This window comes from Daucus carota, chromosome 2, assembly GCF_001625215.2.
Source record: "Daucus carota subsp. sativus chromosome 2, DH1 v3.0, whole genome shotgun sequence".
Taxonomy (NCBI): domain Eukaryota; kingdom Viridiplantae; phylum Streptophyta; class Magnoliopsida; order Apiales; family Apiaceae; genus Daucus; species Daucus carota.
The window spans coordinates 20,958,414-21,030,502 of record NC_030382.2 but is presented as its reverse complement, the minus strand read 5'-3'; the positions used below and the strand labels follow the sequence as shown (position 1 = coordinate 21,030,502).

Sequence of the window (72,089 nt, the reverse complement as noted above, 5' to 3'; positions counted from 1 at the left end):
GATAAAGTGCAGGAAGGGGGTGATGACTATAATCCAGAGGATGAAAGTGAGGATACTAGTGTCGAAACTACTGAGGTAATTAAATATATAATGTCCTATTATACATGAGACTAGTACAATAAAATGGAAACTAATGTTATTATGATATACATAAAAGAATTTTTATATGGGGAATTATGCATTTTCCAGAAAAAAGTGAATTAAGAACAGAATTGAATAAGATACATAATTATATAATAAGTTATTATAATTATATGTTGATTGAACGGAAAATGAAGATTATTACTTTAAGATCACTTTATTACATTCCATTTATATGTGATTGTGGCACTACGCCTAGAATTTACTACAACTTGTTTTTCTTATATTACATTGAAAACTATAGAACTGATCATGTGTTTTCTCTTAGGATAAGAGGAGCAAAAAAGCTAAGAAAAATGCCTCTGCACCTGGACCAAGAACACGGTCACGACCAAATGCTACTGTTGTGATAGGGGATGGACTCACTTCTGCTCCAGATGAAAATGACAATGAACCTATTCGCACCACCACAACAGTAGAGAAGGAAGCACCGGAGAAGGATGTGACAAGTTCCTTGCGTGTGAATCGTATAAGACCGACATGCAGTAAAAAGTTAAAACAGTCAACTGAGTTCGAAGCTGCCGGATCACTCTATGCATATTTAGCATTACGAGAGCGACAAAAGCAAGGGCTTCCAGATATAATCGAACATGATGTTCCTGAAGCAAATAAGGAAGATATTGGAGCTGAGACAAGTGGTGCTTGTAAATTATATATAAGCATTTATAGTCGTATACAATTTGTATAATAGTTTATAGTCGTATACATGTTAGCTATGTTTTATTCCTCCTTTATTTTTAAATTAGGTGATATTATTCTAGTTTAAATATTAAAAATCATATAGTATATGTGTGGAATCAATTTCTTGTATAACTGTGTAAAATAGACATTAATGTTTTATTTGTCCATTTTTTGCATGCATGGTACATAAAGAGGCTGCTCCTAGAAAGCCAAGAGGACGGTCAAAGTTGGAAAAAATCCATGGAAGGACTGCTGATAGGAGACCAGTTATTACGTTGAATGAACGTGGTCAACCAGTTTCGAGTGATGGAAAGGTTGTTGCTGAGTTAAGTAGATTTCTTGGAACAGTGGTAAAGGACAATGTCTCGCTTACTCACATAAATTGGCGTGTTGTCCCAGACCAATTGAAGAATAAAATGTGGGAGTATACGAGGGTAAATATGATACCCTTATCTGCTTACATTACATTTCACTCTTGTTTATATATTTTCAGTTATTATGGTTTTATAGTCGATGATTAATTGTGCTTTGACGTGCTATAGAAGTTACTTTATGTTTGTTGTATTTACAGGAAAGGTATATCATCCCGGATGAAGGAAAGAAATGGGTGAATACAACTCTCAATGATTCTTGGAGGGTGTATAAATCTCGTGTGAAGAAGAAGTACTACTCAAGGTTTGAATCCGATAAAAAGAGGTTAGAAAATAAGCCTGAGGATATCCCATTGGAGGATTTCAAACAACTCTTGAACTATTGGGCAGATGAAGAAGTTCAGGTACTTTGATGAATTTTTTAAAATTTTTAAAACATCTGCATCATTGTCAATATTTTTAACCATTATAATTTATTATTTTTATCCTACAGTCAATTGCTGAGGACAATGCAGCGCGTAGGAATTCATTCACAGAAACACACACTTTAGGTCCCCAATCTCTTGCGCAAGTTAGGGACAAGTTGGTATGTATTTTAAATTATTAATTCATGGTAAATGTCTAAAATTAAACAATATTGGCTCCTGAGTAGTGTCTCGTATTTTAACTTTTCCCAGAAAAAGAAAGACCCAAACCAGGGCGAGCCATCAGATGCACAAGTTTACTTGGAAACTCGTGAACGCAAAACAGGCCGAGATTACAAGACGACTAAAATAGTGGATAAAAGAATTGTAAGTATACTTCTTATTCATATTTTTCATTGTACATGTGTATATAAATAATATTTAAAAGCCCAGAAAATATTACTGCTAAATCTTTCTGAAGTGAGAGTGTCTAATTTATGATTATGAAGTTTAGAGATTAAATTGATAATCACTTGATAGAGCAAAGTTAAGCGCTGTCGTGTAAATATGTTACGATACTGATGAAATTTTGACATTGTTATGTCTAATTATTACATTTAACATCAAAATATATCATGTAGCCTGAATCACACCCATTTTCAACTTAATAAATAGTGCTTAGCCTACAAGTTCTCCAATTAATTGACATGACTTAATAATCACATGACTTCAAGTGTATAGATTTGAATTTGTAGAATTGATTGCGAATTGAATTTGTTGATTTTTGCACTCATTGTTTTCCTTATTGCACTAATTTCTTGTATAACTGATTTATAATATTTCACAAAATTAAATTATAAGTTGTATTCTGCCCTTAATATGCATAATTGATTTATAATATTTCACAAAATTAAATTATAAGTTGTATTCTGCCCTTAATATGCATAATTTTTACAACTTGTGACTTGTAGAAGCGGATTAAAAGGATGATGAATCAAGGACGTGATCCAAACCTTGTGGTTCAGAGAGGCAAATCTAAAGGTCGAGGATGGTTGTTGGGAAGGAATGGTTCACGTCTTGGTACTTCGAGCTCAACTGCTGATCCTACAACACAAGACCCTTATGTCCTTGAACTTACAAACCAGATAAGACAAAATCTTGAAACTGAATTGGAAGATAAGGTCAACAGGAAAGTCCAAGAGAACATGGCGATGTTACTCAAAAAGTTGGGAGAAGCTAATCCTGGTATGAATCTCGATGTCGGGAACTTCTGTGCTACTATTTCAAGTGAGGCTGATGGAAATGGCACTCCAATCACGGATGGTGCTACTTCTTAGTCGTCATATGCTTATTTCTGGTAGCAACAATGGAACTGAACTTGGTATTTTGCTGATGTGGTTGTTTAATGATATTCTTATGGTCATGTCTATCTGTACTTCACTTTTTGTTGGTAAATTATGTACTTTTGGCAAAAATGTGTTGTTGGGATACTCTTGGTGATGTGGATGGGTTTATGATGGCATCACAGTAGTAGATTTCTGATTTCTTATGTAAATGGTGGATTGATGTTGATTGGGAACATATTGTATGCTTGGAATTAAATGGGAATGTTGTAATTGCAGACCAGTTATTGCAAAAATATTTTAATTCACTGTTGCATTTGACTTCTTTTATTGTTACATAATGATAGTGTACTGTTTCAATATAATACTTTACTGTTGCATTCAGCGAAAAAACAGTGTTACATTAAAAAAACCTACCGTTGCATTTGACTATGGGCCACTGCGGCCACGTGGCATCCATGGGACCCACGACTGCCACGTGGCAACAAAAGGGGGACCCACAACTGCCACCTGGAAACTGTGGGACCCACATGGACACGTGGCACCGGAGTGGGCCCCACACCTGCCACGTGGCACCAATGGGACCCACGACTGCCACGTGGATATGGTGGGCCCCACCACTGCCACGTTTCACCTCTGGGCCCCGCACGTGGGTCCCGCTCCACTGCCACGTGGCACAACTGTGGGCCCCACCAGTGGGGCCCACAGTGCTGCCACGTGGCAGTGGAGCGGGACCCACGTGGGGGGCCCACTGATCTGTATTTTTATCCTGAAGGATAATGCAACACAGATTGCTGTTGCCTTTGTGTTCATCTACTGTTGCAATATATTCTGAAAGCAACAACCATTTTGCTGTTGCATTTTTCGGAGTAAGCATTGCCTTAAGGGTCTAAGGCCATGCTCGCAGAGGCAACAGTATCGAAGCGTTGCCTTTTTGAAAAAAGGACCTTTAGCAACAGAAAATGACCCTTAATGCAACATTATTGACCATTGCTTTAGACCATCTATGGTGTAGTGGATAAATCATATTAATAGATAATGACCCTTGGTACCTTCCTAACGTAGCCTAGCCTTCAACGGCCTGTGGCTTTCTCTTTTTCCCATCTCTCTCTTTCTCCACTTCTATGATCATCACTTTTTGAACTAATGCAACATGGTTATCTAAATCTAAAATAGCTCGCTTTCCCTTAATCCATGCCTTTAACCCATGTTAAAACCTCTTTGCCTTTTGGTCTTTGAGTACTCACATACGCTGGCACAAGCCTTGCTATTTCTATAAATTTAGCTTCGTATTCTTCCACAATCTCGTTACCTGGCTTGAGCTCCAAAAAATTTATCCCCATTTGATCTTGCATATAATGAGGAAAATTTTTCTCGAGCAATTCCTTATATCTATCCCATGAAACTTCCATCGTACCTACCATTGCATACACCGAATCCCACCAATAATATGCTTCATGTTTTAGAAAATAATCGGCAAATTCTGCCTTTGGCCATATCTTGGCATCTTCCGGATGTGGTGACCCCTTAAAATGAGGAGAATTCACGGCTTGGAATGCCTTAAAAGTTATCATATGTATATATGTCTTATGTCGTTGCTACTTTCCTCGTTCTTACTCTTGCTGGTTCTGTTGCTCTTGAAACTGCTGCTGCTAAGCTAACATAGCAGTTTGTTGAACTAACATTTGTAGCATCTGAGTAATCGTTGGATCAACTGGTCCAGGTGGATTAGATGGAGTCTTATTAGACTCTAAAGTTTGAGCATAGACATGGTGGTCTTTTTGGAAGACATATTCTCATAAGTAACAAACAATTATTTAGACATGGTTGAGAAGAAAACAACTTTATCAATGTTAACATATTAGTTTTACAAAACAAATGAAAACTTTTCATCAGATCAAATTTTTCTGTACAAGATATGACAAAATGAATTGAGTACAACATGTAGAATGTAAGAGTAAAATAGGTGCGAATAATATAACAGTTATGCTAATAAGACAAGTAAATGGAAGTAAAACAATTATAATTGCAAAAGAGAGATGTATATATATATATATGCAAGGTTTAACCCATTAATTCATGGAGCCTTTAACCCATGCTAAAACCACTTTGCCTTTTTTGTCTTCCAGTACTCACTAGCACAAGCCTTACTAGTTCTGTAAATTTAGCTTCGTATTCTTCCAAAGTCCGTTACCTTGCTTAAGCTCCAAAAAATTTATCCCCATTTGATCTTGAATATAATGAGGAAAATATTTCTACAGCAATTCTTTATATCTATCTCATGAAACTTCGATCGTACCTTCCATTACATACACCGACTACCACCAATTATATGCTTCATGTTTTAGAAAATAACTCGCAAATTCTGTTGATTATCCCTCCTTCAGTAGGGCAAAGGACATCTCCATTTCATTTGGCCATATCTTGGGATCTACCGGATCTGTGACCCCTTAAACAGGAGGACTCACGGCTTGGAATGCCTTAAAAGTTACCATATGTATATATGTCTTCTGTCGTTGCTTTACTCGTTCTTGCTCTTGTTGGTTATGTTGCTGTTGAAACTGCTGCGGCTAAGCAAACATAGCAGTTGTTAGCATCTGAGTAATTAATGGTTGGATCAACTGGTCCATGGGGATTAGATGTAGTCTCATTAGACTCTGACATGGTGGTCTCTTTGGAAGACATATTCTCATAAGAAACATACAATTATTTAGACATGGTTGAGAAGAAAACAGTATTATAATAATTAATTCTAAATTATTAATTTATAAAATTGAATAATCTTTTCAAATATAAAATTTATTAAATAATTATATTTTTAAATAATTTAAAAACTGGAAATCCAAAACTAGTAAAACTAGACTCCGAAGTTTCTGCAGGATTTGATGCTAGTTAGTTTAGTAAAACTACACTGAGCAAAATTACACTCTGTGTACAATAAATTATTAATTAATCATTTGTCTTTATATTTGTAATTACAAAATCTGTGTAGTCACTTATTGGAGAGATACTGCCTAAAATGTGACATATTCTATACTTGGTTGTTAATTGGCAATCATTGTATATATTAAAAGCTGGACTTGAGAAGATAATATCAGTTATGTAGTTGGTTATAAACCCTCTTCATTTGCAGATAGAGGAGATCACCTCATAAAACAACAATGGCTTTATGACTTCCATCTAGTTACATCACTTGTTAGGTGTAGATACAGTTTAAAATGCAGGGTTCTTCCATCTAGTTACATCACTTGTTAGGTGTAGATACAGTTTAAAATGCAGGGTTCTCTCCATCTTACTTTCTCTAGTTATTGGCTTCTTTTAAAAAAATAATTATATATTCCACAATTATGTAAAAGTATTCAAACAAGATCTCTGATAAAAGTGCAATTTTGGGATTACCAGTACAAAGGCTGGTAAATTAACTGAGTTGCAGGGCAATCTTGGTGAAAACGTGAAGTTGATGAGCAGAAGAGTCATCGATGATCCTGGCCTACCACATGGCAACCTGCTAAGTGGTTCGAGCTCTTTTTTCCTACCAATTCCACCTAAAATGGTGTTTAATTTCTTCAGCAGTAACAGATCACGAACGGAGGTATGTATATTTGTACTATGATTGTTTCATAGTTTTTTGTTTGTCATTAGTGGTGCACGAGTCTCAAATCTCAATGTCGAAGATTATTTACAAAATTATAAGACATTCAGTCTGAATCCATATATTTGATGATCAACAGTGGGACTTGTTTGCAAAGGGGAATGCATATGATCCGATACACGACACTCATCTTCACCGAGAACCTAGAAGTGGTGTAACCGTATTTAAAATTTTGGTAAGTACAAGTATAGAAGAATCTTTGTTATTTGTTATTATCAAACTATGACTAAATTTTGAAAAATTGCACAATCGGCAGAAGCTACTAGTGCAGGAAAGTTGGAGTGATCCAGTAGCATCACATATCGTGTTTGGCCTTGTCGAAAATGAGGCAATGAATTGGATTATAACCTTGGGAGACCTAGGTTATATACCTGTTATTCGTTGAGGTTTCACGGTATTTCCGTTGGACGTGTATCGGGCTCCAATGAAACTCTTGGCATACTTAATAAAGACAAATGCCAAAAAATGAAGTTGGCATTGGGTGCAGTTGGCACACCAACATCTTATGAGTGCAGTATTAAGAGGGTGTATTCAAGTAGGATTTCATAGATTATTTTTAATCTATGAATTTTAAGAAATTGTATCTGATTTGAGTTTGTATGGTTTTTTGATAAAATATGGCAGATTCTTTAGGATTTAAGTACAACGATTTCAAAAATCTTAAAATATATTGTATAATTTCACCAACATATTTTGATGGATTTAAAATAATCTCAACTAAATATCATAAATTTTTAAGGAAAATTTAACATCCTTAATGAATACGGGTAGATTTTGTGGCATAATATAGAATCCCAATTAAATACGTCCAATATTCTTTTACATTTAGTGGCAAAAAATATAAATTACTCTTGTACATTTAAAATCTTAATTGAATATGCGGTCTAAAATTAATTAAAAAAATTTCTATTTTGGAGAAAAGTTGTCAATATATAAAGTGGTCCATAATAGGACCTCGTCAAAATTTATGATCCGACTCAAATGAAATAAACTGAATATATATTAAGCAAAAAATAACAAATCACTTAATATAAAATTGAAAACTGGTGAAAAAATGTCTCAATATAAAAAACAACTTTCTTTCATCTTATTACACCACCTTAATCTTTTATTCTTTTAGTTATAACATTATAACATAAATATATTTTTTCATTCCTTAATAGTATACATACTTTGTTGTGTACATGGTATGGCATTTGTCTAGATATGGTGATGTGGTTAAAATTTCATACTTTGTTTGGGTCACCTTTGTTAAATGTGACGCCCTCCAAATCCGGGTCAAAGATTTTCTCGTCACCAACCTTATATCACAATAACAATATGATAAATCATATTAATAGATAATGACCCTTGGTACCTTTCTAACGTAGCCTCGCCATCAACGGCCTGTGGCTTTCTCTTTTTCCCATCTCTCTCTTTCTCCACTTCTATGATCATCACTTTTTGAACTAATGCAACATGGTTATCTAACTCTAAAATAGCTCGCTTTCCCTAAATCCATGCCTTTAACCGATGTTAAAACCTCTTTGCCTTTTGGTCTTTGAGTACTCACATACGCTGGCACAAGCCTTGCTATTTCTATAAATTTAGCTTCGTATTCTTCCACAATCTCGTTACCTGGCTTGAGCTCCAAAAAATTTATCCCCATTTGATCTTGCATATAATGAGGAAAATTTTTCTCCAGAAATTCCTTATATCTATCCCATGAAACTTCCGTCGTACCTACCATTGCATACACCGAATCCCACCAATAATATGCTTCATGTTTTAGAAAATAACCGGCAAATTGTGTCTTTGGCCATATTGTTAGGTCCCGATATAGGGGATAATTAAGCTAAAAGGGGGGGTTGAATAGCTTAATCGCCAATTTAAAAATAATAGTATAGTTTTAAAAAGTTTATCCCCTTTTTAAAAGCTTGTATCGAGAGTTTAAGCAGTTATGATGTGCGGAAGTAAATGAAAAGAAAGAAAATACCACACGAGCGATTTTATCCTGGTTCGCGGTGGCTAACTCAACCCGTGGAGTCCACTCACCCCTACTCCAGTCCCCGAGCTCCTCCCCGGACTCGAGATTTTCTCTACTATAAAGAAACTCCTTTACAGTAGGCGGAGAAGCCTTTACAAATATATATCTTGGAGCATAACTTCCCGTTAACTCCTCACTATAAATGTAAATTACAAGACTTGTCTTGGTGCGTAACTCCCCGTCACCTCCTCAAAATCGTTGTATCTCTAAGTGTGTAGTCTTTGTTCTTCTAGCCTTAAGCGGGTCTTGGATCTTAGGTCTTAGGTCTTGGGTCTTTCTTCTTCCTCACGGTGCGAAGACGACTAACTCCCCGTTAGCTCGTCTAGGACTTGGGTCTTAGAACGAAGATCACCTCACTTCACTTCACCTCACTGCAAAATCTAGAAAACAATATCTACGAAAAACAACCTTGTTATTTAAAAAGAGTTTTGGACAAGATTCACTAGTCCGAGTGTGGCAATAATATTCTTGGTCTTAGAATATTAAAGATCAAGTGTTCTTTAAGTCTTTTTAAAGCTTAAGACCTTGAGAGTATTCTTTTTCGATAGATTTGTCTTTATAATCGAAGAATACGTTTATCGTACAAAATCCTCCAAATAAATAAAATTTGAGTGTCTTGGAGTTTGTCGATAAAATAAAGTCCTTTTAAGCTCTTTTGGCTATATGGACTACTATACTTGTCTTTTGACTAAGTATATAAAATACTTCAGGTATGATAACCTTTGAAGTGAATAATACGAAGTGTTTTAATTTACACTTTCTTTGCAAGATAACTCCTCTTTGAATACAAATATCGTTTTGCACGAGAGAGTGAGTTCTTGACAATCTTTAACAATACCACAATGATGTAGAGTTTTGGGCCACTAAGATTTGCGATTATAACACCGCTATAATATATATATAGCTGATTTTAGAAATACCGAGCGAATCTCGCGTGGGACAAGCTACGGGTATTTTGTGGTGTGTGAACAAAGTGTTGGTGATATATATATATATATATATATATATATATATATATATATATATATATATATGTATGTATTAATCAACTCACTAAGGTGAGGACCACCACTAAACTCGTTTAGGCAAATATTCTCACGAAGCACGGCACATATGAGAACCTTCACGTAAACAAGAAAGGGTATAACACACACACACACATGTAAGTATATTATAGATATTACGAGCGGCCAACTCTTGTGCATTGTATTGTTAAAAAAAAAAGAGCTTTGAGATGAAGAGAAATTTGGCTTAAAAGCTCTTTTAAAAATGGTCGGTTAAGACTCGGATAAGACGAAGCTAAAGAAACCACTTACACGATTTTCGCAAAAAGTTCGCCGGAAAAATTCGCCAGAGGTTCGGCAGGAATTTGGCTTATGAACGAACTTCGGACAGCCCTTCGGGAGGTCGGAAAGAGTGGTTTGTGAGCAAGCTAAGTGGTACGGGGCTTGGATGGGTGGAGCAAAGCCTCGGTGTTTAAAACCTCGAGAATATACGAATATAACGAGCGGAACGGAGGTTTTAAAGATGAAGTAGATGAAGAAGTGTTTGTATAAATTTGGAGAGAGCTTCTACTTGCAAAATCTCAGCACTTGCTTGGCTATTAGCTTGTATAAATTTGTATGTGTGCTTCCCCTCAGTGTATGCATGAGTTTTGAAAACTAAATTTTTCTCACACGAAAATCCTAGAAGCACTAGTAATCCTTGATAGTCCCTGCAAAAGTCAAACATTTGTTAGGATAAAATAATATGTATATTATCTATTTTTGGCCTTAGGGAAATATCAAAAGATTTTAAATTTTGATAGCTATATAACTTTTAGATAGATACCCAATTGTTATGATATCGTTTGTGAAATATCAATTGAAGTAGTTATATAGCTTCTCTTCTCCTTTTGTTTGACAAAAGACCAAAAAGAATTTCTTTTTTTTTCGTACTCGTAAAAGAGCTTCTCTTTCCCTTTTGTTAAAATAAGGGGGGTATAATGAGTTCTCTTCCCTTTTTGGAAATAAGGGAAATAATTGCTTCCCTTTAGTAAGAGAATAAATTTCTATAACGAAATATTTCAAGGGATCTTTAAAAATTTTGGAGGTATTATTATACTCTTCCTCCTTTTACTTATCTTTTTCAGGATAATTCTCTTCTCCTTTTTGAGATAATAATTTAAGGAGGTATAACATTTCTCTTCCCTTTAGAGAGATGAATAATTTTTCGGGGTATTGTATACCTCAATATAATCATACTTTGGATTTGATTCGTACCAAAGATTTATAAAGTAGAATGATTCAATCGAATTTCTCAAACTCAATTTTGAGAGCTTAATATTCGAGGGATATTTGATTCAAGACTTAATTTTGAATTAATCGGAATATTGATATACGGACTTGATAATCGATATAGTATATATAAGTGAATCGATATGCGGATAGATCGATTATTGAATTTCGTTGATTATCTTGAAAATAGTATATGTGTATATATATATTCGAAAGCTTTTCATTTTGAATGAATTAAAATAATCAAAATCCTGATAAATCGAAACTGATTGATAATTCATTGCTTAAATGTTTCGAAATTCAGATAGATCGAAACAAATTTGTAAAATTTTAGAGTGTCTTTATAATATTTTAAGACATTTCTCGAATATAATGCGATCGAAGTGCAGATAAATCGATCCAACATTCTGCAGACAATAATATAAATTGTGTGTGTATGTGTTTGCAGAAGTAAAGATTGCAACTGAATAATAATAAAGCTGGATTATATTAATCAAAAGTAATTTCTTGTAAATCAGTTCACTTGGTTGATTAATAGAAATTTTATCCAACATACAGAATGAAACTCATCAAGCCTTCCTGAAGCAAACAAACATAAACAAACTAGCGTAACTCAGGACTCAGCACTGTCCTGCAAAACAAAATATTAGAAACTTGAGTAGTATAGCCAGACTACTCATCCAACATAGCTTCAACAGCAGCCACATAACCAAGGTCTGGTGGAAAATCATTCAACTCAGGCAAATCACCAGGTTTCACAGAAATACCAACTTCTGCAAGCTCATTCTCAGTAATCACTTGATTCAAATCACCACATTTAGCATTCAAATTCTCAGAATCAACAGCCTTAGAAGCCCCAAGTTTAGTCTCAATCTCAGCAAGCCTAGCATTGATTTCTATGTTATCATCCTCAAGTCCCCTAATCTTTGTGTTGTTATCATCAATTTTAACTTGAAAATCTTTGATAACATGTTTAAGAATCTCATTTTCCCTAATATAGTCATGTGTGGCCTCCTCCTTTGTTTTACCTAGGGGGATGAACCTATAGGGCTTAACTTCACACAAGGGAACCTTATGAATAACCAATTTCTCAACATAACAGAATTCAACTTTCTCAGCAAATACTCTAAGCATTGAGATATGATATAACTCAAATATAGCAGTTAGGAGCAATCCATAGGGCATATAGTCAAGTTGGAAAGCTAAGAACATATGTAAAATGATCACATAGGCAATATTGAACTCCACAGTGTTAGTGACCATTTGATACATGACTTTTAGATCAGCAAAATCAAAGTATTGGTCATTTGCAGGCTTGGGTAACACATTAGCTCTTATAATCATAGCAATCTGTTGATAGACAGGCAAAAGGTGTTTAAAGCTAATCCAACAATTTTCAACAGATAGACCAATAGGCAGTTCACAACCACAGAACAACTTAAGAAACTTCTCAAACTCATCTTTTTCAAACTTAAAGGTATCATATATATTGATGCAGGGCTGAGGGAATATATCAAGATCAATTTTCAAAGCTTTGCACACAGTGATCACGTCAACATGAATATGTGTATCTTGAACCATAGTATTAATCTCAAATAGACCATATTGATTCTTAGTGGTAATCATATTCCCATAAATTCTCCCATAATATAAGTATGAAAGTTTTGACCCCTATAGAATATGATGTTATCCCACTTACACCCATTGATAATATTTTGAACTTCACCTTGTTGAGGCAAAGAGACCATCATACCAGGTTGACAAGCTACCATCATCTTAGCTAACTTACCCACATTGGACAGATTCAACAACTTAGGAGACCTAGGACCAGTATCATACTTATTCCTCTTGTTATAGGTAATAGGTGATATCTCTTGAAGGTTTGGTGTTTGGATTGGAGGAGTGTAAGGCTTGGTTATAGATTTAGGGTTAGGGTTAGGGTTTGGTATACCTCTAACATGATCATTTGTTGATATATTTTTGATCAACTTCATGTTAGCATGTCCTAATCTTCGATGCCATAGCCAAGGGTCATCTTGAGTGGAGATTAGACATATATTTTTATGTTTACTCATATCACATGTGTACACATTTTTGCTACGAGGACAAGTAAGTACTAATTTTCCATCCTTATTTAAAATAGAATAATGAGTGGGATAGAAAATTACCTTGTATCCAACTTGCAAGTTACAGAGTCATAGATGTATATCAATATAAAATTCAACTAGCCAATTTTATGAAAAGCATCACAGACAAATACAGATATAGGTTCAGTTCTAGCATGCTCATTGCAAAATTTAGTCAATACTTAACTCATGATATAGAACAAATCTTTGAAATCAAGCAAATCATGTGTTACTTTAAATCATCAAAACAGACTAAGCATACATAAACTGTATTTCAATTTTAAGCATGTCAAGGACTCTGTTTTTCTATAGTAGGAACCAAAAATGATCTTTTACACAAAGAGTTCAATATAACACACACATATCATATAACAAACATCAACTAGAAGAATTAGCCTTAAATCAAATTTATTTAGCAGAATCATTATAATATATATACTCAGATCAGGCAATCATGGCATTTCAAGCATAATCTATACTTAGTAAAAAGATTTTGAGAAATCTTATGATATAGAGTCATTACAGAGTGAAATTTTAAGCCATCCAAGGTGTTTTACCATCTAAATCATATAATAGAACATTCACCTAGAGTTTTAATACTAATTTGACTGTTTTACACATCATATCCGGGCATTTTGCTACAAATCAAAGTAATCACACCAGAGGAGCACAGAGCATCCAAATTTTATTAAACTAATCACAAAATTCAAAAGTCTAGGTGATTTCAAGTACTCTAGATAGCAAAATTATATCATTTTCTAGCAGTTGACCTTATAACTGAGCATTTTATGACACAACACCTTATCTTATCCAACTGCAGCAACTCAGAGCATGCATATTATTTCAAACAAGAGCCAGACTACCCAAGACAGATTATAAGTACACAAATTCAACAAGGAATCAAGTATATAGCATTTTGAATTCAATAGGAGCCAATTTGACAGAATACACTAAGATACACTTCTAAAATTATCCCAATCATCTCAATAAATCATGACTAACTTAATTTACCATAAAATCATCAAATTCAACTTGAGATTATTCATTTAAGCACAGAAAACATAATCTTTGCAGGAAAATTTGCATATATATCAAATAATTTTATAATCAATCATTTAACAACAAGGACTAAGTGAGTAATTTTAGGCTTGGCAAGATGAATTCAACAGTCATCACAGATAACTCACTTATCATATAAAACTCAAGTAAATTCATATAATCACATACAGTCATGATATATATAAGCAATTAGGCATTTTAAAACAGAATATTAACACAAAGATCAATTTTATCATATTTTGACAAAAACAAGTAGAATTCATCAAAACCTCACACACCTTATTATCATATATACTATGTAATTTCCCAGAGACTCAAGTCATGACACCTATTCAGTCCATATACTCAAATTTAATCCAATCGATCACATAAACACAATTCAGCAGGGTTGAACCAAATGAGCCTAAAATCACAAATTTCGAATTAAAAACATCCAGAGAAATGTAGTACCATCATATGCAATCTCAAGAATCATAACAGCTAGTCATATAGCAACAGATTTCCATTCGAACACATCAAAAATCCATTAAAACCCAACAATCAGTTCAAGCTATACTAATTGTGAGTGAGTCATGCAATTTTTGTGTTCTAATCCTACAAGGGCCGAATGCACATCCGTCTAAAACCCCTCACCTTGTCCAAGCGCATAGAAACTTGCTTGGATCCTTACCATACTTGACGAATCGAGTTTAGATGGAGGTGTTGAAGTCTTTGACTGCTCTGAATCGACTTGAATCGTCGAGAATCACCTCCAATTTCCACAGCTACGCATCGCTTATCCCTTAATTTACAAACCCTAATTAGGGTTTCTCCTTTTCCGAGCTGCGATTGCTGATTTCGGCCTCGATTTATCTTTTTCCTGCTTCGATTTCACCATCGTCGTAGAGTACCTGCAAAACTACTCGACATTCAAGTTAGGGTTTCGAAATTTCGATCCAAAAATTAGGGCTTTTGATCGAAATCAAAGAAACACAGATGCAGGAGATCAGAAGAGCTCCAAAATATGGAGAAGCGACTTAGACTCGCCGTCGATTGAGACGCCGGCGAGTTTCTCAGTCAACTCTCGATTGATGTTACCCAACCCATCAAGAATCAAGACGAATCTCATCAAATACGAAAGAAGAGACTCGAAAAGTGTAGTATTTAAGAAGATTTTGAGAAAAATAGGTGAGAAATCGTCTCGACTCGCCGGAGAGATGAAGAGAACTCGAGAGAATTCCGAGAGCTACAGTAGAGAGGCGAGGGAGAGATTGTGACGAGATTCAGCAAAATGACTATATGTATTTTGCAAATGAATGGCTAGGATTCGTCCTAGGGTTTTGTCTACGGTTCAGATCAAAAGATTTGATAAAAACGGGTTGGTCTGACTTGGTGGGTCGGGTTTGACCGAACTTTAAAAACTAAAAACTGTTTTTGAAAATCATTTGGATTTGTTTTTGATTTTGTAAAATCGAAAAGATTTTTGTAAAAGTATATAACAATAGTTTTTCACATAAATAAATTTTATCCAATATTTTGTAAGGAGCAAAAATAATTTTGAGCACATATTGGACAAAAAATTTTATGTGTAATAATAATATAATATAATTCTTCAATGAAATATTTTACCCAATTCATGTAAATAGAATTGATTTTATTTGGTAAAATATCTCTAGATGATATATTGGAGATATAATAATATTATTAATAATTTACCCTTTAATTTAGGTAAATGAATAATCCATATATTTTTGAATGGATTTTTAGCCATTTAACAATTTGTTATGGTTAAATAAGTAATTATTTGGCAAAAGTACTATTATGCTTATTTAGAACAAATGTCATATAATTAGTATCTTAGAAATATTTCCGGATATCCAAAAATATTCGCTCGCCCAAGTAATACTACCAATGATTCCAAAAATTGAATTTTGACTCATGAAAATCCGATCAATAAATTAATTATTGACAAATCTGAATTCTCAGAGTATACTCAAAATTTGATTGACAATATTACTTACACGTAAGATGACTAATATACATGATAAATATTCTAATATTTATGTAAATATGCCAAGGATAATTACTTTGAATATTCTAACATTCCTAAATCCAATCGGAGTTTAGCGAATCGTTCGGAACTCAATGGCTTAGTGAACATGTCAGCGATATTATTCTCAGTTTCTATATGAGCATTTTTATGTCGCCTTTATTGACATGATCACGTAAGAAATGATGACGTATATCTATGTGTTTAGATCTTGAGTGTAACACGGGACTTTTGCTTAAATCAATAGCACTCGTGTTATCACACCAAATAGATATAACATCAAATTTAATATTATAGTCCGCCAATGTTTGTTTCATCCATAATATTTGAGCATAACATTTTGCGGCGGCTATATATTCAGCTTCCGTAGTGGATATAGACACGGAGTTTTGTTTCTTTGAAAACCATGAAACTAAACATCCACCCAGAAACTGACACGTACCACTAGTACTTTTTCTGTCGACTAAATGTCCGACATAATCCGAATCAGAAAAACATACTAGATTAAATGGTACACCTTTTGGATACCAAAGGCCAAGATTTATTGTGCCTTTTAAATATCGTAATATCCGTTTGACAGCGGATAAATGAGATTCCTTTGGTGCCGCTTGAAATCGTGCACATTTACAAACACTATATTGAGTTTCAGGTCTACTAGCGGTAATATATAATAAACTACCTATTATACCACGATATTTCTTAGTGTCGACTGGAATCCCTTTAGGATCTTCCATTAATTTATCGGAAGTAGACATAGGAGTAGATAAGGGTTTTGCATTTTCCATGTCAAATTTCTTTAGCATTTCTTTACAATACTTAGATTGTGATATATGAATGCCTTCATCGGATTGCCTAATTTGCAAACCCAAAAAGAAATTTAACTCACCCATCATACTCATTTCGAATTCCTTACTCATTTTTTCAGAGAATTCTTTGCATAGATCATTATTTGTTGATCCAAAAATAATGTCATCTACGTATATTTGGACAAGTAATATATTATTTTTTTCTTGTCTCGTAAATGATGTTTTATCGGCCGTTCCCATCTTGAAATTATTTTCTAAGAGGAATTTACTTAGCCTTTCATACCAAGCTCTTGGAGCTTGTTTTAACCCGTATAGAGCTTTATATAGATTATATACATGATCGAGGTTAATAGCATCTTCAAAACCGGGAGGTTGTTTAACATAAACTTCTTCTTCTAATATCCCGTTTAAGAAGGCGGATTTAACATCCATTTGATACACTTTGAAATCTTTATGACACGCGAAAGCTAATAGCATACGAATCGATTCAATTCGAGCTACCAGTGCATAAGTTTGATCAAAATCTATTCCTTCCATTTGAGTGTATCCTTGAGAAACTAATCTTGCTTTATTTCGAACTACCGTTCCATTTTCATCAAGTTTATTTCTAAACACCCATTTAGTTCCAATTATGGAAGTATTTTCGGGTTTTGGAACGAGTTCCCAAACTTTGCTGCGAGTGAATTGTGTCAATTCATCTTGCATTGCGGATATCCAATCCTCGTCAAGCAAAGCTTCTTTAGCAGTTTTAGGTTCAATTTGTGAAAGAAAACTCAAGTGATTCACAACATTTTGAACTTGTGGCTGAGTTTGAACTCCTTTAGTCAAGTCTCCTAAGACATTATCCAAAGGATGACTTCGAATAATAGGAACTTCTTTAGGTAGTTCATCTTCGGTTTCTAACAATTCTAATGGATTATTAGGAGGGGAAATACCCATATCCATATTTTCGAATTGTCGAATAACATTTTCAACATTGTCTTGTTGACCATCTTCTTTATCAACAAGATCAATATACTTCGAGGGTGGTTTTGATTCATCAAAAGCGACATTCATAGATTCTTCCACCACAAGAGTTTTAAGATTGAATACTCGGTATGCTTTACTATTGTTTGAATAACCAAGGAAAATTCCTTCACTTGATTTAGGATCAAACTTTGTAAGATAATCTTTAGAGTTTAAGATAAAGCATTTACTACCGAATACTCTAAAATAACTCACCTTAGGAGTTTTACCATAATAAAGCTCGTATGGAGTCTTTTGAGTTATAGGTCTTAATAAGACTCTATTTAGAATATAACAAGCAGTTGACATAGCTTCGGCCCAAAAATATTTTGGTCGCCGATATTCATTAAGCATAGTGCCTGCCATTTCTTGCAAAGTTCTATTTTTCCTTTCTACCACTCCATTTGATTGAGAAGTATATGGGGCAGAAAAGTTGTGAGTAATTCCATTTTCCTCACAAAAAGTAGTAAAGCTAGAATTTTCAAATTCTTTTCCATGATCAGTTCTTATATACACAATGGTATTATTTTGTTGATTTTGAATCTTTTTACATAAGGAAGAAAAAGATTCAAATGCATCACTTTTTGATTTAAGAAATTCTGTCCAAGTGAAGCGTGAATAATCATCAACAACTACCAAAGTATAAGAACACCCTCCGAGACTTTGTACCGGAACCGGACCAACTAAGTCCATATGTAATAGCTCGAGAGGTCTAGAGGTAGATACCACAAATTTAGCTTTGTGAGAGGCACGTATTTGTTTTCCAATCTCACAAGCTTCACAAGTATGATCTTTTTGAAAGTTTATTTTTGGTATACCTCTAACATGATCATTTGTTGATATATTTTTGATCAACTTCATGTTAGCATGTCCTAATCTTCGATGCCATAGCCAAGGGTCATCTTGAGTGGAGATTAAACATATAGTTTTATGTTTACTCATATCACATGTGTACACATTTTTGCTACGAGGACAAGTAAGTACTAATTTTCCATCCTTATTTAAAATAGAACAATGAGTGGGATAGAAAATTACCTTGTATCCATTGTCACATAATTGACTAATGGAGAGAAGATTGTACTTAAGTCCCGTAACTAGTTGTACGTTAGAAATTTTGAAGTGATCATTACCAATATTTCCAATGCCAATGATACTACCCTTGCTGCTATCTCCAAAAGTGACGCTTCATGCGGTAACCTTTTTCATATCGTTCAAAAGTGACTTATTACCGGTCATATGTCTTGAACATCCACTATCAAGGTACCACATTTCTTGTTTAGCAACAAGGCACACCTACAACACAAATCAATTAAATTTGTTGGTACCCTTTTGTCTTGAGGGTCCTTGGGTTAGTGTATTATAAAAAGCATTTGAATTCGCATGATAGAAACTAGGCATGGTATAAGCATAATTTTGCATATAAGAGTTTCTAGATGCATAATTCCTAGCATACACATTGTTATCAACATATCGAGTGTTTTTCGAATAATTATATCTTTGTGAGTTTCCACCTCGATACATGTTATTTCTATCATTTCGATAATACATGGCATTTTGATGATAGAAATGTTGACTAGGAATATAATGACTTCTAGATGATTCACCATTTGAACTAGCATTATACCTTGTGTTTCTATTTTGGTAAGCAATAGGTTTTTGAACATAACTAAACCTTGGTTGCCTTTGAGTAGATGAAACATTTTTGTTTGGTACATGTTCAACCTTCACATATGGTTTAGTTCCTTTTCGAACCCATATGTGCTTCCCTTTAATCTCACCATTCTTAAATTTGCAATATTGAATGGTATGTCCATTCTTGTTGCAATAAGAACATTTATGTATTGGTGTAGCGGGAACAAAAGTAGTTTGTTTATTTTGTACAAACTCTTTTGGTTGAGCATTTTTATCATATCCTAATCCTTCATGATTATAGGATATCTTTGAATGTACCATTCGATCCAACATCTCATTTCCTTTTGTGAACTTTTGAATTGTAATCTCAAGATCTTCTTTTTCTTTGCTCAAGACTTTAATCTTTTCGTTTAAAATCTTTTCTTGATTTAAAACTTGATCTAAGATCTTTGAATGTTCATCTTTAAGCCTTTGAGTTTCAAACTCGAATTTTTCATCTTTTTCTTTCAAGGCTTGAACATTTTCGAGATTTTGTTGGAAAAACAAAGTTGACTCCTCATGAGTTAATGACTCATTTTGAATTTTCAAGTTTAGTAAGTCAACATGAAGCTTTTGAGAATTCTCATTTATTTGTAGCTTCTTGTTTTTCAACTCTTCGTTTTGTAAGACCAAGGATGTGTTTTCGATCTTTAATTTAATAACAACATCCTTGTTCTCATTAATCTCATTTTTCAAGAGATCATTTTGTTCACAAAGAGATGAGTTTTCTTCCTCGTATATGAGGTTTGATTCCTTGATCCGAGACAACTCTTCTGTTTGAGTTTTATATAAATCATCAATCTTTTCTTTCTCGGACCATAAAGTAAGAAATCGTTGATTATTTTGTCTACTCATTTCCATCAATAGATCAATCAAGTCGTTTTTACAAATATCTAATAAATTCAAATCAGATAGATTAAGAAGTTGTTGATTATGTAAAGACATAGAAGAAATACGTACCTCTTGATTTGACGTGGAGACATCCGTTGATGAAGCTTCATCCTCTAGAGCATTTAAGCAAAGATTAACCACTTCTTCATTTGCTTCCGATGACTCTTCGTCTTCACTCAAATCCCATCCATTTTCGGCCACGAGAGTTCGTCCTTTAGAAAGCTTAGGACATTCTCGTTTAAAGTGACCGGGTTGCTTACACTCAAAACACACATCTTGTGTTTCCTCCGAATTTTGTTCCTTTGGCTTTGGAGGAGTGTAAGTATTATTATTGTTGGCATTATTATAGCCATTAGGGTTTTGATTGATCTTGCCCTTATTATAGCCCGTAGACGGATAATTACTCTTATAGTTTGGAGTATAATTTTGAGAGTAATTTGGCCTTCAATTAGAGTTAAAAACTCTTTGTTGATTATTTGATTTAAGGAAGCCTTTTCCGTATCTTTGAGCTTTGCTTTGAAGCACACGACGAAGTTGTCTCGTTAGAAGAGCTATTTCTTCGTTTAAATCTTCGTCGTTTTCATCCTCATCGATTAATATGGACTTTAGTGCCATATTTTTCTTTTTGTCTTCCACTTTAGGAATGACAAGATCCAGAATATTATCTTCTTCGTATGCACGAAGATTTCCGAATAAGTTATCGATGTGGTAATCATTGATATTATGCATCTCTTTGATTGTAGTAACTTTAACTTTCCAACTCGGAGGCAATGATTTAAGAACTCTATTCTCGTTTTGAGTATAGTTCTTTCCGAGTTGAGCTAATTCATCGATTATACGAGTAAATCTCGTTTCCATATCGATGATATTTTCTCCTTCTTGGAGTTTAAAGTTCTCGTATTCTTGGATTAATGTATCCATTCGAGAATCTTTAATATCTGTAGTTCCTTCATAGGTAACTACTAATTTGTTCCACATTTCTTGTGCGGACTTGCAATTGTTTACTCTTTTGTATTCTTTTTCTGCAAGTGCACTTGTGAGAACCGTTTCCTCTTTAGCGGCAATATTCATACGATCTTCTTCATCGTGTGTATATTCACTTACTTTCTTTTCGATAGTGATATCATCGACTATTTTTGTCGGGATATATATACCATCTTCTATGGCCATCCAAACTTTGACTCCTTGAGATCTAGCATATATTCTAAATCTCGTTTTCCAAGTAGCAAAGTTGGTGCCATCAAATAATGGTGCCATCAAATAAAGGAGGTCTAGAATTTGAGAGACCTTCACTACAACCGATGGCATTGATATAAGTCATATCGGATCTACTTTTGGGAGTACTTTTGTATCAAATAGAACGTATAAAAGCAACTGCTCTGATACCAATTGTTAGGTCCCGATATAGGGGATAATTAAGCTAGAAGGGGGGGTTGAATAGCTTAATCGCCAATTTAAAAATAATAGTATAGTTTTAAAAAGTTTATCCCCTTTTTAAAAGCTTGTATCGAGAGTTTAAGCAGTTATGATGTGCGGAAGTAAATGAAAAGAAAGAAAATACCACACGAGCGATTTTATCCTGGTTCGCGGTGGTTAACTCAACCCGTGGAGTCCACTCACCCCTACTCCAGTCCCCGAGCTCCTCCCCGGACTCGAGATTTTCTCTACTATAAAGAAACTCCTTTACAGTAGGCGGAGAAGCCTTTACAAATATATATCTTGGAGCGTAACTTCCCGTTAACGCCTCACTATAAATGTAAATCACAAGACTTGTCTTGGAGCGTAACTCCCCGTCACCTCCTCAAAATTGTTGTATCTCCAAGTGTGTAGTCTTTGTTCTTCTAGCCTTAAGCGGGTCTTGGATCTTAGGTCTTAGGTCTTGGGTCTTTCTTCTTCCTCACGGTGCGAAGACGACTAACTCCCCGTTAGCTCGTCTAGGACTTGGGTCTTAGAACGAAGATCACCTCACTTCACCTCACCTCACTGCAAAATCTAGAAAACAATATCTACGAAAAACAACCTTGTTATTTAAAAAGAGTTTTGGACAAGATTCACTAGTCCGAGTATGGCAATAATATTCTTGGTCTTAGAATATCAAAGATCAAGTGTTCTTTAAGCCTTTTTAAAGCTTAAGACCTTGAGAGTATTCTTTTTCGATAGATTTGTCTTTATAATCGAAGAATACGTTTATCGTACAAAATCCTCTAAATAAATAAGATTTAAGTGTCTTGGAGTTTGTCGATAAAATAAAGTCCTTTTAAGCTCTTTTGGCTATATGGACTAATATACTTGTCTTTTGACTAAGTATATAAAATACTTCGGGTATGATAACCTTTGAAGTGAATAATACGAAGTGTTTTAATTTACACTTTCGTTGCAAGATAACTCCTCTTTGAATATAAATATCGTTTTGCACGAGAGAGTGAGTTCTTGGCAATCTTTAACAATAGCACAATGATGTAGAGTTTTGGGCCACTAAGATTTGCGATTATAACACCGCTATAATATATATATAGCTGATTTTAGAAATACCGAGCGAATCTCGCGTGGGACAAGCTACGGGTATTTTGTGGTGTGTGAACAAAGTGTTGGTGATATATATATATATATATATATATATATATATATATATATATATATATATATATATATGTATGTATGTATTAATCAACTCACTAAGGTGAGGACCACCACTAAACTCGTTTAGGCAAATATTCTCACGAAGCACGGCACATATGAGAACCTTCACGTAAACAAGAAAGGTTATATAACACACACACACGTAAGTATATTATAGATATTACGAGCGGCTAACTCTTGTGCTTTGTATTGTTAAAGAAAAAGAGAGCTTTGAGATGAAGAGAAATTTGGCTTAAAAGCTCTTTTAAAAATGGTCGGTTAAGACTCGGATAAGACGAAGCTAAAGAAACCACTTACACGATTTTCGCAAAAAGTTCGCCGGAAAAATTCGCCAGAGGTTCGGCAGGAATTTGGCTTATGAACGAACTTCGGACAGCCCTTCGGGAGGTCGGAAAGAGTGGTTTGTGAGCAAGCTAAGTGGTACGGGGCTTGGTTGGGTGGAGCAAAGCCTCGGTGTTTAAAACCTCGAGAATATACGAATATAACGAGCGGAACGGAGGTTTTAAAGATGAAGTAGATGAAGAAAGTGTTTGTATAAATTTGGAGAGAGCTTCTACTTGCAAAATCTCAGCACTTGCTTGGCTATTAGCTTGGTGAAAAATGAATGGGGGAGCCTTGTATTTATAGGCAAAATGGGTGGAAGTATTTTGAATTTAAAATGAATAAATTCAAATTAAAGTTACATGGTCCCCACTTGTTCCCATGCTTGTCATACTTGTCCCCCATGTGCACACATGCATTAAATGCACTAGTTGACCTGCATTTATTAGCACACATCTAAATGCTCAAGCTTGTGGATAAGGTGGCACGCATTTCGAGAAAACGGTTAAATTCCGTTACACCGAATATTATGATTTTTAGAACGTGCTCAATAAATTCCGGAAAAAATATGATAAATCTTAGAATATTGGAAAATGGTATCCTGCCAAGTTTGGTAATTTTTGGTCAACTCTAGCTTGGTCAAACGTTCGGTGGAATATTGGGACGACAGATAGAAAAACGCTCTGGAACGAAAGTCCTCAAAAAATTACGAAAATTTAACCACGCACTAACAAAAATATATAACTGGCTAATCTCAAGTTTCAAGTCATTTGGACAAGTGGAAGTATTTTATTTGGAATTAAAACGATTAAAATGGTTTTCGGGTCCAAATAACGAATGAAAATTCTTTTGAGATTTTGAAGAGAGTTTTTGACCAAAGTTAAGACTTTATTAAATACTTAAAATATATTCCCTTAAATATAAAATACTTTTGAGGATGGAGAAATATTTTAGAGTATTTAAATCAATTTTCTTAACGAATAGTGATATTTGAAAAACCGATACAGTTCTTCTTTTAGTTAAATCGCGTAGACTCTTTGACGAAAGTTTTTATCCCAAAATACTTAGAAAAATATTGTTCATTATAAATCATGCTTTTGATAAGTTGAAAGTGCTTTCTAAGTATCGAAGATATTTTTCTTTGAAAAATAATGAATTTGAGAGACCGGGAAAAAATACCTCAAAATGAGATAAAATTTGATATTAATATTTTTGAGACAAATATTAATATGGAGAATATAAATCCTTCTTGAGAAAAATAAAACCTTTGAAAAATGAAGGATCTTTAATTTTTAAAAAATTTAAAATAATTTATTCCGAAAGATAATAAATTGTTTAGATATGGAATAAATTACTTTAAATATATTTTGAAAATAATGTTACATGAGATATTTAAAGAATATCATATGTAGATGATACTTCATCCAAACTCATGTAATTTGATGTTGCAATAGGAAGAAAGAGGCAATCGATAAATACCGAAACTCCTCAGCACGACTATTGCGTAAAATTTCTTTTTGAAAACGGATGTATTTTGAAAGAAAGGTATTTTAAAATACTTGCCAAAAATAAATATCCACCTTTGATTAACAATTAAATCAATGACCTATTGGGAGGATTACTAAGTGAATTTAAATTTAATGTTTGTCACAAATACCAAAACAAATATATAAATAATTGTATATCGAAGATATCCTTTCACATATCTTGGCATCTTCCGGATGTGGTGACCCCTTAAAATCAGGAGAATTCACGGCCTGGAATGCCTTAAAAGTTATCATATGTATATATGTCTTATGTCGTTGCTACTTTCCTCGTTCTTACTCTTGCTGGTTCGTTTGCTCTTGAAACTGCTGCTGCTAAGCTAACATAACAGTTTATTGAACTAACATTTGTAGCATCTAAGTAATCGCTGGATCAACTGGTCCAGGTGGATTAGATGGAGTCACCTTTGTTTAATGTGACCCCCTCCAAATCCGGGTCAAAGATTTGCTCGTCACCAACCTTATATCACAATAACAATATGATAAATCATATTAATAGGTAATGACCCTTGGTACCTTCCTAACGTAGCCTAGCCTTCAATGGCCTGTGGCTTTCTCTTTTTCCCATCTCTCTCTTTCTCCACTTCTATGATCATCACTTTTTGAACTAATGCAACATGGTTATCTAACTCTAAAATAGCTGGCTTTCCCTTAATCCATGCCTTTAACCCATGTTAAAACCACTTTGCCTTTTGTTCTTTGGGTACTCACATACGCTGGCACAAGCCTTGCTATTTCTATAAATTTAGCTTCGTATTCTTCCACAATCCCGTTACCTGGCTTGAGCTCCAAAAAATTTATCCCCATTTGATCTTGCATATAATGAGGAAAATTTTTCTCCAGCAATTCCTTGTATCTATCCCATGAAACTTCCGTCGTACCTACCATTGCATACACTGAATCCCACCAATAATATGCTTCATGTTTTAGAAAATAACCGACAAATTCTGTCTTTGGCCATATCTTGGCATCTTCCGGATGTGGTGACCCCTTAAAATCAGGAGAATTCACGGCTTGGAATGCCTTCAAAGTTATCATATGTATATATGTCTTATGTCGTTGTTACTTTCCTCGTTCTTACTCTTGCTGGTTCTGTTGCTCTTGAAACTGCTGCTGCTAAGCTAACATAGCAGTTTGTTGAACTAACATTTGTAGCATCTAAGTAATCGCTGGATCAACTGGTCCAGGTGGATTAGATGGAGTCTTATTAGATTCTAAAGTTTGAGCATAGACATGGTGGTCTTTTTGGAAGACATATTCTCATAAGTAACAAACAATTATGTTAGGTCCTATAAACTCACTATATAAGTTGATATAGTGAACACAATCAATAACACAGTATGACAATATAAGAGATTGAAAGTAGTAAACTCTTATTCACAAAGCTTAAATGGTTACAAAAACTCTCTCAGTGATTTATATATTATCACTAAGAGCTGCTAGGGTTCTTCTAAGAATGTACTCGATAACTCAACTCCTATAGAGTAACCCTAATCTGTGTTTATATAGACACAGTTACAAAATCAATCTCTGATTTGATATCCTATAAATCAGCTATGTATTCTATCAATCAAAGATTGCTACTGTTTTCTGTTTAGTTTCCATAGTCTGCAAATCACTCCTCCGCTTCTATCCTTCCTTGAAGTATATCCGCTTCTGAGCTCTTTCCACGTGTAAACTCTGATGAGCCTTGACTATGTAAACTCTGATAAGACTTTATCAAACTCTGGTCAGACTTTATTAAACTCTGATCAGCTTCCAGCTTAAACTCTGATCACTCCTGTTCTAAAACAAACTTTAAGAACATTAGTAATCATCAATTATATCTAACAATCTCCCCCAACTTGTGCATAAATATGTTATGTGCAAGTTAACAGATAATTGATGATGTCAAAACAAATAAGTAAAATGCAACAGAGTTTAGCTATATAACAGAAAACTTTTAAAACTTACAGATACTCTACTCCTTAGCTTCATAGACACCATTAGCTGTCTTAAAGTATTCTCTGAGGAGTTCTCTTTCAGCTTCTGCAAGTGCTGTGATCATCTGTCTCTTGATCTCTCTTAGCTCTGGATCTGAAACTCCAGTTTGATAAATTGCAGCTCTGAGATCATAGATCTTGTTTCTTCTCATGTCTTTATCCAGCCTGATGTAATAACCTTTGTCAGACTCTTCATTGAAACTAAGAGTACTGATTCCAGCTATTGTTTCTATTTTTGCTGAATTCTTCTTCATCTCAACTAGCTGTCCTTGATGATTGAAGTACTTAGGAATAAAAGGTCCAGCATTCTTGTTTCCTGTTATACCCATCATTCTCCTGATTTGATCTTTGAGCAGATTTAAGATGTGTTGACATGACTTGTTCTTCACTTGAAATATGTGTGAGACATATCTCAATTCCTCCCAGTGTTTAGCATAGAGATCAGCTTCAATAACCCTAAACACTGTTCCATCAGACATGAAGTAGATAAGAATGTTATCACCTCTGTCATTCTTCACCAGTTGGACTGAATCAAGTTTGTCCATTCTTTCTTTCAATGGTCCAGTCTTGGGTGCACAGAGAGATGAGGGGTCTGTTGACATTGATCCTATACTCTGATCAAATTTTTCATATTTAGATCCTAGTCCTCCTTTATCTCTTCCTGCTTTTCGATGAGAGATTGGTTGAATTGAGCCTTTGTCGAAATTTATCTCAGTCATCAGACTTGGCTTTGCAAATCCTGGCAATGGAGTTGTTATTGGTTTAAACACAGCTTGAGCCTTGTCAGAGGTTGTGTCTTTCTTTGCTTCCTTATTAACTTGAGCTGTGTCAGAGGTTAATTTTTCTTCTTGTGATTCTGCAATATGAGCTTTGTCAGAGATTGCAGCTTCTGATTTCTTTCCCTTTACAACTTGATCTTTGTCAGAGGTTGTAGGCTTCTTCTGAATCAAACCTTTCTCTAGGTGTTCATCTACTTTGCTTTTTCCCTTGGATGTATACTCATCTTCAGAGTATACCTTTTTGATTGGTAAACTCTGATCAGCAATAGCAGTTTCCTTTATCAGTATCCCCTTTTCTTTTGGTTTGGCAGTTGATTTTGCAGGTTTCTGGATTTTGCCTGAGGTTATAGCTTGCTCATATTCTTTCTTTAGCTCTGCCTCCTCTGCAGCAATCAACTCCAAATCCAATTTAGCTTCTGGATTTTCCTGTTCAAATAACAATCTAGCATACTCTTCATCAGTCATTGGTTTATCTGATCCAGCCACTGGTCTTTGCTTTGATCTAGATGTGACATTGTGTGTTGGAGCTGGAGCAGACTTTGAGCTTTGCTTAGACTGTTTTTGACTGTCAGAGTTTGAAACTCTTCCTCCAGTTGCAGCTTGAAATCTTTTGTTCTTTGTAAAGTCATCCACATCATCATCATCATCATTTTTCTTTCTTTTCAGAGTTTGAGAAGTAGACTTGCATTTGACTTGTGCTACTCTCTCCCCCTTTTTGACATCATCCTCATCAGGAATCAGTACTGAGGTTATCAGAGAAAGTGAAGATTGGATGGCTTCAAGCTGTTTGGACATTGTCTCTTGAGTGGACTCAATGTTGGACATCCTCTGTTCCAGAGATTGATTGGCAGACACCAGCTTCTTCATGTCTTCCTTCAGAGGTAGTAAATGCCTTTTCTTGTCCATATTCTGAGTTTCTTTAAAGTTGGCTACCTCTGTTCTAAGACCATCTACTGACTTAGATGTCTGAGCATGAGCAGTATGAAATGTCTTCAGATAGAGAACTGTGGCTTTGAGGCTTGACATGACATCAGAGTTTGTAATTTTATTCTCTGCCATAGATAAGAAATCTTCAGCTTTTGCTGGCTCCAGAGAATGCTGGTGACTCAGCCAGAGTTTATCCCATACTTCATGAGGTGGATCAACTTGAAGATCCCTGGGAAGAGGCTCAGAGTTTGGCTTCAGAGTTTGCAGTCTGGCATTGTATTGACTGGTAGATTCCCATTTCTGTTGTTGAAGAGACAAGGGGACTTCATCCTCATTTTCATCATCTGAACTTTCATCATCCTCATCATCATCAGATGCAGGATCAACAGCATCTTTAACAGGTTCTGGAACAACATTCTCTTTATCTTTAGATTTTGATTTGCTGAGCTCCTCATCAGCTTTGGCAAGAGACTGCAATGCTTCTAATGCTACCTTGTCAGAGTCTGTAATCACAGCATCTGCCTTGTAATTTTCTGGAGCTGTATCATGAATGATGGCACCCTCAGGAAATTTCAATGGTGATTGAGGAATAGGAGTGGAGGGTCTAAGATCAGAGATTGGAATGTGAGAATCAGACACTGTTGTCTCAGCTTCAGCTGTAGCTTGTTCCTTGTAAATTATTTCCTCATCTACTTCAGATGAAGTAGAAGATGCTGTAGCAGTTGAGAGTGGAACAGCTTGAAGAGGATGCACCATCAGAGCTTTAGATAAGTCAGGAAGTGTAGTGGATGGTGCTTGCTCTTCCTCAAGTGTGAAATCAGTTATCTCAGTGATGGGTACCTTTGCCCTCTTAGGCTTGTTTGCCCTTGCTTTAAATCTAACTGTTTTTGACTTAGGGCTAGCCTGAGTAGGTTCAGAGTTTGTTGCAGGAGAGGGTTCTAGATCATCATATTCATAAGCTGCAACAAGTCTCCTTCTTTTCTGCTTTGGTGGAGAAGCAGCTTCAGAGTTTAAAGTCTTAGAGACTGTCTCAGAGTTTATAGTAGGAACTGTATCAGAGTTTGTTGGCCTATCAGACTTTGTCTTCAGAACTTGTGTAGCAACAGAGGTTCTGGTCTTCACAGTGGAAGGGGCTGCATCAGACTTTGTAGCCCTTGATGGTTTTGGTGTAGATGATCTGGGTTGTCTGGTGGCTGTAGGAGAGACTGGATGTTGTGGTTGGTTTTGAGGCTGTTGCTGTGGTGCTGGAGGCAGATTCAGCCTAGCTCTTAATGGAGCTGGAATTTGTAATGGCCTGAGAACTGGTCTCTTCTCATCTTTAGATATGAGATCTTTGAAAACCCTTTTATGAAGTTTAAAAGGTTTGATCTCATCTGCAGCATCAAAAGCCACTTCTCCAACAGTGGCATTAAACAGCAATTGGCAAAAACGTGAAAAATATACAATCTGACGATTTTCATGCATTCTTTCACCAATATTTCTAATAAATAATCTACCAAAATCGAAATTAGTAGAATAGATCAGAGAATACCCAATTTGCAGCATATCCATGGGTATGGCATCCCAGTTTGTGCATTTCTTCTGGAAGGCCCTGGTAATGCAGTCGAAGAAAAAGCTCCAATCCTTCCTGAGTCCTGGACGCTTTAATTGACCCAATTTATCAAGAGATTCGTAGTAGCCCAAATCAGTCATCATGGTTCTGAGGTTGGCATCTCCATTTGTAATGTAAGCAGCATCCTCTGGCAGGTTGAATGCTGCTCGGACGGTGGCTGGAGTGACAGCATATTCCGCTCCGTCATACTCAAATACAATGGATGGTGATCCAGCTGCACCACCATTGTCATAATGCCCTGTTTGCCAAAAGGTTATTATCTGACTCCCAGATAATCTAGCCGGTGCAGTAAGAGCTCGAGCCAAGGCACTTTGTGCCAGAAACTCCTGGATTACATTATAATCCCTTGGAACATCAGTGGTGTCAAGAATGGCTGTGTGGTTGTTTGGTACAAACTCCACACCTGCATAGGTAAATGCTGAAGTGGCCATTAGAGCAGAGTTTGTAAAGGAAGGAAGGTGTTTGAGAAAGTGTGTAGGAGAAGATTTGAATTGCAGAGAGAAAAGCGTAAGAGTTTGTTGAGAGGATGTGTGTAAAGATGAAGTGTATAAGTGAATAATAAGCAATAAAATCTGATGTGATAAACTCTTCAGATTTTGTTTAGCTGTACACGCTTGGGCTTTTGTTCAGCTGGACACCTGTCAGATTTTAACTGGTAGATGAATGTTAGTGGCATGGAGAAAAGAAAATAGTAATCATGAGCGCAGTAAAACTTGTGCAGTTATAAATGCTGATTACACGTTCTCCCATTAAAATGTTTTACATGTAATCCCACTAACAATACAGCCGTTTGGTACACTCTCTTCACATTCTCTGAATTTTTAAACTCCTGAAATGTACAAGATTTTAAAAATCAAGATCAAATCCCTCGAATTTTAAACTCTGAGAATTAAAACAAAGAAAATAAATTTCTAAGTACCTCAGAATAAGACATGATGTTTAGAAAATTCATCAAAAAAAAATCAGATTTTGTCATAAAATCCATAGCTCAATAATGTGCTTGTGAAATAATGTGTGTGATTTAACATATTAAATCAGAGACTAAAGAATTTCACAATTTTGTAATTATAAGGTAGACAAAAATAATTTATTTAAACTCTCAAGACATAGACAACAGACATACTCTGATGAAGAAATATATAAAATAAACTAACCCCCCCCTTTTTTTTTTTTCAGGATGCTTTTCAGTGTAAGTGAATCACGACCTTTAAATATAATATTGCAACAGTATTTCTCCAGTAATCAGAGATTGTGACTGGTCACCATAGATTATAAAATCTTAGCAATTACTTAATACCAACAAATGTTTGGGTCTTCCCAGTAACTGTCATATAGACATCTAAGATCTCAAAGGAGTACCATGCTAATTTTCAGGGGTGTGAATAACATCAGAGTTTATAATCACTGTCTAATTTACTGAGAGAAAATGCAAATTAATAAGTCTCACTTATAATTAAGATATGTGAAGTAATAAAGTCTCAATGATATTAACATGCATATAGTGTAAAAAGTTGCACAAAATTGAGATCAAGATTGAAGAACTTAACTGAGATTCATGATTACTAATCCAGATCATGCTTCATAGTATCTTCACAGGTTATTTGTCTCAGAGAAATAAAATGAGATCATTTAGCAAGATTCAGAGTTTACAAACATCAGAGAATATCGTCAGAGAATGACAATCAGAGTATAACAAACAGAGTATATGATCGGAGAATGTCATCAGAGTTTAACAAATCAGAGTATATCATGGCAAATTTGTGAGCAATACATATGGTAATTTGACAATTTAAACTTGAAAGATCTGACCATTATGTTTACTCAGTTCCTGATATCATTCCTAGCTCATTCACCAGCCTAGTAAAGGTTGCTTCACTTAGTGGTTTGGTGAATATGTCTGCTAGCTGCTGTTCTGTGGGAACAAAGTGAAGTTCAATGGTTCCTTCCAGCACATGCTCCCTTATAAAATGATATCTGATACTGATGTGCTTTGTCAGAGAATGTTGAACTGGGTTTCCTGTCATAGCAATAGCACTTTGGTTATCACAATAAATAGGAATTTTAGAAAAGGATAACCCATAGTCCAACAATTGATTCTTCATCCAAAGAATTTGAGCACAGCAGCTGCCTGCAGCTATATACTCTGACTCTGCTGTTGATGTTGAAATTGACTTTTGCTTCTTGATGTACCAAGAAACAAGTCTTCCACCCAGAAATTGACAACTCCCACTTGTGCTTTTCCTGTCAATTTTGCAACCTGCAAAATCTGCATCAGAGTATCCAATTAGACTAAAATCTGATTCTCTAGGATACCATAATCCCAATGATGTGGTTCCCTTGAGATATCTGAATATCCTCTTTACTGCAATCAGATGAGGCTCTCTTGGATCTGCCTGAAATCTTGCACATAGACATGTGACATACATTATGTCTGGTCTACTTGCAGTCAGATAAAGCAAAGATCCAATCATTCCTCTATAGTTTGTGATATCCACTGATGCACCAGTATCTTTGTCTAGCTTGGTTGCTGTTGCCATAGGAGTAGTTGCAGCTGAACTGTCTTGCATACCAAATTTCTTCAAGAGATTTCTGGTATACTTGGCTTGATTGATAAAGATCCCATCTTCAGTCTGTTTAACTTGTAAACCCAGAAAATAACTGAGTTCCCCCATCATGCTCATTTGGTACCTAGACTGCATGAGCTTGGCAAATCTTTGACAGAGTTTAGCATTAGTGGAACCAAAAATGATATCATCAACATAGATTTGAACTAAAAGCAGATCATTACCATGATTCAAATAAAACAGGGTTTTATCTATGGTACCTCTAGTAAATCCACTTTCAAGAAGAAATTGAGCCAGAGTTTCATACCATGCCCTTGGAGCCTGCTTTAGTCCATAAAGTGCTTTGTCCAATCTATAAACATAGTCTGGATGCTTTGGATCCACAAAGCTTGGAGGTTGTTCAACATATACCTCTTTATCCAGTTTCCAATTAAGAAAAGCACTTTTGACATCCATCTGGAATACTTTGAACTTCTTGTGAGCAGCATAGGCCAGAAAGATTCTAATTGCCTCCAATCTTGCAACTGGAGCAAATGTCTCATCATAATCAATACCTTCCTGTTGTGAATACCCTTTTGCCACAAGTCTTGCTTTATTCCTTGTAATGATACCTTCACTATCAGTTTTGTTTCTGAAAACCCATTTTGTACCAACTATGGATCTATCTTTAGGTCTTGGTACTAGGGTCCAGACTTTATTTCTCTCAAACTCATTTAGCTCTTCTTGCATTGCTTGAATCCAGTCAGCATCCTGAAGAGCTTCCTCCACCTTTTTAGGTTCTGTTTGTGACAGAAAGCAATGATGTAAACACTCATTTGCTGTAGCTGTCCTTGTTTGCACACCTGCTTCTGGATTTCCAATTATTAAATCAGGTGTATGAGATTTTGTCCACTTCCTAGCATGTGGAAGTTGGCTACTTTCATCATTGGATCCTCCCCCTTGATCCATGCTCTCTTCATTCTGTTGATCTTCCTCTGTAGCTCCCCCTAAATTTGTGCTATCAGAGTATCAGAGTTTGAATCAGTATTCTCTGATGAGTCAGCATTCTCTGATGAGTTTGAGTCTTGGGTAGAGTCTGAAACATTCTGATGCTCCCCCTCAACATTTGCTTCATCATCATGAACTTGTAAATTTTCACCAGAGTTTGCTGTATTTTGCTCACAGTCAGAGTTTGACTGTTCATCAGAGTTTGTCGAATCAGAGAATATTTCTTCATTTTCAAAATGCAGTTCTTCATGATCATCTATGTCTGCTAAACCCATAATTCTCTTGTCATCAAATGACACATGTATGGATTCCATGATCACCTTGGTTCTTAGATTATAGAGTCTGAAGGCCTTTGTTGTCAAAGGATAACCTACAAAAATGCCTTCATCAGCTTTTAAATCAAACTTGGTAAGCTGTTCTGGATGAGTCTTTAATACAAAGCATTTGCACCCAAATACATGAAAGTACTTCAGATTTGGCTTCTTTTTCTTCACCATCTCATATGGGGTCTTGCCATGCTTATTAATCAGTGTTGCATTTTGAGTGAAACAAGCTGTTTGAACAGCTTCTGCCCAGAAATAAGTAGGTAATTTAGCTTCATCAAGCATAGTTCTGGCAGCTTCTATTAGAGTCCTGTTTTTCCTTTCAACTACACCATTTTGCTGTGGTGTTCCAGGTGCAGAATATTGTTGCACTACACCTCTTTCTTTGCAGAACTCTTCCATTGTTGAATTTCTGAACTCAGTTCCATTATCACTTCTAATGATCTTTACTTTGTCTTCAGATCCATGGTCTAGTTGCTTCACATGATCCATCAGATGCAAAGCTGTTTCATCTTTAGAGTGAAGAAAATATACCCAAGTGTATCTAGTATACTCATCAACAATGACAAGAGCATATTTCTTCCTTGCAATGGATGGTACATTAACTGGTCCAAATAGATCAACATGTAGAAGATGATATGGCTTCTTTATTGAGAATTCAGTCTTACTTTTGAAGGATGTCTTTCTCTGCTTGGCCTTTTGACATGAATCACATAGACCATCTGAAGTGAGTAGTGATTCAGGGAGTCCTCTCACAAGCTTTTTCTTTATGAGCTCATTTATGGAGTTGAAATTGAGATGTGAGAGCTTCTTATGCCACTTCCAACTTTCTTCTGCAGAGATTCTTGTAGATAAGCAAATTGCTTTTCCTTCAGAGTTTGTAGGCAAGTTGATTTCATAAATGTTTCCATGTCTGTGAGCAATCACTGCCACCTTGCCTGTTGACTTGCTTACTATCTCACTGTGTTCTTCATAGAAATCAACATGATATCCTCTGTCACAGATCTGACTGACAGAGAGTAAATTGTGTTTTAGCCCTTGAATAAGAGCTACATTTGAGATGATGACATTTCCAAGATTGATATTGCCATATCCCAGAGTCCTTCCTATGTTGCCATCTCCATAAGAAACACTTGGGCCAGCTTTCTCCACAAACTCTGACAGCAGGGCCTTATTTCCAGTCATGTGTCCTGAACATCCACTGTCCAAGACTAGGATATTCTTCCTGTTGCCCTGCAATCACAAAGATCACTAATTGTTAGTTTTAAGGACCCAGACTTGCTTGGATCCTTTGGCCTTATTAAGTTTGTTAGCTTTTGCAGCGGAATTATTATTATCAGAGTTTGAGCTAACAGACTTTGGATCAGAGTTTGCACTTGAAACAGATTTTGTACTTGCAGAGTTTTTATTAACCTTTTTCAAAGAAGGTTTCAATTGATAATAATCATAATACAAACTATGATATTCTTTGCAAGTATAAATAGAATGCCATAAACTACCACAATGAAAACATGGATCTTGTGGTTTATATCTAATACTACTTTTTCTAACTCCAGACTTTGTAGGTAAGGAGTTAATGTCCTTGTTCTTCCTGCAAAAATTAGCAAGATGATTAGTATTTCCACAGTTATGGCATATCTTCCTAGGTGCATTTGGAATAGGCATGTAGTTATTACTCTTGTCTATTCCAACCTTGCCATTTCTATTTTTCCTAGGCTCCTTGTCTTTGTTATCAGACTTTACCTCTTTAAGCTTGTGCTTAAGCTGTTTCTGAGTCATCAATCCTATGTTAACCTGTTTGGGCTTTTCAGATTTTAAATTGTTGTTAATCTCTGATTCTGGTCTACTCTGTTTAGACTTAGAGGATTCAGCAACAAATTTAACAGGTTTAACCTTAGGTTTTTCAGTTTTAACAAACTCTGTTTTTGATGACTCAGCTTTTGAGTTATCAGTGTAACCTAGTCCCTTCTTCCAGTTTCCACTACCTAAGATATCCTGAGTAGTTTTGCCTGAATTAGTCCATGTCTTAATAATATCTCTTTCCTTAGCAAGTTCTGATTGAAGAGATGCATACCTCTTTAATAGTTCATCTTTGACAATGACAGCATCATCTCTCTCTTTCTGAACTTCTAACATCTGAACTAATTCTTTTTCTAGATAATCATTCCTTTTCTTTACACTTAGAGTTTCAGATTTTAATCTTTCATTCTCTAAAGTCTGATCTCTAAAGCTGATATGCAAAGTTTTAAGAAACAATCTTAACTCAGTTATATCTTCAGTATCAAAGGCAAGAGTAGAATGAGGTACCTTAGCAGTAGATTCAGAGTTGTTGTCAGTGTTTGCCATCAGAGCATAATTGACTTCTTCCTCTGAATCAGATGTATCTGTCCAGTTTCCTTTCTTGGTGATAAAGGCTTTTTCCTTTTCTTTCTTGGCTTTCTTGCATTCAGATGCAAAGTGACCCTTTTCACCACAGTTGAAACAGGTATACTTGTCAGCTTTTCCAGCTTTTCCTTCCTTGCCCTCATTCTTCCTGAAGTTCTTCTTATCATAAACTCTGTCAGAGTTTCTGTCTTTCCTTGAAAAACTTTTGCCTTTGTTGAACTTTTTGTAAGCCAACTTCTTGAAGCTTTTCACCATCAATGCTGCTAACTGCATCATCTCATCATCACTTTCTTCAGAGTCTGAGGGAACATCAGAGTTTGAGTCATCAGAGTTTGATGACTCAATGTCAGACTTTGTGACATGAGCTTTTCCCTTGCTTTTAACAGCTTCCTCTTGAACTTTTAGAGCAACAGACTTTGATTTGCCTCCATGACGTTTGCTCCTCTGCTCCATCTCAAGTTCATGAGTCTTCAGTCTTCCAAAAACATCATCAAGAGACATTTCTCCAAGATCAAGATTGTCTCTTATTGTAGTGACTTTCAAATCCCATTTTTCAGGAAGAGCCAGAAGGAATTTGAGGTTTGAGTCTTCAAGATCATATTCCTTGTTCACCAGAGATAAGTCATTCAAGAGTTTGACAAATCTGTCATACAGATCTGTCAAGGACCACTACGCCATATATGGCCTATCGCAATGGTTTAAACACGAGTGTTGCAAAATAATGTTGCATTAGAGATGCTAAACAATACCTATCGCAACATTGTCCATCTACGTTCATTATATGTTGCAATAGCCAAATATATGTGCTGCATAGAGTATTAGTATATTAATTGTTTCTGATGAGATTGTAGTGTTTACATTATATTTGACTTTTAATTATTTTTAATTGTTATTTTATAAAATATAATATTCATGTTAAAACACTAAATTTTCAGATATAAGTCATATCATCATTATAAAATTTTAAAATAATTGATCATAACAAAAGTAATATCTTTGAAACTAAATTATGAATAAAATAATGATATTGGAATTAATTAAAATTTCAAATATATAAAATATTGTAAATAACTATTTTTTTAGTATATTAAAGAACTTGGAATTGATATTTATTGAGAATCGTACACGCCAGCAAAATTTATTAAACAATTGAAAAGCGTATCAAAATTGGAGAGCGGCAAAACTCCCGGTCTCAATTCACACACCTCACATTTCAGTCTCCACACACTCAGCTCACTCACCTCTTTTACACTCACCTCTCTTCTCAAACTCCCCTCACTCACCTCTCCGGCACTTTTGACGACAACTGAATCGGGGTCTCTCTCAATGGATTTCACCTTTATTAGGGCTTTTTTGTTTCGGATCTTCAGTTGTGGGCTTCGATTTAAAGCTTCTTAATTCATTCACTGAAATTAGGGCTTGAGATTTATAGTTTCTTACAATTTATTTAAGAGATTCGAATTATGAGTTTCACTTTAACGTTGTTAATTTAGTGTCTCTGTTTGTTTCAAGGCTTCAATCAGATTGGGCTCCAATCCAATCAGGACTTCCATCAAATTAGGGCTTTTCACTTTAATGGGGGCTTCAAATTGCTTGGATTGTGATTTAAGATACACTCCTCTCTCATATATTTGCTTGTAAGTATGTATCTTTGTTCTCTAAAATCTATGTTTGATTTTAAATATATGTGATTCTGTGTATATGAGTTTTGGTTTGTTCTATGTTGTCTTTGTCTATCTCTCTCATTCTCTTCCCCTCCCTCTCCTACTCTGTCTCCCCCTCTCTCTTACACACACATTTAATTTACTATTTTACTTGCTAATATACACACACACACTCTACTACTCTGTTTCTCTTGTACAGATTCTATTATGTGTATTATGTATATTTGTTATTTTTATTATATTGATACTAAAATAATCTCAAGTGCTTGACAAGCTTGATCGATAATATGAGCTCTGCCAGACCTCAGTTTCCTACCAAAGAGTACATGAAAACACAGGTAGATATCCAAACTTTTGCACCTAATTATATATCGTGAGTGATTTACTGACTTTTTGTTTCTATAGATCAAACTATCTGACCCTATACACTAATACACCAGTTATCACTGGAGAAATCGGTGCGCGAAAATCTTCAAACCCGTGCTTCCCTTCACGGGGAGTCATTTAATTTCTCCATTGGTAAAATGCATCCTGCAACTTTTGCTCATCATATTTACTATCTTTCAGGAAAGACTTTATGTTATTCTAAAATAGGGAGAACAGTCAAACAACTGTTATTGGTTGTCCTGGCGAACCAATCTAGACAGGTGAGGTTTCTTGTCATATAGCCTTCATCCACTGTTAACTTGATAAGGTTTTAGTTGTCAAGTTTGAGTTATAATATTACATCTAAGAAAACCTTACTCAAGCAGGACTTTTCTATGCTGATTATAAACCCTGAAAAACAAAAGATGTAATATACAAGCTAATGACTCCCCTGGCTTTGTAGATTTGAGTATAGGAACCTCGTAGGTTAACTTCTATTTTGTACATGTGAAGAAAATGGTTTTTTAAATCAGCGTGATGTGTAGTTTAGTGACCTTAGAATAGTTTAATATATTTAGGTCTCATATATTAATTCAGTTGGCTTGGCATCTGTCAGAAACATTAAGATGGGTTTGGCTAAGAATTTGGTTATTAGAATGAATGAGCATATATTTATATACTAGAACTCCGTATTCTGTCTGAAATCAAAGTGCTTCCAGTTGGCCATATTACTCCCCCTACAATAATAAAACTGTAGCCTGTCAATATTATTGAATCTTTATATATGTGAACTAATGAACTAAAAAATAGAGATTAGTGGTAAAGAATAGAGATTAGTGGTAATGGGATATGCTTTCTTCTGGCACTTAAGCATCATTGTAGAAAATACTTATCATTCATAAAAGGGTCAAAGTGTGATTATATGATATAAACTTTATTCAGTTCTGTGTAGATAGCTTTCTCACAAATTTTGGTGTAGGGGTATATATACTATATTCTATATACTCTGAAGTTTATATGTTTAACTTTATCGAACTGAGCTTAACTTTATATGTTTGTACTAGGCTACAACACCAAATTTGGAACAGAAGCTTGAAAAATTAGCTCCTGCAGATGCTGTTGCTGGTTTGATTGCTCCCTATTTTGTGGAAAGGTTAGAGTCTACTTTTAAATATAATAAAATCATTTACAGGGATATACACAATCTTTAGGAAAGTGTAATAATTTTCCAGTTTGAAGCTTTCGGCCTGCGGTTTGATAGAGAGCTGTTTGCTTTCAAATTACTCCTTTTAAAATGACACATGGAGTGATGTTTTAATTGTACTAGAAGTGTATCAAGGTAGCTTCTTGTGTTGTGTCTTGGTGTCCTTTTTGTAATTGATGAATAGCTAAGAGGACACCATTGTGATTAAATACCAATAAAAATGGACTAATCTGTCTACCACTATACAGGTTTGTAGGATTACATCAGTTGAATTTAATGGAATAAAAGATTTCCCCAAAATATGAAATTTGTCAGAACTTAAAATGATGGAAGAGGAATAGTAGTTTCATGTGAGACATGCAAATCAAGTCATAGATCTATTTAACTAGCTACAACTATTACAATTATATTATAGTATAGTGATTTGGTTTGATTTGAACCTCTGCAGTTAGTTAATAGAAGTGTTTCAGCCTATATACCAATATTAATGATGGACAAAGTTTTTACCCTGTTTAGTTAATTTCATTATCTACTGCAAATTTATTGTGTTATCTGTTTACTGTCCAACTAAATCCACATAATTTGAGTTGTTCAAAATAAGCATGGCTTATTTACCGGAACTCAGCTTAGTAGTTGCATTGTATTGTTTCAGGGAAAGCCTAAGCCGTTAATGGATCAACCTAACAGAGTCAAAGACTTGACTGTTCCAGAATTTGGAACTCTCCAAGCTTGGGAAGTGCGAGCAAAATGCAAGAATATGTTTATTTATATAATAGTGTAGTGTACTGTGATGTTTGGTTGGATTTGTTTAATACTTTGATTTGGTTGGATTTGTTAGGTAGTTTGGTTTGGTTGGATTTGTTATAAACTTTGATTTGTATGAAAGAATAGTTTAATGTTGCAGTTGATATAGTAAAATATTGCAAAATTGTTATTTGATGTTGCAGTAACACATATATATGTTGCAGTAAACAATTGACAAACAGGTGTCCAAACATGAGACTATAAAAGGGACCCACACGTGGGACCCGACGCGGGTCCCACTTTTTTTTAAAATCAGGAGGTCTAACGTAACATAAAATTGTAGTTGCAATAGGGTAGTTAGATGTTGCAGTAGCGTTGCTATTGTAACAGAAAACCTCATGTTGCAATAGATGACCATAATGTTGCAGTAGAGGCCTAGGGCAACATGAAAAAAAGCAACTTAAATTTTATGTTGCAGTAGCCTTTTTTCAGGCTATTGCAACATAAATTGAGGTTATGGCATCATTTTTTTGATGTTGTTGTAGGCTATATATGGGGTAGTGGACTCACCAGATTTTGAGTCAAAGTGCTCATATTCCCGTGTAAGGATGGTTTTTCTGTTCTTCTTGATGGCTTGAGTTCCTTGACATCTGGTTTCCAGAGCATCCCAGATTTGTTTAGCAGTTTTGCATCCAATCACCCTATTAGACATTGCATTATCAAGGGCACTGTGCAGAAGGTGTTTCACCTTTGAGTCTTTACCAATTGACAAGATGTCCTCAGGGGTATAGTCTTTCTTGTCTTTTGGGACCATCTTCTGAGGTTCATCTGCAATCCCAACAGAGAGCTTGGTGGGCATATGTGGTCCATCATAGATCCTGTCAAGGTATTCTGGATCGACAGAGTCTAGAAATATGATCATTCTCTCTTTCCAGACTGGATATTCAGATGCCTTAAGGATTGGAACTCTAAAAGACGAAGCTTGTGATTTTTCAGACATGATTGTTATTAAGATCTCACTGTAGTTATCTTAACAGAGCTCGCTCTGATACCACTTGTTAGGTCCTATAAACTCACTATATAAGTTGATATAGTGAACACAATCAATAACACAGTATGACAATATAAGAGATTGAAAGTAGTAAACTCTTATTCACAAAGCTTGAATGGTTACAAAAACTCTCTCAGTGATTTATATATTATCACTAAGAGCTGCTAGGGTTCTTCTAAGAATGTACTCGATAACTCAACTCCTATAGAGTAACCCTAATCTGTGTTTATATAGACACAGTTACAAAATCAATCTCTGATTTGATATCTTATAAATCAGCTATGTATTCTATCAATCAAAGATTGCTACTGTTTTCTGTTTAGTTTCCATAGTCTGCAAATCACTCCTCCGCTTCTATCCTTCCTTGAAGTATATCTGCTTCTGAGCTCTTTCCACGTGTAAACTCTGATGAGCCTTGACTATGTAAACTCTGATCAGACTTTATCAAACTCTGGTCAGACTTTATTAAACTCTGATCAGCTTCCAGCTTAAACTCTGATCACTCCTGTTCTAAAACAAACTTTAAGAACATTAGTAATCATCAATTATATCTAACAAATTATTTAGACATGGTTGAGAAGAAAACAACTTTATCAATGTTAACATATTAGTTTTACAAAACAAATGAAAACTTTTCATCAGATCAAATTTTTATGTACAAGATATGACAAAATGAATTGATTTCAACATGTAGAATGTAAGAGTAAAATAGGTGCGAATAATATAACAGTTATGCTAATAAGACAATTAAATGGAGGTAAAACAATTATATATATATATATATATATATATATATATATATATATATATGCAAGGTTTAACCCGTTATTCATGGAGCCTTTAACCCGTGCTAAAACTTTGTCTTCCAGTACTCACAAGCACAAGCCTTACTAGTTTTGTAAATTTAGCTTCGTATTCTTCCACAGTCCGTTACCTTGCTTAAGCTCCAAAGAATTTATCCCCATTTGATCTTGAATATAATGAGGAAAATATTTCTAGAGCAATTCTTTATATCTATCTCATGAAACTTCGGTCGTACCTTCCATTGCATACACCGACTCCCACCAATTATATGCTTCATGTTTTAGAAAATAACTCGCAAATTCTGTCTTTTGATTATCCCTCCTTCAGTAGGGCAAAGGACATCTCCATTTCATTTGGCTATATCTTGGGATCTACCGGATCTGTGACCCCTTAAAAAGGAGGACTCACGGCTTGGAATGCCTTAAAAGTTACCATATCTATATATGTCTTCTGTCCTTGTTGCTTTACTCGTTCTTCCTCTTGTTGGTTATGTTGCTGTTGAAACTGCTGCGGCTAAGCAAACATAGTAGTTGTTAGCATCTGAGTAATTAATGGTTGGATCAACTGGTCCATGGGGATTAGATGTAGTCTCAATAGACTCTAACATGGTGGTCTCTTTGGATGACATATTCTCATAAGAAACAAACAATTATTTAAACATGGTTGAGAAGAAAACAATATTATAATAATTAATTCTAAATTATTAATTTATAAAATTAATCTATATAACATGAAAACAGTAAATTTGGGAAAAAATATTAATTTTTATATCATCTCTTTAGAATAATTTATTCTTATAAAAGTAGTAAATCTGAAACTAATTAATTGTGAACAAAATAATAATACTAAAATTGAATAATCTTTTCAAATATAAAATTTATTAAATAATTATATTTTTAAATAATTTAAAAACTGGAAATCCAAAACTAGTAAAACTAGACTCAGAAGTCTCTGCAGGATTTGATGCAAGTTAGTTTAGCAAAACTACACTAAGCAAAACTACACTCTGTGTCCAATAAATTATTAATTAATCATTTGTCTTTATATTTGTAATTACAAAATGTGTATAGTCACTTATTGGAGAGATACTGCCTAAAATTTGACATAACCATACAGTAATGGATTTTGTAGTTCTACACTTGGTTGTTAATTGGCAATCATTGTAAATATTAAAAGCTGGACTTGAGAAGATAATATCAGTTATGTAGTTGGTTATAAACCCTCTTCATTTGCAGATAGAGGAGATCACCTATTCACCTCATAAAACAACAATGGCTTTATGACTTCCATCTAGTTACATCACTTGTTAGGTGTAGATACAGTTTAAAATGCAGGGTTCTTCTATCTAGTTACATCACTTGTTAGGTGTAGATACAGTTTAAAATGCAGGGTTCTCTCCTTCCTACTTTCTCTAGTTATTGGCTTCTTTTAAAAAAAAAATCATATATTCCACAATTATGTAAAAGTATTCAAACAAGATCTCTGATAAAAATTTTGGGATTACCCGTCCAAAGGCTGGTAAATTGACTGAGTTGCAGGGCAATTTTGGTGAAAACGTGAAGTTGATGAGCAGAAGAGTCATCGATGATCCTGGCCTACCACATGGCAACCTGCTAAGTGGTTCGAGCTCTTTTTTCCTACCAATTCCACCTAAAATGGTGTTTAATTTCTTCAGCAGTAACAGATCACGAACGGACGTATGTATATTTGTACTATGATTGTTTCAGAGTTTTTTGTTTGTCATTAGAGGTGCACGAGTCTCAAATCTCAATGTCGAAGATTATTTACAAAATTATAAGACATTCAGTCTGAATCCATATATTTGATGATCAACAGTGGGACTTGTTTGCAAAGGGGAATGCATGTGATCCGAGCGAGAACCTAGAAGTGGTGTAACCGTATTTAAAATTTTGGTAAGTACAAGTATAGAAGAATCTTTGTTATTTGTTATTATCAAACTATGACTAAATTTTGAAAAATTGCACAATCGGCAGAAGCTACTAGTGCAGGAAAGTTGGAGTGATCCAGTAGCATCACATATCGTGTTTGGCCTTGTCGAAAATGAGGCAATGAATTGGATAATAGCCAGGGGAGACCTAGGTTATATACCTGTTATTCGTTGAGGTTTCACAGTATTTACGTTGGACGTGTATCGGGCTCCGGTGAAACTCTTGGCATACTTAATAAAGACAAATGCCAAACAATAAAGTTGGCATTGGGTGCAGTTGGCACACCAACATCTTAAGGGTGCAGTATTAAGAGGGTGTATTCAAGTAGGATTTCATAGATTATTTTTAATCTATGAATTTTAAGAAATTGTATCTGATTTGAGTTTGTATGGTTTTTTGATAAAATATGGTACAACGATTTACAAAATCTTAAAATATATTGTATAATTTCACCAACAGATTTTGATGGATTTAAAACAATCTCAACTAAATATCATAAATTTTTAAGGAAAATTTAAAATCCTTAATGAATACCGGTAGATTTTGTTGCATAATATAGAATCCCAACTAAATACGTCCAATATTCTTTTACATTTAGTGGCAAAAAAAATAAATTACTCTCGTACATTTAAAATCTTAATTGAATATGCGGTCTAAAATTAATTAAAAAAATTCTATTTTGGAGAAAAGTTGTCAATATATAAAGTGGTCCATAATAGGACCTCGTCAAAATTTATGATCCGACTCAAATGAAATAAACTGAATATATATTAAGCAAAAAATAACAAATCACTTAATCTAAAATTGAAAACTGGTGGAAAAATGTTTCAATAGAAAAAACAACTTTCTTTCATCTTAATACACCCCCTTAATCTTTTATTCTTTTTCCTAAACATTATCTTTAAAATTATTTCAAAAATGCTTCCCAAATCTTTAATTTCCTTCTATAAATCATACTTTTAGAATTAAATAGGGTTATTCAATTGAGATTAAGAAAAAATCATTCATAATCTTGGTATATTTAACTCGAATTTTTAAAATTGCATCTAAATCTTGGGGGTAGTCAATTGGGATCTTATTATATCCAATAAAATCTAGTTATATTCTATTATAATTTTAATTATACTTAAAAACATGAATTTTATGAGATTGTTCGGGCTATTTTATAGTGTTTGAAATTCCATTATAATTTTTGATATTTTGAGTATTCAAAACTCCGCATAAAATCAAAATTAGATATAATCCATTAAAATCTATGGATTATTACCAATCCATTAAAATCCGAGTTAAATAATCTTAATCCTTTCCTTTTTCTAAATATTATCAAAAATTTATTTGAAAGAATTTTCGTAAATCTATGATTACCTTTTGAAATCTTACTTCTAAATTAATTATAATCCTTTATACCATTCTATATCTCTATACCACAAATATTAATCTTTTAAAATAAATCTTCATGTTTTGCACCAAAAAGTAGAAATTCAGAAGTCCAACTCTTTTTGTCTAGAGGGGCTTTCCAAACTTCGGATATGAATTCAAACGTAGGCATTTTATTATGTAGAGATGAAGCCAAGTGCTTAGCTTGTGAAACTAACATCCCCACTTTTCCGAATATTAAAATTAAATTCAAAACTCAAAAACAATATAATTTATTAATCTAAAATTCTATTATAGAGGGTATTATAACCATTTTGTAAGGTATTTCTGACCATTCTAAATATGTTGTAGTTACATTATTTATTACTTGAAAATATTTCATTATTTTCTCTTTGTTATTTTAAAAAAAATTATGATTATATAATAAGAGTCCTACTCTAATAGAAACCAAATTAGCCTAAAAACTAAAAACCAGTTTCTGGATAGTTTTTTATCACTATTTTTAACTACAGAAATCACTAATTTGTACATAATATATCTCTAATTTATATATAGCATATCTCACGAATATAAATATATATAGCAACGTATATGACCATCATCCTCACCCAAATCGTAGTAATGGACCTCTTACCAGACGTTTCTATGACTTGCCACCATTGTCTATGATCACCAATAGTCACATACACTTTCTATCATAACTTACAAAACTAACGACTACTTACCATCATCATACACCGCTTCCTACCACCAAGAACCTTACTACGGTTGAAATTGATCATTTTTACATACTGTATAAAGACAGTGATTAGTGCAGTATAAATTAGTGATACTCGTACTTATAAATAGTGGTAGGGAAACTGGTTTCTAGTTTTTATTTTAAGAGTGGTTTCTCATGATCCTAATTATATAGAGAGAATAATTCTAATATAAGTTATAGTTGAATTTAATTAGTAATAGACTTTTTTTATGTAATGAACATTATGTATTATTAATTATTGATTAACTTGTTATCATATTTTATAAGAACTTAATTTTCAAATTAAATTTTCCATAAATCGAATATATTAAAATTTAAATGATAAAATTTCTACAATATAATTTATTTGTATCTTCAAAAATAGTAACATATTATTACTAACCACTACGAACTTTAACCTATAAGGTTATTTTAGTTTTTTTTTAAAAATTATTAATAATAAACATATAGTTTATTTTCTATTAATCAAAATTAATTTATGAGTGTTCGGATAGTTTGACACTTATATAAAATAGATGGTTTATAAAGCAGAAAATTTGCCAATAGTTTGCATTGACACTTAATTAATCTAATTGGACATTATTTGGGTTTTTATTATAAAATAATATAACTAAGTACAAACTTTTTTGTGACTAGGCCCAGCCCACCTTGGGAGGTACTTATAATTACCTAGGACCGGAAAACCCTAGTAGCAGCCCGCCTCTCCACATCCCTTCTCATCATCTTATGGGTTCCATCTGACCTTAATCCTTCTCCAGATCTCTTCACAGAGGCCCCTCATCTCTTCTCCTCTCATGGGTTACATCTCACTGTGCTGCTCCTTGTTATACAGGTATACCTATATACTCTTTACAATTTTAAATGTACCACATGAACACATATAATATATATGGTCCTCATGCTTGGTAAATATGCCTGTTAGTTGTTCTTCATTTTAGTAGCTAGATATATCACCTTTGGTGTATCTCTTACTTAATAATTGTATATTTACCCTATACATATGTGATGATTTTGTTGTGATCTAGATCTACTCCTGATATATTCATATAAGAACTTGATTTTTCTAAATTTTAGTTTTAATATATTATATTTATAAATTTATGAATTTATTATAAATATGTGTTTGATTCTTATTAATATGAAAAAAAATCGGTAAAAGAATATGAATAATGCTTCTTTGCATCATTATACAATATCCAAAACTGCAATAGTGGTATAAACTTCTTATTTTTATGTCCACTATGCAAGCAAAATAGATAGCATAAGTAAATAAGGAGTCTATCAATGTGTTATATAGGTTATTTATTAATTTTTCACTTATTTTTATTGTGTTTAAACTTTGTACCATTACATTTGAATATTACACCTTAAACATTTTAATATACATGTGGCTCATTGCTTGTTTGCAGCAACTATCCTCATATTGGTGATGATAAACAATTAAGAAAATGCTCCAATTTTCTCTAAATTTATATTCTCCAGGTAGTATAACATAAACTTTTAGTTATAACATTATAACATAAATATATTTTTTCATTCCTTAATAGTATACATACTTTGTTGTGTAGATTTATGAAGATATTATATATAGGTACATGGTATACCATTTGTCTAGATATGGTGATGTGGTTAAAATTTCATACTTTGTTTGGGTCACCTTTGTTTAATGAGACCCCCTCCAAATCCGGGTCAAAGATTTGCTCGTCACCAACCTTATATCACAATAACAATATGATAAATCGTATTAATAGATAATGACCCTTGGTACCTTCCTAACGTAGCCTCGCCTTCAATGGCCTGTGGCTTTCTCTTTTTCCCATCTCTCTCTTTTTCCACTTCTATGATCATCACTTTTTGAACTAATGCAACATGGTTATCTAACTCTAAAATAGCTCGTCATGCCTTTAACCCATGTTAAAACCTCTTTGCCCTTTTGTCTTTGAGTACTCACATACGCTGGCACAAGCCTTGCTATTTCTATACATTTATCTTCGTATTCTTCCACAATCCCGTTACCTGGCTTGAGCTCCAAAAAATATATCCCCATTTGATCTTGCATATAATGAGGAAACTTTTTTTCCAGCAATTCCTTATATCTATCCCATGAAACTTCCGTCGTACCTACCATTGCATACACCGAATCCCACCAATAATATGCTTCATGTTTTAGAAAATAACCGGCAAATTCTGTCTTTAGCCATATCTCGGCATCTTCCGTATGTGGTGACCCCTTAAAATCAGGAGAATTCACGGCTTGGAATGCCTTAAAAGTTATCATATGTATATATGTCTTATGTCGTTGCTACTTTCCTCATTCTTACTTTTGCTGGTTCTGTTGCTCTTGAAACTGCTGCTGCTAAGCTAACATAGAAGTTTGTTGAACTAACATTTGTAGCATCTGAGTAATTGCTGGATCAACTGGTCCAGGTGGATTAGATGGAGTCTTATTAGACTCTAAAGTTTGAGCATAGACATGGTGGTCTTTTTGGAAGACATATTCTCATAAGTAACAAACAATTATTTAGACATTGTTGAGAAGAAAACAACTTTATCAATGTTAACATATTAGTTTTACAAAACAAATGAAAACTTTTCATCAGATCAAATTTTTCTGTACAAGATATGACAAAATGAATTGAGTACAACATGTAGAATGTAAGAGTAAAATAGGTGCAAAAGAAAGATTATATATATATATATATATGCAAGGTTTATGATGAAACCAGAATAGATATACAAAATAATGCAAGGGAAAAGCAAATTGTATTTCTGAACTTCGTGACTTACAGAATGAAAAACTACTGCTATTTCTAGACGTTGAACATGCAACTTAAACTCCTGGGAAATAGCCACTCTACCACTTGACCGACTAACCCACCTAACAAACTTAAATACTCATTTGACTAAGTCATAACCCCTACAGATCATGAAGCTGACTATTATTCAAATATAATAAACATGCTACGATTAAATTCCAACATGCTCCCCCTAATCTAAGCATGTTTCTGCAGATTCTGAATTCCAAGCAAAGCTCTCATCTGCTCGAACTTCACTGTCGCCATAGCTTCCGTAAGAACATCTGCACGCTGCTCATTCGAACTCACATACTTGACTTCAATTTCCCCACGTCCAACGCACTCACGAATAAAGTGGTATCGAATGTCGATATGCTTACTTCTACCGTGAAAAACCGGATTCTTTGCGAGGTCGATAGCTGATTTATTATCCACATAGATGATCACTGGACCGTGTGTCACCCCTGTTATCTGAATCAACAAATTTCTTAACCAAACCGCTTGACAGGCAGCAGCAGTAGCTGCCATGAACTCAGGTTCGCAGGAAGAAAGAGCCACGCATCGCTGCTTTTGAGAAACCCAAGTAATCAGATTATCATTCAAATAAAACGCCATTGCTCCAGTGCTCCTCCTATCCTCGGTGTTCCCAGCAAGATCGCTATCCGAGTACCCCTCCAACAAATGATTACCTGTTCCTTTTGAATAAATCAAGCCATAGTTTGTAGTCCCTTTAATGTAACGCAAAATACGCTTCACTGCTGCTTGATGAAGAACCGTGGGTCGCTCCATATACCTACTTACAATTCCAACTGCATACGCTATATCCGGGCGTGTATGAACCAAGTAACGTAACCCACCCACGATACTCTTGAATTGAGTGGCATCTACGGCTTTTCCCTTTTCGTCCTTGTCCAGCTGAATTGAAGTTTCCATTGGGTATTTTGCTGACCTGCACTCTGCCATCCCAGCTCGAACTAACAACTTCTTCGCATACGACTCCTGTTTGAGTTCAATGTATCCCAACTGTTGACTGACCTCCATTCCTAAATAATGAGATAGTTTGCCATGATCCGTCATGTCAAATTCCTCCCCCATTTGCCTTTTAAATTTTTGAATATTGAAGATATTTGTACCCGTAACCAGAAGGTCATCGACATACACACCTATAATCAGTACCTCTGGCCCTTCCTTTTTCGTGTATACTGCCTGCTCATAAGGGCATTTGCTAAAACCAAGGCTTTCTAAGTATCTATTGAGACGAGCGTACCAGGCCCGTGGTGCCTGATGAAGACCATAGAAAGCTTTCAATAGCTTGTAGACAAGATGCTCTTTGTTTCTTACTTCAAAACCAGGTGGCTGAGATACAAACACCGTTTCTTGCAATTCACCATTTAAAAAAGGCTGATTTGCATCTAAATGGTGAATTTCCCATCCATTTCGAGCTGCCAATGCCAGTAAAAGACGTACTGTTTCAAGCCTGGTAACAGGTGCAAACACCTCCTCATAATCTACACCTTGTTTTTGAACGTACCCCTTTGCCACGAGACGTGCTTTATACTTGATAATATTCCCGCTGGTGTCTCGTTTCAATTTAAAAACCCATTTCAGACCAACTGGCCTGTGTCCAGGCGGGAGCTCCACTAAGTTCCATGTATTGTTTCGTTCGATGGACTCGATTTCAGATTTCATAGCTTGTGTCCATGCTGGATCTGCCAGTGCGTGCTTGTAATTTGTTGGCTCTTCTACCCCCAACAACAGCATATCATCATCAAGAAACACTTCCTCACTTTCATTATACACTTCATCAATAGAACGAAATTTTCGCGGGGCACTTTCATCACTGGTGACATCTGCAGTGTCTTGTCTATCTGTTCTTGCTCTTTCAACTGTCGAGGAAACTGCTGGAGTCTGTACCTCAACATTCTCCATACTTTGTGGTGGATTGAGTTCATCCCCATCTGCGGTGTTACCAGTGTCATATCTTGTCTGAGAATCAACAACTTTGAACATATTTGCAGGCCCATTTGACTCTTTGGTCCCCTGGTTACTCCAGTCCCAAGCTCTCCCTTCTTCAAAAACTACATCACGGCTGACATGTATTGTGCCTTGAGTAGGATCAAGCAACCGATAGGCCTTGGTCCCTGCTTCCCTGCCAAGATTCACAACCAATTTGCTTCTATTGTCCAACTTCGTTGTATGCACACTTGGCACTTTCATGTGTGCCACACAACCAAACACTCGAATATGTGCAACATTCGGCTTGTCACCATTCCAGGCTTCATACGGAGTCACATTAGACAGAGATCTTGTTGGCAACCTGTTTAATATATACACCGAATGGCGTACAGCTTCACCCCAAAGGTTTGAAGGCAAATTCATCTCCTTTAGAAAGCTACGAGCCATGGCAACTACAGTACGATTTCGTCGCTCCACAACCCCATTTTGTTGAGGGGTGTATGGAGCGGTGAAATGTCGTGTGATGCCTTCCTCATTACAAAACTCAATAAAAAGTTTAGACATGAATTCACCTCCCCTATCAGTTCGGAAAATCTTGATTGTTTCTCCTGATTCTTTTTCAACAAGCCTTGTAAATTTCTTAAAAGCCTCAAATGTCTCATCTTTGCCTTTTAACATATATATCCACATAACTCGACTAAAGTCATCAACCAAGAGTAGGAAGTACCTATTTCCTCCAGCAGTTGGTGGTGAAATTGGTCCGCAAAGATCACCATGATTGAGCTCAAGTTTTTTCTTTGCACGAAAATCAGCTTGTCGAGGGAATATCTTTCTCGTTTGCTTCGCCATTAAACACCCAACACACAATTTCTTTGGTTGTATGAGCTCTGGCAACCCCTCTGCCATACCCTTTGCAGACATTAAAGCCATTGCTTGAAAATTCACATGCCCAAATCGTGTATGCCATAACCATGTTGATTCTTCCGCCTTAGACATCAAACACCCTGCATGACTCGTCTCCAAGAGGATCTTATACAAACGATTTCCAGACCTTTTAACTTTCATGAGAAGCCGCCTTTGATCATCATAAACCCACATGTACTCCCCTTTTATCACGACCTCATTGCCCAATTCCGAAAGCTGACCCAACGATATAATGTTACTGCGTAACTCGGGGATGTAGTAAACATCGTGAAACACTTTCTCGTTCCCATCTTTGGACAAAAATGCCACTGTACCCTTACCTTTTATATCAACTGTAGACCCATCCCCAAACTTTACTTTTCCCGTCACTTCCTCATTCAACTCTTTAAATTTAGTGCGATACCCAGTCATATGTTGACTTGCTCCGTTGTCCAGGTACCAAACATTCGAGTCCACATTCTGATTGTTCCCTTGACTAATTTTAGGCACCATATTCTTCTCATTTAGCAACAACTGTTTCGATCCCTCTTTGGTGGACTCTGTAAATAACAGGGCGGGTTCGTCGTCTTGGGTAAAGCTCAGATTTGCCTCCTGTTTAGATTGTAGTAGTTACCACCTCTCTGACTCCTTGATGTTTCAGTGCCTCCCTTCTCATATTTCTTGGCCCATTCTTCTTTGGTCATTAGTAATTGCCCTTCACCAATCTCACGTTTCTTCCACTCATCTTTTGTCAGCAACAACTGGTTGCTTGTGTGCTCAGTCGATCCTTTTAGCCTTTCATCATGAGCCTTAAGAGACCCAATAGTTTCTTCAACGGTCATGACCTCAAGGTCCCCAAATTGTTCGATTGTCGACGTAATTTGGAGAAACTTTGGAGGCATGGCTCTCAACAGCTTCTTAACCACGTATGACTCTGCCATATCCTCTCCCAATTCACGTATCTTAGTGACCAGAGCATTTAACCTCATACAAAAATCATCCAACGCCTCACCATCTGTCATCCGTAGGGATTCAAACTCTGCCTTCATTGTTTGCACTTTAGCTTTCCTTACCCGATCTGCACCCAAACACATAGTTTTGATTGCGTCCCAAGCTCCTTTGGTTGTCGTCTTCTCTGCAATAGTAAGCAACATGTCATCTGGAATGCACTGATATATCGCAGCTAAGGCTAGTTTATCCTTCTTCTCTTCTATCACAGCCTCAGGGTCCTTCGGTTCAACTGCCTCCCAAATACCATGTGCTTGCATAAAGACTTTCACCTTCAGTGACCACACAATATAGTTACTTTTTGTCAACATCGGGTAGTTCAATCCCACTGCACTCTCCTTCCTCTTGTCCGTCTCCGTAGCCATTACTCTGGGTATGTACTTTGGCATATACCTTGTTCAGGCTCTGATACCAAGTGATGAAACCAGAATAGATATACAAAATAATGCAAGGGAAAAGCAAATTGTATTTCTGAACTTCGTGACTTACAGAATGAAAAACTACTGCTATTTCTAGACGTTGAACATGCAACTTAAACTCCTGGGAAATAGCCACTCTACCACTTGACCGACTAACCCACCTAACAAACTTAAATACTCATTTGACTAAGTCATAACCCCTACAGATCATGAAGCTGACTATTATTCAAATATAATAAACATGCTACGATTAAATTCCAACAGTTTACCCCGTAAATTCATGGAGCCTTTAACCCGTGCTAAAACTTTGTCTTCCAGTACTCACAAGCACAAGCCTTACTAGTTCTGTAAATTTAGCTTCGTATTCTTCCACAGTCCGTTACCTTGCTTAAGTGCCAAAAAATTTATCCCCATTTGATCTTGAATATAATGAGGAAAATATTTCTAGAGCAATTCTTTATATCTATCTCATGAAACTTCGGTCGTACCTTCCATTGCATACACCGACTCCCACCAATTATATGCTTCATGTTTTAGAAAATAACTCGCAAATTCTTGAAATTACACACCTAGAGGGGGGGTGAATAGGTGTTATGGCTAATATGACCGATTTTTAATGTTACCGAATAGTTATACTGTCACAGACAGCTTGCTGTTAATTATCAGAGTAAACAGTCAGCTAGCTAACAATGCATATGCAATGCAAAACAGATATAATCAGTAAGCTAGCAACACAGAGAATTTTAGCCAGGTTCGACCCCTATCCCTAATGGTCTACGTCCTGGTCCCCTACCAACTGGTAAGAGATTATATTATTAATCAATAATGTTAACGATTACAATGATTCAATAAAATAACTCCCTTTATCCCTTGTTCCTGTTATCAGCTTGCTGAAACCCCTGAACCACGAACCAAAAGCTCTCCAAGACCTATACTTCCCAAGTATACTCTTCTAGCTAACTAGTCCCCTTGTTCCCTTGTTTCACAAGCTCGATACACAGCAACAAACCTTTACACTTTGAACAATACAATGTGTGAGTGTAATACAACCGAAACTATGAACTCAATATAGATATATAATCGAATATAAGTACTAGAGCTCAAGTAAGGATTTTGCAATGTAAGTGTGTTGTATTTCAGAAGCTTGAAGTGTGTTCTTGTTCTCTCAAAACGGAAACCACACTCAAGTATTTATACAACCATTCCAACGGTCATAATCCAACAAATTTTCCAACGTTCTTGGCTTAACAACCTCACGTTTAATTTGCTTGAATAATGAACGTTTGAACAATGTATATCTTACTGAGTAAAAAGTGTAGAGACGTTGTAAATATCTCAGTAAAACGTTTATATATAAAACCATAATTTGAAATCAAATAGGAGTAGTTTTTAGATAAGATCGAATAAGAGATAAAAACTCCTATAAGTTAGGAAATCGTTTTTGTTTGAAATACTGATTTAAAACTGAGCTCTAATATTTATATAAGTCATATATAAATATTAAAGTCCTTACAAATCGTTTCCTAATAAATCTCCTTGCTTTTCGACTTTAATCCTTATCCATTTGTTATTCTGTTCACGCTGTGAGCTTGCTGATAAGCCTGAATGACAACCTGTAAGCTTGCTGACAGTTGAACATAACACTGAAACTTATCAAGCTGTTAGCACATGCATATATCATTGATAGCTCGCTAACAAGCACCAGTTTTATGCTATTAGCTTGCTGGCAGTGTGATCATCAAAACCTTGAGAGTATCAATCTCCCCCTTTTTGATGATTACACCATATTTAGGAAAAGTAATTAAACTCCCCCTGAATACAGCAATCTAATATCATTAAACTTAACATATATAACAGTTCAGCACATGAATCAAATATAACAAATACTTCATGCAAAGCAGTAGATATATCAAACCAAGTACTTGCATAGATAATAATAATCTGACCAGGATAAACCACCTGGATACAGATAAGCATCCAAAACAACTTAAACAAATTTAACTCAGGATAAACCACCTGAGAACTGAATTCAACCAAATCCAACAACTTAACAAACTTAGTCTGAAGCAAAAGCAAATAGGGCCAATAAAGTACTTAAGCAGCAGATAAACACTTAAGCACAGTATTATTTTACTAGATTATTCCTAAATTGTCTCCCCCTTAATCATTAAAAAGGTTCGAAACTTAGGTCTCCTCATCATCCTTGTCAGACGTCTCCTTTGCAAACTTCTTCTTGAGCTCCGCAGCAATACGATTTTGCTCCATCATCAAATTTCCAGCAGCAGCGAACTCAGAATTAGTGCCTGCAGCCTTCTTAAGAGCATCCAACGCGGTTCGTGGCTTAGGACTAGTATCATCACCATCCATGCCATCCATAGCAAGCTCTTTGTCCTCAGTACCTGGACTGTCACCTTCGTTGTCACCGGTGCCTGTGCTAACCCTCAATTCAGAAGAAGTACCTGGAGCACACTGACGACGATAGAACTCAAAAACATCCATAATCCCAAAAGAAGACTTGCCAGACCCTGTAGTATTCTTGGAAGGAGTAGTATCCTGCTTGAACCCAAAAACCAGCTCTTTCCACATCTTAACATCATGAGCCAAATCCTTAAGCTGCTCAGACAATTTCCTTTGATCGTCAACCAACTGACGATGATTAGCTCGAAGTTCATCCATGAAATCTAAAACCAGCTTCTCTGACAAACTTACTCCCCCTATAACAGTGGAAGTAGGCTGAACCGGTGGTGGAGAAGGTGGAGCAACTTCGACAACAGTTAAAGAACCATCTTTCTCCAATTTCAAGTTAGACTGATTGAGACATTTAACATCCAGAAATTCTTTAGCAGAAACACGCTCAACCCCCTCAAAATCCACTCCAAACCACTCAAAAATCCTAGTTAAAAGTAGCCCATAAGGTAATCCAGCAGTAGATTTACCCTCAATTGCAGCAACCATAGTATTCAAAATTAAATCCCCCATATCAAAACTTTTCCCAGCCATAATCATTGACACCACAATCACATCCTGAGCAGAGAGATTAGACCTGGTACCTAACCTAGGACTAATATTTTCAATAGACACACGAAACAGAGCATGTGCAAGAGGTAAAATCTGGGTAGTGGAAGGAAAAGTCTCAGTAGGTCCATCAGCTCCAAACAGAACATGGAACTGATCCTTAACATCAAAATTTTCAAGTTGAACAAACCCACGCTTAGTAAATATAGACACTGGTGAAGGTGGAGATTGAATTATAGCATTCAAAAACATGGGTGAAAGGGTGATTTTGGTATCAGCAACAAAGGAAACACACTGACCAGTCGGATTCACATGCAGATTCAAATAGAACTCTCGGACTAACGATGGATAACATACCTTGGGTAAATCGACAAGAAACGATTCAAACCCTAACTTAGAGAACAAAGAAACAACACCACAAGCGATGAAAGCCTTACCAGACAAGGGCTTTCCCAGAATGATTTTGCGAGTGCTAATGTCCTTGCCCTCAGCCTTATCCTCAGTCTTAACTCGCTTAGATTCCTTTCCAGCACGCTGAACCCCAGACAACTCAGATTCACTACCGGAATCGATTGTAGCAACAACCACAGTCTTATCCTCTTCATCAATCAATTGACGCTTGGTTGGACCAGATGATGAACCAGCACCCTTCACAGCAGCTCGTGTCTTGCGCCTCATCGTGAATCGAAGGAGAAGCGTTGAACCAGTGAGTAAGGTGTATCGGTTGAGTAGCAGTGAGTAAACCCTAGGAGACGATTGGGGCTTTTTAAAGAGGAAGTTGAACAGACTTGGTGATAAGATAAGTTTGAGCCCTTTTTGAATGAATATCAGGGGAGCTGTTTTCGGAATAAAACTAGTTGAATTAAAATTTAAACTAATTTTACCAAATCCTGTCATGAGATATCGAAAACCAACCGTAATTATCTTCATAACAACTCCTATCACATTTCCATTTAAATAGGCCATACAGAAATTTGAATTTTAAACAATCCATAAATATGCATAGATTATCACATAATCACGTAACAAATTCTCACATAAAATTCTATCTGAATCAGCACATAACGGTTAGTTTATTAATTAAACTAAAATGCAAATAATCACTTGAAATGACCTGCATGCAAAAATAATTAAAATTATGTAAAGTACTAAGAGTAAGCTGATAGTACCCGGACCAAGCTTATTAGCTTGCTGACTGCACATCACACATACCCAATTCCCTTCTCAGCACAACATATCGTTCTTCAGGAAGAGGTTTTGTGAAGATGTCAGCTAGCTGATCTGCTGTAGCCACAAAAATCAGCTTGACAGCACCTTTTGCAACATTATCTCTCAGAAAATGATGTCGAACATCAATGTGTTTTGTCCTTGAATGATTGACTGGATTTTCTGAAATGTTGATTGTACTTGTGTTGTCACAAAAGATAGGAGTTTGCTTGCATTTGATTCCAAAGTCCTTCAATTGTTGTCTCATCCATAGCATTTGAGAGCAACAGCTACCAGCTGCTAAATACTCCCCCTCAGCCGTAGATAGAGCAACTGAAGTTTGCTTCTTGCTTAACCAAGAAACTAAGCTTTGACCCAAAAATGCACAAACACCACTTGTACTCTTTCTATCAGTTTGACTACCTGCATAATCTGCATCACTATACCCAACAAGATCAAAAGCATTTGTGATAGGATAGAATAAGCCCAAAGTAATGGTTCCACTTAAATATTTAAATATCCTTTTAACAGCTTGTAAGTGAGAATCCTTTGGTTTTGCTTGAAATCTAGCACAAACACAAACACTATACATAATATCAGGTCTAGAGGCTGTAAGATAAAGTAAACTTCCAATCATACCTCTATACATTCGAATATCAACATCTTTACTATTTTCATCTGCTGTCAGCTTGCTGACAACGCTCATCGGTGTTGATTTCGCCTTGATATTTTCATATCCAAATCTTTTGAGTAGATTCTTGATATACTTGGATTGATGCACATAAATTCCTTCTGGAGTTTGCTTAATTTGGAGCCCCAAGAAATAGTTGAGCTCTCCCATCATGCTCATGTCAAACTCACTATGCATGCACTTTGAAAACCACTTACACAAAGAATCATTAGTAGATCCAAATATAATATCATCTACATATATTTGAACAACTAATATATCTTGACCTTTAATAATGGTAAACAAAGTTGGATCAATTTTACCTCTAATAAAACCATTTTTGATCAAAAATTCACTTAACCTTTCATACCATGACCGAGGTGCTTGCCTTAATCCATAAAGTGCCTTCTTGAGCTTGTAGACACGGTTGGGATATTTTTCATCCTCGAATCCTGGTGGTTGCTTGACATAGACTTTATCCTTGAGATATCCATTTAAGAATGCACTTTTGACGTCCATCTGATGTAGCTTGAACTTCTTGTAGCATGCAAATGATAAGAGCATCCTAATAGATTCCAATCTTGCAACCGGAGCATATGTTTGATCAAAATCAATTCCTTCTTGCTGATTGTATCCTTGTGCAACAAGTCTAGCTTTGTTCCGAGTGATAGTACCAAATTCATCAACTTTATTCTTGAGCACCCATTTGGTTCCAACGATTGAAGCATCCTCTGGTGGATCAACAAGTTCCCAAACATCACATCTTTCAAATTGGTTGAGTTCTTCTTGCATTGCCATGATCCAATTTTCATCTTGTAAAGCTTCTTGAACATTCTTTGGTTCCTCTTGAGCTATGAAGGCGGCATAAGCACAAATGTTGGCTTGAGCTTTCCTTGTCTTGATTCCAGCTGATTTATCTCCAATGATTAACTGAGGAGGATGATTCTTCACTGTTCTAGTTGACTTTGGTAGATTATGTTGAGCTATGACCTCTTCATTCCTTGTAGTCTGCCTAGGAGGAGTCTGATCAACAACATTTTGGCTTGCTGATGAAGTTTGACCTCTGGATTCATCCAATGTAAGCTTTGACATCTTATCCAAGGTTTCCTCAAGAGATGGAGTGGATTCAGTAGCTTTATTGCCTTCTGAAGTTGTGGCAGTTGACTTGTCAGCCTGCTGATTCCCAGTTTCCTTCACTGTCAGCTTGCTGCTAGTACCTGTACCTGCACATTCTTCCTCATCCCTTGCAAGATCATCAGTAGACTCTTGAAATGAAACATCAATAGACTCTTCAACAGTATGTTTAGCAAGATTATATACTCTATAAGCACGACTTGTTAAAGAATAACCCAAGAATATAGCTTCATAAGATTTAGAATCGAATTTACCATCCCTATCAATGGTTTTGAGTACGAAGCACTTAGATCCAAACACCTTGAAATAGCTGATGTTAGGCTTCTTTTTCCTTAGCAGTTCATAAGGAGTCTTGTTGAGAATTGGCCTGATTAGCACTCTGTTAAGAACATAGCTTGCTGTGTTGACAGCTTCTGCCCAAAAGCTTCTTGGCAGCTTGCTCTCCTGCAGCAATGTCCTAGCTGTTTCTTGTAAGGACCTGTTCTTACGCTCTACAACTCCATTTTGCTGAGGTGTACGAGGTGCTGAGAACTCATGTGAGATTCCTCTTTCTTCACAATAAGTAATGAAGTCTTTTTGGAATTCCCCACCATGATCACTTCGAATACCTACAAGTCTTGTATCTAGTTTGTTCTCAAGCAACTTGATTAGTTTCTCAAATTCACTAAAAGCACAATCTTTAGTACGCAAGAATAATACCCAAGTGAATCTAGAATAATCATCAACAATAACAAAGGCATATTGTTTACCTCCAATACTCTTATAAGCTTCGGGACCAAAGAGATCCAAGTGAAGAAGCTCTAAAGGTTTAGAAGTAGATACCATTTTCTTTGCCTTATGTGGAGTCCTTGTTTGCTTTCCCAATTGACAAGCAGAACATGTCTCCATCTTGACATACTTAAGCTTTGGTAGTCCTCGAACAAGCTTCTTTGCTGACAGCTTGCTGAGATGATCCATATGTGCATGTCCAAGCCTTCTATGCCAAATTTCTGGATTATTATCCACAGCTGCTAAACAAACACCTGCCTCCTGTTCTTCAAAGTTCAAAACATATATATTTCCTTCTCGTTTTGCAACTAGAGGAGTTTTGTTAGCACCAACAAGTATAGTACATTCATTCTTACCAAAGTTAACAATATGACCATCATCAAATAATTGACTTATACTAAGCAAGTTATAAGTAAGACCTTTGACATATTGTACCTTGTTAATAGAAATGATACTATTACCTATAGTTCCTTTGCCAAGAATGGGAAGAGTTTTGCTATCACCAATTGTGACACGACCACCCTTCTTCATCTTCAAGCTTAGAAACTGAGATTTGTCTCCACTCATGTGCCTAGTGCATCCACTATCCAATATCCATTGATTTGGCTTTACTTTAGACACGAGACAAACCTACAAAACAAACACAAACAACTCAACGTTTTGGTACCCAAATTTTGTTGGGTCCAACAGTGTTAGTTGATAAAACATATAGAACATTAAGATCAGATTTCTTGATCCACATTTGGACCACTTTAGAACTCTTCTTCCATGTTCTGCTGGTCTTATCAGCATTCTGTCTTGGAGCTGTCTTCTGTCTGTTTCTGTTGTCAGCATACTGCCTGTGAGCTGACTTCCTTTCCCAGCTTGCTGATTGAGAATTCTTCATTGGACAATTATTAGCAAGATGGCCCTTCTTTCCACACTTGTGACAAGTCACCCAAGGCATGGCATAATTGTATGGAATGCCATTTTTCCCTTCATATCTCATTGAAGAAGTGGATGTAGAAGCTGCACCAATGCCTCCTTTGTCATGAGAACCTTTAGCTTGTTTCATCATAGATTTGAGACTTTCTTCTCCTTGAACAAACTTTCCCATGGCTTTCTGAAGATCTCTGACTTCTTGCTCCAATGATTTGATCTTTTCAGCTTGAATAGAGATTTCGGCTAAGCTTTGGGATTTGCTTAACTCGAACGCCTCCAAGCTTGTATCCTTAGCTTTAAGATCTGCTCTCAGCGAGCTGAGTTCCTTCATGAGTGTATCATTCCTTCTTTGGATTTGCAAGTTGTTCCCTTCAAGTTGTGAGATCTGTTCCTTGAGGGCAGCAATGATTCCACTACTAGCTTTGGCACTCTTTTCATTCAAGAAATCACCTATGACTTTCTTCAAATGAACGTTTTCTTTCTCGAGCTCATAATTCTCATTCTTAAGATCAATGAGTTCCATTATTGATGAACAACTCTTATCCTGCATGGTTAGTTCACAAGTAGTTGTATCAATAGCATGTAATTCAGAATTAATAGAGTTTACCTCACTGTTAGTGTCCGTATCTGAATCCGTTGTATCAATTGAGCCATCGAGACCAACAAGAGCCAAATTCACCATCTCATCACTAGAATCATCAGAAGCTGACTCATCTTCATCATCACTCCAAGTAAGAAGGGCCTTGGATTTCTTTTTATTCTTGTAATCAGCTTGCTGTCTAGGCGGCTTTGACTTGTTTTTCAGCTTGTAGCAATCCCTTTTGAAATGTCCTTTCTTGCCACATTCAAAACATGCATCATCCTTTGGATCTTTCTTTGCACCAAAAGCTTTACCCTTTTCTCGCTTCATTTTGTTTTTCTTTTCAATCATCCTTTTGATTTTTCTGGACATAAGAGCTAGATCCTCATCTGATTCTGTTTCCTCATCTGTTTCCAGCTTGCTGACAGAGGAGTGCAGTGCAAGGTTCTTCATTTTCTCTGTTGGCAGCTTGCTGCTTTCTGAGCTGTTAGCTTCAATCTTAGCTTCAAATTGTTCCAACTCAGCAAATATAGCCAGGTGATCCATAGTATCAATATTGAGAGCTGACTCCAATGCTGTGACCTTGGCACCATATTCGAATGGAACAGCATTTAGAATATTCATGTTGATTTCCGATTGAGGAATCTTTTTCCCAAGTCTTTCAAGACTGTTGAGAGTGACTTGGAATCTAGCTTGGCTTTCTCGAATGGATTCTCCCTTCTTGATAGCAAAGCTTCCAAATTCTTTCATAAGCTTCCCGAGCTTGACTTTCTTTAATGCCTTTGAACCTTCGTGATATGTCTCCAATGCATCCCAAATTTCTTTTGCAGATTTGAGAGAAGAGACCTTGTCATATTCAGCTTGATTCAGCCCATTGATCAATGTACTCCTTGCTTTTCCGTTGGCAGCAACCTTTGATAGCTCGTCCGCTGTGAGAACATCAACGTCCTTGACTTTGCCATCGCTATCACGATATTCATAAGGACCTCTTTGCACAACTCTTTGCATTAGGGGATCTCTGGATAGATGAGCCTCCATTTGGCCTTTCCACCAATTGTAGTTGTCAGAACCCGTGAGGAGAGGAGCTCTAAAATCGGACTTTCCCTGAAAGTTATCAGCCATATCGATCGATACTAATCCTGTTACAGAAGTATTAGTACAAACCTCGCTCTGATACCAATTGAAATTACACACCTAGAGGGGGGGTGAATAGGTGTTATGGCTAATATGACCGATTTTTAATGTTACCGAATAGTTATACTGTCACAGACAGCTTGCTGTTAATTATCAGAGTAAACAGTCAGCTAGCTAACAATGCATATGCAATGCAAAACAGATATAATCAGTAAGCTAGCAACACAGAGAATTTTAGCCAGGTTCGACCCCTATCCCTAATGGTCTACGTCCTGGTCCCCTACCAACTGGTAAGAGATTATATTATTAATCAATAATGTTAACGATTACAATGATTCAATAATATAACTCCCTTTATCCCTTGTTCCTGTTATCAGCTTGCTGAAACCCCTGAACCACGAACCAAAAGCTCTCCAAGACCTATACTTCCCAAGTATACTCTTCTAGCTAACTAGTCCCCTTGTTCCCTTGTTTCACAAGCTCGATACACAGCAACAAACCTTTACACTTTGAACAATACAATGTGTGAGTGTAATACAACCGAAACTATGAACTCAATATAGATATATAATCGAATATAAGTACTAGAGCTCAAGTAAGGATTTTGCAATGTAAGTGTGTTGTATTTCAGAAGCTTGAAGTGTGTTCTTGTTCTCTCAAAACGGAAACCACACTCAAGTATTTATACAACCATTCCAACGGTCATAATCCAACAAATTTTCCAACGTTCTTGGCTTAACAACCTCACGTTTAATTTGCTTGAATAATGAACGTTTGAACAATGTATATCTTACTGAGTAAAAAGTGTAGAGACGTTGTAAATATCTCAGTAAAACGTTTATATATAAAACCATAATTTGAAATCAAATAGGAGTAGTTTTTAGATAAGATCGAATAAGAGATAAAAACTCCTATAAGTTAGGAAATCGTTTTTGTTTGAAATACTGATTTAAAACTGAGCTCTAATATTTATATAAGTCATATATAAATATTAAAGTCCTTACAAATCGTTTCCTAATAAATCTCCTTGCTTTTCGACTTTAATCCTTATCCATTTGTTATTCTGTTCACGCTGTGAGCTTGCTGATAAGCCTGAATGACAACCTGTAAGCTTGCTGACAGTTGAACATAACACTGAAACTTATCAAGCTGTTAGCACATGCATATATCATTGATAGCTCGCTAACAAGCACCAGTTTTATGCTATTAGCTTGCTGGCAATGTGATCATCAAAACCTTGAGAGTATCAATTCTGTCTTTTGATTATCCCTCCTTCAGTAGGGCAAAGGACATCTCCATTTCATTTGGCCATATCTTGGGATCTACGGGATCTGTGACCCCTTAAACAGGACGGCTTGGAATGCCTTAAAAGTTACCTTATGTATTTATGTCTTCTGTCGTTGTTGTTTTACTCGTTCTTGCTCTTGTTGGTTATGTTGCTGTTGAAACTGCTGCGGCTAAGCAAACATAGCAGTTGTTAGCATCTGAGTAATTAATGGTTGGATCAACTGGTCCATGGGGATTAGATGTAGTCTCATTAGACTCTGACATGGTGGTCTCTTTGGAAGACACATATTCTCATAAGAAACAAACAATTATTTAGACATGGTTGAGAAGAAAACAGTATTATAATAATTAATTCTAAATTATTAATTTATAAAATATAATCTATTAAACATGAAAACACTAAATTTGGGAAAAAATATTAATTTTTATATCATCTTTTTAGAATAATTTATTCTTATAAAAGTAGTAAATCTGAAACTAATTAATTATGAACAAAATAATAATACTAAAATTGAATAATATTTTCAAATATAAAATTTATTAAATAATTATATTTTTAAATAATTTAAAAACTGGAAATCCAAAACTAGTAAAACTAGACTCAAAAGTCTCTGCAGGATTATGAGCAAGTTAGTTTAGTAAAACTACACTAAGCAAAACTACAATCTGTGTCCAATAAATTATTAATTAATCATTTGCCTTTATATTTGTAATTAGAAAATGTGTATAGTCACTTATTGGAGAGATACGGCCTAAAATTTGACATAACCATACAGTAATGGATTTTGTAGTTCTACACTTGGTTGTTAATTGGCAATCATTGTAAATATTAAAAGCTGGACTTGAGAAGATAATATCAGTTATGTAGTTGGTTATAAACCCTCTTCATTTGCAGATAGAGGAGATCACCTCATAAAACAACAATGGCTTTATGACTTCCATCTAGTTACATCACTTGTTAGGTGTAGATACAGTTTAAAATGCAGGGTTCTTCCATCTAGTTACATCACTCGTTAGGTGTAGATACAGTTTAAAATGCAGGGTTCTCTCCTTCCTACTTTCTCTAGTTATTGGCTTCTTTTAAAAAATAATAATTATATATTCCACAATTATGTAAAAGTATTCAAACAAGATCTCTGATAAAAGTGCAATTTTGGGATTACCCGTCCAAAGGCTGGTAAATTGACTGAGTTGCAAGGCAATTTTGGTGAAAACGTGAAGTTGATGAGCAGAAGAGTCATCGATGATCCTGGCCTACCACATGGCAACCTGCTAAGTGGTTCGAGCTCTTTTTTTTCCTACCAATTCCATCTAAAATGGTGTTTAATTTCTTCAGCAGTAACAGATCACGAACGGAGGTATGTATATTTGTACTATGATTGTTTCAGAGTTTTTTGTTTGTCATTAGTGGTGCACGAGTCTCAAATCTCAATGTCAAAGATTATTTACAAAATTATAAGACATTTAGTCTGAATCCATATATTTGATGATCAACATTGGGACTTGTTTGCAAAGGGGAATGCATGTGATCCGATACACGACACTCCTCTTCACCGAGAACCTAGAACTGGTGTAACCGTATTTAAAATTTTGGTAAGTACAAGTATAGAAGAATCTTTGTTATTTGTTATTATCAAACTATGACTAAATTTTGAAAAATTGCACAATCGGCAAAAGCTACTAGTGCAGGAAAGTTGGAGTGATCCAGTAGCATCACATATATGGTGTTTGGCCTTGTCGAAAATGAGGCAATGAATTGGATAATAACCAGGGGAGACCTAGGTTATATACCTGTTATTCGTTGAGGTTTCACAGTATTTCCGTTGGACGTGTATCGGGCTCCGGTGAAACTCTTGGCATACTTAATAAAGACAAATGCCAAAAAATAAAGTTGACATTGGGTGCAGTTGCCACACCAACATCTTAATCTTAAGGGTGCAGTATTAAGAGGGTAAATTCAAGTAGGATTTCATAGATTATTTTTAATCTATGAATTTTAAGAAATTGTATCTGATTTGAGTTTGTATGGTTTTTTGATAAAATATGGCAGATTCTTTAGGATTTAAGTACAACGATTTCAAAAATCTTAAAATATATTGTATAATTTCATCAACAGATTTTGATGGATTTAAAACAATCTCAACTAAATATCATAAATTTTTAAGGAAAATTTAAAATCCTTAATGAATACCGGTAGATTTTGTTGCATAATATAGAATCCCAATTAAATACGTCCAATATTCTTTTACATTTAGTGGCAAAAAAAATAAATTACTCTCGTACATTTAAAATCTTAATTGAATATGCGGTCTAAAATTAATTAAAAAAATTTCTATTTTGGAGAAAAGTTGTCAATATATAAAGTGGTCCATAATAGGACCTCGTCAAAATTTATGATCCGACTCAAATGAAATAAACTGAATATATATTAAGCAAAAAATAACAAATCACTTAATCTAAAATTGAAAACTGGTGAAAAAATGTCTCAATAGAAAAAACAACTTTCTTTCATCTTAATACACCCCCTTAATCTTTTATTCTTTTTCCTAAACATTATCTTTAAAATTATTTCAAAAATGCTTCCCAAATCTTTAATTTCCTTCTATAAATCTTACTTTTAGAATTAAATAGGGTTATTCAATTGAGATTAAGAAAAAATCATTCATAATCTTGGTATATTTAACTCGGATTTTTAAAATTGCATCTAAATCTTGGGGGTAGTCTATTGGGATCTTATTATATCCAATAAAATCTAGTTATATTCTATTATAATTTTAATTATACTTAGAAAACATGAAATTTATGAGATTGTTCGGGCTATTTTATAGTGTTTGAAATTCCATCATAATTTTTGAGATTTTGAGTATTAAAAAATCTGCATAAAATCAAAATCAGATATAATCCATTAAAATCTATGGATTATTACCAATCCATTAAAATCCGAGTTAAATAATATTAATCCTTTCCTTTTTCAAAATATTATCATAAATTTATTTGAAAGAATTTTCATAAATCTATGATTACCTTTTTAAATCTTACTTCTAAATTAATCATAATCCTTTATACCATTCTATATCTCTATACCACAAATATAAATCTTTTAAAATAAATCTTCATGTTTTGCACCAAAAAGTAGAAATTGAGAAGTCCAACTCTTTTTGTCTAGAGGGGCTTTCCAAACTTGGGATATGAATTCAAATAGGCATTTTATTATGTAGAGATGAAGCCAAGTGCTTAGCTTGTGAAACTAACATCCCACTTTTCGGAATATTAAAATTAAATTCAAAACTCAAAAACAATATAATTTATCAATCTAAAATTTTATTATAGAAGGTATTATAACCATTTTGTAAGGTATTTTTGACCATTGTAAATATGTTGTAGTTACATTATTTATTACTTGAAAATGTTTCATTTTCTCTTTGTTATTTTAAAAAAAATTATGATTATATAATTATATATAACTTAATGATATATATATATATATATATATCTGTGCGTGTGAGAGAGATATAGAGAGAGAGAATAATTCTAATATAAGTTTTAGTTGAATTTAATTAGTAATAGACTTTTTTTTATGTAATGAACATTATGTATTATTAATTATTGATTAACTTGTTATCATATTTTATAAGAACTTAATTTTTAAATTAAATTTTCCATAAATCGAATATATTAAAATTTAAATGATAAAATTTCTACAATATAATTTATTTGTATCTTCAAATATAGTAACATATTATTACTAACCACTACGAACTTTAACCTATAAGGTTATTTTAATTTTTTTTAAAAAAATTATTAATAATAAACATATAGTTTATTTTCTATTAATCAAAATTAATTTATGAGTGTTTGGATAGTTTGACACTTATATAAAATAGATGGTTTATAAAGCAAAAAATTTGCCAATAGTTTGCATTGACACTTAATTAATCTAATTGGACATTATTAGGGTTTTTATTATAAAATAATATAACTAAGTACAAACTTTTTTGTGACTAGGCCCAGCCCACCTTGGGAGGTACTTATAATTACCTAGGACAGGAAAACCCCGCCCCTCCACATCCCTTCTCATCATCTTATGGGTTCCATCTGACCCTAATCCTTCTCCAGATCTCTTCACAGAAGCCCCTCCAGATCTCTTCTCCTCCCATGGGTTCCATCTCACTGTGCTGCTCCTTGTTATACAGGTATACGTATATACTCCTTACAATTTTAAATGTACAACATGAACACATATTATATATATGGTCCTCATGCTTTGTAAATATGTCTGTTAGTTGTTCTTCATTTTAGTAGCTAGATATATCACATCTGGCGTATCTCTTACTTAATAATTGTATATTTACCCTATACATATGTGATGATTTTGTTGTGATCTAGATCTACTCCTGATATATTCATATAAGAACTTGATTTTTCTGAATTTTAGTTTTAATATATTATATTTATAAATTTATGAATTTATTATAAATATGTGTTTGATTCTTATTAATATGAAAAAAAAATGGTAAAAGAATATGAATAGTGCTTCTTTGCATCATTATACAATATCCAAAACTGTAATAGTGGTATAAACTTCTTATTTTTATGTCCATTATGCAAGCAAAATAGATAGCATAAGTAAATAAGGAGTCTATGAATGTGTTATATAGGTTATTTATTAATTTTTCACTTATTTTTATTGTGTTTAAACTTTGTACCATTACATTTGAATATTACACCTTAAACATTTTAATATACACGTGGCTCATTGCATGTTTGCAGCAACTATCCTCATATTGGTGATGATAAACAATGAAGAAAATGCTCCAATTTTCTCTAAATTTATATTCTCCAAGTAGTATAACATAAACTTTTAGTTATAACATTATAACATAAATATATTTTTTCATTCCTTAATAGTATACATACTTTGTTGTGTAGATTTATGAAGATATTATATATAGGTACATGGTATGGCATTTGTCTAGATATGGTGACCGTGGTTACAATTTCATACTTTGTTTGGGTCACCTTTGTTAAATATGACGCCCTCCATATCCGGGTAAAATATTTGGTGGTCACCAACCTTATATCACAATAACAATATGATAAATCATATTAATAGATAATGACCCTTGGTACCTTCCTAACGTAGCCTGGCCTTCAACGGCCTGTGGATTTCTCTTTTTCCCATCTCTCTCTTTCTTCACTTCTATGATCATCACTTTTTTGAACTAATGCAACATGGTTATCTAACTCTAAAATAGCTCGCTTTCCCTTAATCCATGCCTTTAACCCATGTTAAAACGTCTTTGCCTTTTTGTCTTTGAGTACTCACATTCGCTGGCACAAGCCTTGCTATTTCTATTTTTTTTTTAAAATGATCATCCTGTCAAACACAATACTAATAATAAAATTAGTTCGAACCGCCATCCCATCAAAGACAATATTAATCCATATTTTTATTTTTATGATAAAATTAAATATTACAGTATAATTTAGATCAAAATTAGTTTGAACCGCTTTCTTGTCAAACACGATACTAATAAAAATTATTCTAATTATGATAAAATTAAAGATTATAATTTGATAAAAATTATTTTGAACCGTGGTCCCGTTTTAACAAATAATATATTATAACATAGATAAAAAATTATTTTAGCCACTTTCCCGTCAAACATAATACTAATAGAAAAATTATTATTATTTAGATAAAAATTAGTTTGGGCCACCTCCCGTGCCCGTCAAACACAATAATAATCAAGAATCATTTACATTATCATAAAATCAATATATGATTCCTATTTTATATATCCTAAATTATTTTATTAATTTTTTTTATTTTATGATTCCTATTTATTAGTTAAAAATTATAATTCTTTTATGGTTCTAGTTTTTTTGCTATTAGTTTTTTAATGATTATTATCTTTAAAATTCTTTATTTTCTATTCAAAATTTAAGAAAATTATAAAACTAAATCGAAAATAAAAATTGTACGTATTACCTTACAAATCTTAAATATAAATTATATTTTATCTATGATTGTTAGTTTAAATAAATATAAAAATTATTCTAATTATGATAAAATTAAAGATTATGATTGGATAAAAATTATTTTGAACCGTGGTCCCGTTTTAATAAGAAAATATATTATAACATAGATAAAAAATTATTTTAGCCATTTTCCCGTGAAACATAATTCTAATAGAAAAATTATTATTATTTAGATAAAAATTAGTTTGGGCCGCCTCGCGTGGCCGTCAAACACAATACCTAATAATAAAAATTCTAAATTAATATATTAATTTAGAATATTAATATATTCTAAATAAAAATATAAATATTAATAATATATTCTAACGGTTTTTCTATGGTGTGCCCATGGGCACACAATAAGCGCTAACATCTATGAGTTTGGTACATTCTTATTGGTCATGTAATCATAAATATGGATGGCCCCCCTGCATTTACATCAATCCAACCAATCAAAATCCACCAAATTCATCAAATTTTGTTAGAAAGACCCATATTCTAAATCATGTGCAGGTTTGACCACATAGCAAATATTAATATTTTTGTAATTTTTTTTTTCCGATTAAAAATATTATATTTATATTTTTATTCAGAAAAAGAAAATTACAAAAATATTAACATTTGCTATGTGGTCAAAGCACCTAATGATACGCGTAAAAAGTCAAACGCCCTCTATTATTATGGATGGAATAGAGAGAGTACTAATCAAGAATCATTTACATTATCATAAAATCAATATATGATTCCTATTTTATCTATGATTGTTAGTTTAAATAAATATAATCCTATTTTTTTTGGGATTCCTAAATAAGAAAAGAATTGTATTATCTTTGGAATCCAAAAAGTAAAGAATCGTATTAACTTTTAGAATCCTTGAACCTAATTTTTTAAATTATAATTATATTTTCAATCTGAAATTTAAGAAAATTATAAGAAAAGAATTTATTTTTTTAGAATCCAATAAAAAAAGAATTGTATTACCTTTAAGATCCATGAATTTGATTTTTTGAATTATAATTTTATTTTCTATTCGAAATTTAAGAAAATTATAAGATTGAACCCAACTATTATCGAGATTGGTTGTAAGTCCATGCATACTATTTGAATGAGGTTGTGAAGATCTTAAAATATGCTATCTTCTTGAACATTATGGAACGACGTGAGTTTAGCTCTACAAACCTGTTTAGACAATTTGAGGTTCTGGAATTTAGATATATAATTTGAAAAAAATAATATAATAAGATTATAAATTTTATAACTTTTGAAAATAAGAATTGTATTTTAAATTATATTTGTTCAATAATTGTTATTTTGAATATATAAAACACAGTGCCATCATTGCTTATTTTTTTTGCAAGCAATACAATTAAGTTGGTGATAATCAGTATCTGATCGTTGAAGATGGTGACGATGAGCTAATCGAAAATAAAAATTGTATTAACTTACATTACAAATTTTAAATATAAATTATATTTTATCAATAATTGCTAGTAATCCTATTGCTTTTAAGATTTGTAAATAAGAAAAGAATTGTATCATCTTTAGAATTCGATAAGAAAAGAGTTGTATTACTTTTAGAATTCTTGAACCTGATTTTTTGAATTATAACTATATTTTCTATCCGAAATTTAAGAAAAATTAGAAGACTGAATCGAACAATTGTAGAGACGCCCGCATTCTCCTTTATATATATATATTGATTATTGATTAACTTGTTATCATATTTTATAAGAACTTAATTTTCAAATTAAATTTTCCATAAATCTAATATATTAAAATTTAAATGATAAAATTTCTACAATATAATT

General features: G+C 34.6%; 4 protein-coding genes across 26 annotated transcripts in view; 2 read left to right on the top strand and 2 right to left on the bottom strand.

Moving 5' to 3' along the window:
- Positions 1-2,934, top strand: part of LOC108203261 (uncharacterized) — a 2,970-nt gene extending 36 nt beyond the window's left edge. The window contains exons 1-7 of the mRNA XM_064086737.1: positions 1-75; positions 410-779; positions 1,015-1,256; positions 1,394-1,597; positions 1,687-1,779; positions 1,871-1,984; positions 2,569-2,934. The exon at positions 1-75 is cut by the window's left edge and continues 36 nt beyond it. Coding sequence (XP_063942807.1) covers positions 1-75; positions 410-779; positions 1,015-1,256; positions 1,394-1,597; positions 1,687-1,779; positions 1,871-1,984; positions 2,569-2,934 — 1,464 coding nt within the window. The remainder of the gene's footprint in view (positions 76-409; positions 780-1,014; positions 1,257-1,393; positions 1,598-1,686; positions 1,780-1,870; positions 1,985-2,568) is intronic.
- Positions 2,935-19,224: 16,290 nt separating this feature from the next.
- On the bottom strand, positions 19,225-21,339 carry LOC135150437 (uncharacterized). Its single transcript, XM_064086736.1, has 2 exons — positions 20,944-21,339; positions 19,225-20,856 (listed from the first exon to the last, which is right to left on the bottom strand). Exons 1-2 carry the CDS (start codon positions 21,337-21,339, stop codon positions 19,225-19,227), a joined length of 2,028 nt encoding a protein of 675 aa, XP_063942806.1.
- A 16,367-nt stretch (positions 21,340-37,706) lies between these two features.
- Positions 37,707-40,718, top strand: LOC135150569 (uncharacterized). Of its 23 annotated transcripts, none has more exons than XM_064086957.1 (6): positions 37,707-37,861; positions 38,058-38,182; positions 38,484-38,547; positions 38,650-38,856; positions 39,640-39,728; positions 40,432-40,718. In XM_064086957.1, exons 2-6 carry the CDS (start codon positions 38,121-38,123, stop codon positions 40,448-40,450), a joined length of 441 nt encoding a protein of 146 aa, XP_063943027.1. In that variant the 5' UTR covers positions 37,707-37,861; positions 38,058-38,120; the 3' UTR covers positions 40,451-40,718. The 23 variants fall into 23 exon arrangements, 6 of the variants coding, with proteins under 6 accessions (XP_063943027.1, XP_063943026.1, XP_063943025.1 ...); XM_064086956.1 differs by having other exon boundaries at positions 37,707-37,917; XR_010288675.1 differs by having other exon boundaries at positions 37,708-38,186; positions 38,615-38,667; positions 38,777-38,856.
- Positions 40,719-52,717: 11,999 nt separating this feature from the next.
- Positions 52,718-53,491, bottom strand: LOC135150436 (uncharacterized). The gene has a single exon (XM_064086734.1). It carries the CDS (start codon positions 53,489-53,491, stop codon positions 52,718-52,720), a length of 774 nt encoding a protein of 257 aa, XP_063942804.1.
- Between the last annotated feature and the right edge of the window lie 18,598 nt (positions 53,492-72,089).

What these genes read in the sequence shown, in the direction of transcription:
- LOC135150437 (XM_064086736.1), bottom strand. Translation starts at nt 21,339, where the DNA reads ATGGAAACGAGATTTACTCGTATAATCGATGAATTAGCTCAACTCGGA. An exon ending in AATCAAATAATCAACAAAGA is followed by an intron (nt 20,857 to 20,943) that starts GTTTTTAACTCT and finishes GGCTATAATAAG; the next exon opens with GGCAAGATCAATCAAAACCC.
- LOC135150569 (XM_064086957.1), top strand. Translation starts at nt 38,121, where the DNA reads ATGGGGGCTTCAAATTGCTTGGATTGTGATTTAAGATACACTCCTCTC. An exon ending in CCTCTCTCATATATTTGCTT is followed by an intron (nt 38,183 to 38,483) that starts GTAAGTATGTAT and finishes GTGCTTGACAAG; the next exon opens with CTTGATCGATAATATGAGCT. An exon ending in TGGCGAACCAATCTAGACAG is followed by an intron (nt 38,857 to 39,639) that starts GTGAGGTTTCTT and finishes TGTTTGTACTAG; the next exon opens with GCTACAACACCAAATTTGGA.
- LOC135150436 (XM_064086734.1), bottom strand. Translation starts at nt 53,491, where the DNA reads ATGGCTACGGAGACGGACAAGAGGAAGGAGAGTGCAGTGGGATTGAAC.